The sequence below is a fragment of the Agrilus planipennis genome, unplaced genomic scaffold (genome assembly GCF_000699045.2).
Source record: "Agrilus planipennis isolate EAB-ADULT unplaced genomic scaffold, Apla_2.0 scaffold86, whole genome shotgun sequence".
Lineage (NCBI taxonomy): Eukaryota > Metazoa > Arthropoda > Insecta > Coleoptera > Buprestidae > Agrilus > Agrilus planipennis.
The window spans coordinates 19,929-92,017 of NW_020438863.1; the positions used below are offsets into that span (position 1 = coordinate 19,929).

A 72,089-nucleotide genomic window follows, 5' to 3' on the forward strand; every position below is an offset into this window, starting at 1 on the left:
CCGAAATTATGAACTATCTATTATTAATTATTTATATAATTAATGAAGGACACTCTACACCATATACCTGCAAAAGTTTTTTTCATGTACGATATATCAAAACCAATAACAGAAATGTATTCTTACATTCCGTTGACTCAAAAAACCAACAATTCCGTGAATTATATTTTTACTATTGTATAATTAATAAATGTTTATTTTATTACCATTTTCCATAGTTCTTGTCTTAAGCAATAGCAGATTTGATGCATTTTTATTATTACTTACTGACTTATTTTTCAAATAATACATATAAAAGCGTCAATAAATACTTTCTTGTTAATAATGACAGAAGTTTTATTTTGCGTACTAACCGATTCTTGCTACTTCCGGCTTTCTGCTGTGAAAGAAGTGCTTGTTCAACTGATGCGCGGCTATCACTTACTTTGCAATGAGGCAGAAGTGGAAACTTCCTCTCCTGCGCATGCGTACCGCGTGTCTTACTTCCTTTCCTCAGTCTACGTGCATGAAAGCTTTAATAACTTGATAATAAATAGGAATATGATAATTTTTATTGGAGATAAAGACTAGGCGTTAAAGGAATCAAATCAGAAATATTATAATAAAAATTGACCAGGGATATTTATATTTTATTAGCAGCAAATACCCACCAGGGATATATTGCCTATACATGGATATTACAGAAATGTTTGATCAAAATCTATCCACTAGTTTTTGTCTGATGATCCCACGTCGACAGACAGGTATCATATTTTGTTTGTGTTGATTACACTAAAATACATATTTTTCAAGGCTACAGGTGCAAGACTTGTGATATAGCCGTCCATAAGGAGTGCATTGCCGGTTCTGGACGATGCGGCGCTCCTCCTCCTCTACCTCCTCNGTTCTAATTTTTTTTTAATTACTACTAGTACCAGCAAAAAATAAAATGGTAATTAACAAGTAATGTAAACTTATTGAAATAGTTTTTAATTAATTATTGTATATTCATATTGGTGGGGGCCCTAATAAGGAAGGAGATTAATTGATTAATATCCCTAGAAGGCTTTTATATAGGAATTACTTATATCATTAAGTAGGTATACTATTTATTAACAATTCGAAAATTTGTACAATTCTTCTCGATATTTTTCACTGTAAAATATTCTTTATATCTTCATGGTAATTGATGGAATATGTTTTCATTATTCATTAATGGTAAAAATGCTTTAATACGATGTAAAGGGGCTTATTACTCTTTTAATGCATTCTTGGTAGAAAAAGAAGAAAATTGATCATAATTCTACTGAATTTCATCTCAAAACTCAATTTCGTCTCGAAAGGGTAATTTCTTGTTCGACTGCTTTAGCTTCACCATAACTAAAAATTTCTTAACTTTCTATTAGATTATAATTTATTAAACAAACCGCAAATTGTTGTATTACTTTTCCTTACTATTTATCAAACTGTACTTATGTTGATTTAAGTTATTTACCTAATGATCTTAAAATGTAACTTTATCTAGGAAAGTAATACTGAATATTACGCTTAACCCGGTCTAACTATCATCATCATATGTGAATATATAGGTTGAAAATACGGTTCAATAACTATAGGTAGAGTGTGTGAGGCTTGAGGTCATCTTGCTCCTCTTTTTTGATTTTGCCATTTGTATGAGATTCAACATTTAAGTGTTGAAGATGTTCTGAGTTTCAAACGCACAGTACATGGTGTATATATTCAAGTCTATGGATCTCTCCCACCCACACCATGAATATTTCTCTAATGATTTCTCTCAATCTCTCATAACCTGCTGGTTTTTGTTCTCTGTTCTGTTTGATAACAAGGTAGGAATGTGTCAGTAGTGATCAAAACAGTGAGTGAGTTATAAAAAGTTTAAATCTTTAAACTGAATAATGAACATATTTTAATCGTGAAAGCCAAGTCCCTTCACGCATTGGTGCGAATGTCGGTCATTTAATATGTAGTTTGTGGGTTTTCAAATTAAAAGAATCAATTTATTGATTTTTGGCTATTTATTTTATTTTGTGGTCCAAGTGCCAGAGAGGAAATGCTGGACTCATCACCAGAAGATGAGGATTTTCCAGGGCGTCTGTTACATCAAGTATGACACAATTAATAATCTTCAAATGTATCCAGTGTTTATAATGTTTGAAATGTTTCAGGCAGCCCTTTGGGACAACATAGAATTATTAGAAGATCTATTGGAAGGTGGACAGCAGTCATTTATCAATTCTCAAGACAGTTGGGGTAGAACTCCACTACATGCTGCAGCAATAACAGAAAATTCTCACTGCCTCCAGATCCTTCTGAATGCAGGAGCTGATGCCAACATACAATGTGGTCCTAGGGGAGAGAACAAAGTAGGACATTAACATTTCAACCACTTTTGAATAATATTAAGTCAATAATAAATTTCTTTTATTTGCAGACACCTCTTCATTTGAGTGCTGAGCATGGTCATTGCAGCAATGTGAGTGTACTGCTCCAACATGATGCAAACATGCTCATCAGAGACTCAAATGGGATGACAGCATCTGATTTGGCTGACAAAGCCAGACATACAAGGTGTATGATGTTACTAAAGGAGGCAGCTGGTGAGTTTTGAGATAGATCTTTGTATGAATACTTTTGATTATTTGAAAAATTGTTTGCAAAATATCTGAAGCAATATGGAAACTTATGTGGACCTTTAGATAAATTAAAAAAATAATTAGGGGGTCGTGTTGTATACGCCCAATCCTTCTGAATTTTTGCTTACAGATATTACAGATTGTTTTATTAAACCTGTAAGCAAGTAGCAAACATGCAACGGGCAGAAGGGTTGTACTGCAACATAAGAGGTGTCACAGTTCGTCGAATGAGAGGTAGATGGCACTGCTTAAAAGCGCGCGACTATCTTCGAATGAAGTGAAAACATAAAAAGAGTATAGAAAAATAGAACTGCATAAAAATCAAGACACTATGCTACTATTTTATAATATAAACTTTAATTGGCTTAAACCACCGTAAACGGTGGTGTTTTGGGCGTCTACATTTGAAAATTGGTTTAAAAAAAAGTCGCAATTATGAGCTATTTTTTTCGATTTTTTAATAACATATTCTGATAAAAAACACATAGATACCATCTTACAATATCCTGACTGGGCTCATATTATACAAATTTAAATCGGTTTGAAGTAATTTCTGGTCGTCCAAATTTGAAAATTGATTAAAAAGGACTCGAAGTTATGAATTTCGATTTCTCAAAAGCATATTTTTATTAAAATACATAGGTACCACCTTACGACATCATGTCGCTTTTGTATGATACTAATTGAAACTGTCTGTTCAAATCTGAAAATTGGTTAAGAAGGACCCGAAATTATGAACTATCTGCCGCCCTCGTATCATTCAAATTTAAATTGGGGAGATCACTTTTCATGAAATGTCTAAATAACGCATAAATTAATAGTTTGCGTCATCTCGGGATATTTTGTTCTTTTACTTATTGTTTGCGAGAGGCTTTTTCTACCGGAAAATATCGAGCTCTTCGCGAGTCCGTTTCGGGAAACTCTTACCCTTATAATTCGAAAGGTGAAATGTCACGTTTTCTATTAACAGAAAATGTCACGTGTCCAAGAGTTGACTATTAAAGACAGTTCTTTTGCGCTGTGTTTCGACCTTTATAACACGCGACTCTCAGTTACAAATCAATGTGGCAGTCGCGCATTAAACTTCCCTCGGCTCTTTTTTATTATTATCATCATTTCGTCGCACTCCCGACCTCATCGTCAGTTTGACTATTTCCTCAATAGGATGGAGGTCACCCACAGACCCCGTTTCCGGTAAAATGCGTTCGCTGAAAGTCGAACCGGCCCAAAGCTCATCTTGCCGGGCATGGTTAGATGTGTTATCACCGGCATATTGCTTCTGGTCTTTCTCTACATTCTCATGGTGATGTTAAACAACAAATTCGATTTTTTTGTATCCGTTCTGAAGGAATAAAATACGTAAACCGTATGTACCATTATATACCACCATGTGTAGGCACAGTTATCTAATTTTTTGGCTTTAAAAAGATAAATGTTATTATAATTGGTGAAAAACTGACGTATTTATTTGGGAAAGTCTCGGTATTGATTTTCCCAATCGGCGTCGTGACTTCAAATTGACGTGATTGTAGCGCTAGGTAGCAATTAGACACGATAATCGCGTTGTCTGTGATATTTTTTTACATTCATTTTTGAACAGTATTGCTAAGTATATTTTTCTAATTGTATATAATCTTTGTACCTATTGTATCGAAACATGTTTAAATTTTCACCGGAGGAAGGTGTCGATGCCTGTCATTATTTTGAAGATGATGTTTTACTAGTTGATGATAGAACAGGTGAGTCGGAAATAAAGCGTAATCCGATAGCGAAAGCCACTAATCATACAATTAATGCGATGAAAATTCGATATTGTGCGCTAGGTTTTCTAAAATTAGTCCAAGGCAATTGGACTTGTTGTGTTTGCATTCGAGCAAAACTTTACGGAATGTTTCTTATTGTGTGCACATAAAAATGATTTATAACACGTTACAAATTGTATTTTTAAGCTCTTTACATCTCAGTTATTGATTACTTATTATAATAAAAAATATGTATTTCTTTATCGAAAAATAAAAAGAAAATCATAATTTTGCGCTTCTGTTTTTACGGTATTGTTATTTTTAATAAATGTTACACAGCATATAATTTGTTTTTGTTTTATTTCATTTTTTAGTTTGTTTTAATAGTTTTGTTTCATTTTTTCTTATGTTTTGTTCTTAATTGTTTCGTGTGGCTATTTTCGCTTGTTTTTCGTACAAAATTCTATTTTGTTTTCCTTTGTCTTCTCACATGAAAAAAGGCCAGTTAAGACAATTAACGTATAATATAAAACACTTTTCAGTTCAATTCTTCTTTAGATTCTAGAGAAAAAGCAAGACTTGATATTCATGCAGCTCTTCGGGATGCTGTATCGTCTGGAAACCACGATTTGGTACAGCAACTTCTCGGTTCCCTTCCTAAATATGCGGAAATTATTATTAACATGGCCCCAAGTGGGGCCAACACACTACTTTTTACGTATGTACATACTTAATATTTTAAATATTTTGGCTGTCTTAAAACAACAAATGTTTACATTATATCAATTAAAATAATTATCAGGCAAGAACTATCCAAATTAATAATGATACGTTAGTCCTAATCTATCCTGGGTTATTTATTTTTACTGATTATTAAAAATATGCCCTTTTTTGACTTGGTGGTGATTTCAGTGCTTGCCAAACTGGAAACAAAAACATAGTAAAGTTACTGTTAGATAATGGGGCTGATGGCAAATCTCACCCTGTTACTAAATATTCGCCACTTTACATTGCTTGTTATCACGGTCACAAAGAAATAGTGGAAATGCTTCTTTTGAAATTCCCAGAATTAGTACAAGTACGTACATAGTAATAAATATTATTAATCATTTAAAACTTTTATTATAATAAATAAATATTTTGATTTAAAGCAACACACTGTTGAAAGATGGTTGCCAATCCACGCCTGTTGTATAAACGGACACTTAGGGGTGTTAGAGTTACTTTTGAATTTTCCGTATCCTCTTCACATACAGAGGAAATTTTGGTTAGTTTTTCTCTGGGCGTAGTTTTCATGTATGTGTCCGAAATGTTTTGGTTTTGTAGCGATTCGTCAGGGAATTGGGAGTTTTACATGCCGTTTGACATTAACGCAAGGGATGCCACCGGGCAAAATATTCTCTATTTAGCCAGTCTTCTGGACAACATCAAACTGCTGCATTTAATTTTAAAATATCGAGTTAGAGCGACCCGAATTAAAAAGGTACATAAATACAAAGCTAGGTTGATCTTTTTCAAAACGATTATGTTTAAATATTACTCATTCTGTTAAATTAAAAATAAAAACAATTGAGGTTTATTGTTTGTTAAATAATTGGGCTGTTTGTTTTAAAGTTTGCAGTTGTTTTTGAACTGAGAAAAAACAATGAAAATACTACAGACAATTGTTTTCTTGTTTATTTTGTTTTTGTATTGTTCCCAAGCTGACAGTTTCATTAAAAATATTACCTTAAAACAAATTGTTGCGACAAAAATCAACCGAACGACATCTAGCCGGCTTATGGTTGGGTGAGGGGGGGGCTACTTATCCATTTATTTTTTTTTACCAATGATGTTTAGGACGAAGATGAAGTGGCTACACCAAGTTCAGAGAGTAGTTCTGTTGCAAGTCCGACAAAAAGAATTTCGGATGGCATCCAGTCGATCATGTTTAAACTAAGTATTACCCGGTGCAATTCTAAAGAAGAGCAGGTACTTACACACGTCAAATTGCTGCCGATTTTTTCGAAAACGAAAAGTAAAATAATTAATTTCTAGAACGATCCCAATACATCATATCTCTGTCCCTTAAAAATAGACATGTATTGTCACAATAACACGGAGACAGCACTGCACGCGGCTGTAAAGGGCAAACACTATGATATTGCAAACGCGCTTTTGAATGCCGGCGCAAATCCTAATCTTATAATAAGAAGTCTTCATGATATAAGCGAAGTCTTAGAGGACTCCTTTTATGGAGTAAGCACCAATTTGTTTCTTGTTTTTTTTTTTCTATGGATAGATTGGCTACAATAATTTGTAGAATTTGAGTTGCTGCACTATAGAAGACGATTCTACCATTGGTCAGTCCACAGCACTCATGGAAGCTTGTAGAAACCGCGACATACCAATGGTGAATTTACTCTTGAAATACGGAGCTAGGGATGACGACTGTAAAGCCTTGGCGGTGGCTGTTGAAAACAGAGACGAAACACTTACAGCAAAATTGTTATCCGTCAAGGTAATTTGGATACCTAATAATGTTGCATGATAAGAAACATTTGTGATTGTCAGGCTCATCCTGATCCGGAATTCAAGATTAACAAGAAATCCATGACTGAAAACGTCCATCCTCCCCAGTTTAGCATTTTTTCTAGTATAACATACAGCTCGATTTTTCCCAACACTCCCGTCATGATTAATTGGCATAATCAGCGATGTCATTTATCCCAAATTCGGTCCCAATGGCTCACCGATGCCGCACTGCACCTGAACCAAAAACTCAAACAAAATCCTCGAAACTACGACATTGCACTTTATGCTATAACTCGGTTAGACATTTCGAAAAACAGCCTCAAAGCGATACCGCCTGTTGTTTTTCAATTGCAAAGTTTAAGGTAAGGATAAAACAATAAAAATACAGTTGAATTATTTTGTTTTTCAAATTGCTTATAGCACTTGTTTTAAGTGTTGCTGATGTTTTTCTATTACAAATATGTGAAGAACAACGTTGACGTTGTTTAAATGTTCGTTTTATGATTTGCTATTGTTTTTTAATTAAAAAGACAAAAAAGGAGGACGAAAATAATAAAAAATAGTTGGCCTTTTATTCGTTAGCTTACTTTGAGCTTTATTTTGTATTTTGCTTGAATTATTCATCAGAAAAGTGAAACTAGGTGTTGGAATTCGTAAATATATGACAAGAACAAACCCAATTTTATTTAAGGTATTTGAATTTATCCCAAAACAAAATTGAAAAGCTGCCAATATTAATGGAATCTCCAACCAAAAAGGTATTGAGAAGGAAAAAGTCAGTAAACGAAGCTCTTTATTATAATTGTCCAATTTTGGAAGAACTGTATCTGCAGGATAACAGACTCGATCAAATTCCCGAGGGGATCTTCAAACTACCATCTTTAGTAACGCTAGCAATTTCTAATAACAAATTGCAGGAACTTCCCTACACTATGTGGGAATCCCCGAAATTGAAAGAACTAAACGCGTCATTCAATCTACTTAGAGATCTTCCATATGCCCGCGATGTAAGTTAAATAACTATATCTGCGTATCATTCAATTGTTTATTGTTAAAATATTCCTTGAGGTTTATAAAGAAGAATGTGATAAGATGAGTGTTAGCTCTAGCGATAGTCAACTGTCTAGTCATAGCGATCACGAAGATAACACTACATTATTTTGTGGTCTTGAATCCGTCTGTGAAGAAGGGATCAAGTACAAGAAGAAAGACAGATCTTTTGTGTAAGCAGTTTTACGATTTCACTTTTTTCAAATGATTGCAATTTTCTTAGAAATGGTCGAAAAGTCTAAGTTGTTACTGCACGAAATCATCGTTTAAAATTTTAAGTCATAAGCTGTTTAGGGGACAAACCGTTGGTAAGAAAATTGCAACCGTTTGATAGAACTATTTTTCAGGCAATTGGAGTTAAATAAACACCACATTTGGAACAAAAACGTCGAAGTAACGGAGCAAATTTTGCACAACGATGAGACGGTGTCAGAGGTGTCTTCCCAACTATCTTCCCTAAACCTTGCTCACAATCTTTTCACCAACATTCCGGTAGTTCTTCCTTGTTTGGCGGTGAATTTAACTCGCCTCAATGTGTCATTCAATTCCTTGAGGTCCATGTCCCATGTTACAAGTTATCCAAGTTCCTTGAAACAGCTCGATCTCAGTAACAATAGGATCACCTGTTGGCCCAGCTTGCCCCAGATAGAAGCCCAAGACACCATGGAATTGGCCAATTTGGCGTGTTATGCGAGTGGCGGATGTTTGAAAGAAAAAATGCCAATTGTTTCAGGTAATAATCTAACATGGAAGAATTTTCGAAAAAAGATGATGGGGTTTTTAGGTGGTGGAAAACGGGGAAGGTCTATTCGAAACGTCGTATTGCATTCCGTTTGTACACACAGACGTCATTTAAGGTTGGATAATTTAAGAACGTTGATCCTTGCTGACAATCAATTAACTAGAATACAACTGGCTACTGACGATGACGGTGACTCAGGCAATACTGACGATGAAGAGTCAGAAAGGGTAACTTGGTATCATACGTAATGGGTTTTAACATATTTCCTGTATTTTCAGGCTCTAATGAAAGCTAGACTGATGTTTCCCAACATTTCTATGCTAGATGTTAGCAATAATAATTTAAAAGAAATTCCATGTAATATTTATGAATTACACAATTTATCTGTTTTAAATATTAGTGGAAATCTAGGTAAGTAAATATTTAGTAAGTCTGAAGTTATTTGTTTGCCTTAAAATTATATTTTACGTGAAATGCACTTTTATTTACAGGGTTCTTTTGCATAATCTATTAACGCAAATTAAATTAATAAAATATATGCACAAGTAATTTTAATTTTTTTTCCTAGTTTTAGTTATTTTTGTCCCTGCTTATTTAATACAATTGTTATTTATTTATTCGTTTGGTTCATTTATTGGGATGCTTTTTACCTTACGCACTTTTTGTGAGATTTTACACTAAAACACAAATTAAAATTAGAATCGAAACATAAACACAACATAAATTTCTTTGTTGCATTGTTATTCTTTTGTTTCACTCGCTTTTCCCTTGCAATTAGTTTTGATTTATGATTTTTAATGCTTTCAAAAACAGGTGTTGTGTACTTAAGTTTTTATCGGCTGTTGCGCAACTAACACTGCAAAAAGCTAATTCAATTATCACATTTGGCATCCCATGCCAGTTGTTTCGGTAAAAATAGAGCGACGTTTTTAATTTTAGACATCAACGAACTCCCACCACAGATGGGACTCCTGTCTCGCTTGTGGAATTTAAATACGCGCGGCTGTTCTTTACAAGAACCACTAAAGTCGATGATCGAAAGTAAAAAATACAAAACAATGGACGTGATTGGTTATCTTAAGTCGGTTTTGGAAGATGCCCGACCTTATGCGCGCATGAAGCTCATGATTGTCGGGGTGCAGGGGATTGGGAAGACGAGCCTTTTGGAGCAGCTCAGACAGGAGGGAAGTTCAAAACGAAAACCTATCGAGGTTGGTTCATTGACTAGTTTTGCGTACGGTGTGATTAGTATATGTGCATAATGTTTGAAATCACGTCGTTAAGAAGCGGGAAATATGAAGGATATTTTCTAGCATTGGACTAAAAGAATGGGAAACAAAAATGTAAACGTAAAAACAGCTCGTGGTACGAACATATCGACCGTGGGGGTCGATATTGGTGATTGGATTTATGAGAAAAAAATTAGAAACCAATCGACTCACGGGCCCGTTATATTTAGGACTTGGGATTTTGGTGGTCAGAAAGAGTAAGTAAAAACGAGTTTTCTTCCCTTGCAGTATTCAGTAAATAGTTTATTTACTCTTTTATCTCTCATCTTACAAAGATTTACTTTTTGGAGTTAGGGTACTTTTTTGAACGAAATTTTGCAATTGGATATTTGTACATCAGGTATACTTCATTTACTTTCTCTAGCGATGTGCCCTTTCCAATGTCTTGGATGCGCGCTGGCAAAATCGTAAGTAGGTAGAAAAAAGTTCATTATACTCTCGACTCTTGTTCATTAAACATACTTTTTCGTACAGTACCTGCCAAAAGTTTTGTTCAATCAGGAATAGTAGTGCGAGTCGAAAACAAGCGTTAAAGTCTTTAATATGTCTTTAAATATAAATAAACATCTCGTTGATATTTTCAGTAGTAAATGGTACCAATAACAGCACATTTGAGTAATGCAATTGTAGTGGATAAAATGGTCAATTTTTCCGTGCACTACTGTACGGATTATACGCTTCTCACCGGTTAAGAGTTTGGCAGAGAGTTGTCTTCTTCCTTTTCTGGCCTACTGCTGTTCTTTTTTACTTTGCGCCGGTTAAACTGAAGGTCACATCGCTACAGAAAGTAAACGAAATAATATTGTTGACCAAAGAATTATTTTTATTGTTGGAGGATGAAATTTATTCTGTTTGCGAAAAATTAGTTCTCATTACTTTTTTTGGGACAAAAAGCTATCAGAACTAAACCAGTGAGGGCTCGATTTGACGTGAAATGTCCCTTCCCCCACCTTCTCTGTATGAGAGGGTGTATGAGTTCGTTTGTTTGTTGTATACAGTCCCTTATTCTTTGTAGATATTATGCGACACATCAGTATTTCTTATCAAAACGTAGTCTTTATCTGGTCGTTTGGAAAATAACAGACGGTTACAAAGGCATCAACGAAATATCTCAATGGCTTGTCAATATCCAAGCAAGGGCCCCAAACTCTCCCGTCTTAATAGTGGGCACTCATTACGACATAATTCAGGAAACAAATCCAAACCTTGCCGAGGAATATCAGCAAATAATTCGCGAAAAATTTATTAACATCGTGGACGCAGAAAAGTGTGGACTACCTCGCGTCCTCGACACCATCGAGATCAGTTGCAGAACTCGTCATAACATCAAACTCCTTTGCAACCTTATTTACGACACGGTGTTCAGTTTGAGACCACCCGGTACGTTTAGTAATCGCAAATTGTTACATCATTAGGACAGATGATTGTTTTTTTGTTTAGGCAGCAAAGAGCTACTGCTGGAACAAAAGGTTCCCGCAAAATATTTGGCATTGGAAGATGTTATTAATCATATAGCCATGGAACGGCGCATGAACAACTTAGATCCTGTCCTGACGGCAGATCAATACCGGACAATCGTCATTACGGAATTGCAACAACGATATAACAGAACTTTTAGGGATTGGGCGGAATTACATCAGGCTACACTGTTTTTACATGATAATGGTTTGTTCCATCAATTAATTTAGCATGTATGATCCATTCATAAAACCATTTATAAGAACGCTTTTATCCAAAATTTGACTTTTTAATTTGGTGGTTATTGTAATGTTCGTGGGTTTAACAAAATTAACTTCTAATACTGATAACTACAAAAACTATTTATTTACACTAATTATTGAAGAACTTAAAAACACTATTAAATTATTACTAAACTTAGGTTATGAATTATTCTATTTATTTACACTACTGTTGATATATCACTATTCACTGCGCTATTTATTTCACTGCTATCACTGTCAATTTATTTCTAGATTCACTTCTGCAACGGTCAATTTATTTCTACTTTCTCTCGGCGATCGTTTCTTCCATTAAATACTCTTTTGTTTACTATCGGGAACCTTTTCGAAACATCCGGATAGTTTCTTTTTTTCTTTAAACTGTTTAACTGCTTTCCCAGAACGCAAGTACGACACACACATTTACAAATACGGCGCACATGAAGAAAGGCGCCCGCCGCTAGTCGGCGAATCGATAAGCCGTTCACACACACGTGTGCCCGATCGCACACAAACACAACAATATGCACTATCTGGATCAATTTTTTCTGAAATAGGCGGTCTTTTTGGCAAATACGTATCGCCTGATAAAACTCCAACTTGGCGCAGTGATAGCTAAAAATTTGTTGTAGGGGTTCTTTTACATTACGACGACGCAACTTTAAAAGATCTTTATTTCCTGGATCCCCAGTGGTTGTGTGATATGCTAGCTCACGTGGTAACCATAAGAGAAATAAATCCTTTCGCCAGATCCGGTATTATGAAACTAGAAGACCTAAAACATGTCTTTAAAGCCAGTAACATAGGCTCTATTGAGACTAAAGATTATATTGTCAATTTGTTGAATAAATTCGAAGTTGCCCTAACATGGGACTCGAGGTGCGTATTAATAAATATATTAAGTGTTTTCTTGATGATGTTTTTTGTCGTATAATGTTTTAGAACTTTGTTAATACCTTCCTTGCTTCCTTCTGAGGAAGATATGTTGTTGGCCCAAAGTGGTCACTCGCATTATCCAATGGTTAAAGTTAAAGTACCCCTCAGATCTAGAGGATGGGCGATAAGGAATAAAAAAATCACAATATCTCCAAAATCTGTTCTCTACAGCGATTCGACAGTTAATAGAAAATTCAAACTTGACTTACCATCAGCGATTGCTTCAGTAAATGGTCAGTAACTTCTGCAAGTCAGAAAATCTTCTGCTGTATTACATTCTCCCTTTTTTCCATATTAGTTGAAAGTACTGAGCCAGGAGCGGCTTTGTATCAAATATCAAGTCGTGGTTCAGGAAAATCGATCACAAGATTGCTATTAATGTCTTATTTTCCTTCTGGCTTTTGGTCAAGACTCATCACGAGAATATTAGCCGATGAAACAATAATTGACATTATCCGATCTTTTTTTATTCTACCAAAAGAGGTTGCTCAAGATTACTATTTGGCGAAACTGTTAGATTTCAAAGCTGAATGGATCTTATGGCAAACGGGTTTGGAACTGAAATATGGGGACATGACTCTTTTCAAAATGAGAGAGGTTTTGCAAACTTCTAACTCGATGTATCGCCATGTTAGGTGAGTCAAAAATTCTGAATTTCGTTCGTTTGTTAGAGCGATTTGCCTTTAGATTTAAACTGAAACAAGACGACGTATGGTGCGACGTCGATATGCAGAGTTCTTCGATTTTGGAAATCCATTTTCCCGTACATTCTTTAGTGGTTAAGCCCTTGTTTGCTGACAATGTAGACTTAAGCAAGTACAAAGTGACCGAGGAATTGACGATAGAATGTTCGAGCGAGTCTACTTCTCAACTTCTCGCTTTAGCAGTCGACCATATCGACATTCTTCTCGAAGATTGGTACCCAACACTGGGCACTAGGTTCGTTCACACTTCAGAGGGTAAATTTTTGGTAACCAGGTTAGTTCCTTGTCCAAAATGTTTGGAATCAGCTGAAGAAATTGAGCTATCATCTTCAACTGATCCGCATGATGGTCCACCAAAGCATTTCTTGGAGGTTTGTAAAATATTTTATGTTTTTATCATCTTACTCGAAGATGAACTTTGGCCTTGATAGGCTTTAAATCAGGTAGAGGAAGTTTCCTACCGCCTTCACAGGATTCGAAAATCCCAGGAATCTTACACTTCTGAATGTGATAGTGGAGTTGGTCCAGATTCAGCAGGTTCCAGTAGGATGCCATCGGTTGAAGGCAATCCAAACGTTTCTGGTGATGACACAAACCCTTCGAATCAACTATTTTACAGCTGGATGGTGGAAGAATGTATTTTGGCAGCCTATGGAAGCAGAAGCATAGTTTGTCCCACCCATCTCGAAATCTCATTGACACAAATAACACCGGACGTGGTAAGTGTATTGACAGAAGAAAAAATTGGAATAAGGATTGCCATTTGGTTTTTCATCTGTAGATCTTTTTGGATTTGGGCGATCGATATTTGATCAAACCGGAAAACATAAAGAAGGGTCATTTACTGGGTAGGGGTGCTTTCGGATTTGTCTTCAAAGGCACTTGTAAAAATCGGGGAACAAATACGGTTGTAGATGTGGCAATGAAGATGTTGCAACCTGTCCATCCTGGTACCAACGCTAGGCAATCAGCTTTAGGTATTTCTTTAATTAGGTGTTCGTGACATGATCCAAATAATTTGGATTTTAGTGGCCTACAAAGCAGCCCAGGGAAAATGGGACAGGGACCCGTTACAGTATGCTTGCAAAGCGTATTGTACAGCGAGACAAGAACTAAACATTTTGGTGTCGTTGCGCCATCCCAATATTGTACCCTTTGTAGGTGTTTGTGGTAGTCCTTTGGCTCTTGTTTTAGACCTGGCTCCCCAGGGAGCATTGGACTTGGTTTTGAGACATTATAGAAGATCTGGGGCTAAAATAGGACCCTACACGTTACAGGCGATAATTCTACAAGTTGCAAAAGCCATTGAATATTTGCATCGTCAGCACATAATCTATAGAGATCTAAAATCTGAAAACGTGTTAGTTTGGGAGATGCCGCCACCTTTCGTTGACCATCCTGATCGTCCTGTGCATATAAAAGTGGCAGATTATGGTATTAGTCGACTAACTCTTCCTTCGGGCACAAAAGGATTTGGCGGCACTGAAGGTTTTATGGCTCCAGAAATAATGAGGTATAACGGGGAGGAAGAATATACCGAGAAAGTGGATTGTTTTTCTTTTGGTATGTTCATTTATGAATTGCTGACCCTCCATCAACCCTTCGAAGGACACGAATCGGTTAAAGAGTATATTTTGGAGGGAGGAAGACCTCCCCTTACTTACAGGGTAAGTTCTGCAAAATATTTTTGTTGGTTTTATGAATTTATTATTTGCAACATTGGGCGTTGAAAAATTGTTTCGAGTTTCCAATTATGAGTTTACTTTGATTTTGGAGCCCAGTGAAGGTGAGTGAAGTCGTGGAAGATTTCTGAGGTAAATTGGTGATTTCAGGAGACCATATATCCTAGTTACTGTTTGGATCTAATGGTCTTGTGTTGGTCTCAACATCCAAAAGATCGACCATCAGCTAGTCAAATTGTATCTGTTGCAAGTGCACCAGAATTCGTTCATTTAAGTGACGTTGTCTCTTTGAGACATTGCGCTTCTGTGGTCGCTTCAACTAGTGCAGTTATTACCAACATAACGGGTAAAAATATAAAATTAATCGTCGTAAAGTTTTTGTTATTTATTTGTTGAAACGACTTGCAGAAGACGGCCTGTGCGGTTCCGAAATTTGGTTGATGTGCGCCAATTCGAGGGTGGATTTATTGTTGGGAACGAACAGGGGTTGGCTGCAGTATCATAGCGTGAACTTTTCGATACGACCCACAGCAGCGTGTACGGTTGGTAACACTATTTGGATAGGCGATTGTTCTGGTCATGTCCACGCTTACTCGTGAGTTGTTTTTTTCCCATTTAGCCAAGTTTCGTATTTATCGATAATTCTAGGGGTGCTGACGGGTATAAAATCTTCACTTATGCTCTCGAAAACGATACCAGCACGTCTGTAAACGCATTGCTCTTTCTGTCGAATTTGAAAAGGGTTGCATGCGCCCTTTCCAACGGTCGCTTGTTTCTATTGAATTCGGAAACTATACCGAGTACCCCGAATGCCGCCGAGGGCAGTTTCGTGATGACGGAATTGGGTTCAAACCACATCCTTTATGCCCTGTGTGCCTTATGTAAAGATAATAAAAAGTGAGTTGAAGAATTTAACCCAATCCAAAAATCGATTAATGTTTTCGCTTTGTAGAACGTTCGAACTTTGGTGCGGATTATCGGAGGGCGAAATATCGATTTATAAATTGAAAGATCACAAAGTGACGGGTCACGAGATGGTGTCACATTTCGAGCCGAAAATTGAAGGCGTTGACGTGGTAAACTTGATCAGTTCGGGGGATTATGTCTGGTCTTATATACAACCGGGGTGTATAGTGTATCAATGGGACCACAGCGGACGAACCATCCTCAACAAATTAGACTGTTCTAAACTGGTACCTTGTTCGGAAAGCTTGAAATCCATCGCTATTGAAGAATCTTTAAGCCCAACGAATTGCCAGGTTTGAACCTTTTAATTTTACTACGTCGAATTTAATGGTTGCTTCAGTGCCTGTAACTTTATTTTATGTCAATATTTTTGTTATTGTAATTTAGGTGACAAGTATGGCGGTTCTTAATGAAGAATTGTATATTGGTACAAAATGGGGGTGTGTTATAATAGCTGAAAGGACGTCTTTGCGTCCCATAACCGTTTTCAGGCCTTTTGAAGAAGAAGTTCAAGCCGTGGTACCTTTGGGGTGCCCTTCCAGGACCGTAGATGGGTCCAATGAAGATGTACCAATGGTTGCCACTTTTGGACGGGGCTATCGAAGCCTTTTGACAAGGTAAGTCAAGTTTTTTTTATTTCTGGTTCGACAAAACCGCATTGGGCAATTTGAGTCATTACTTTTGTTACGGTTAGGTATACCAACGCTTGGAGTAGTGTTGGACCAAGTGTTCTGCAAAGTCCTATAAATTATAATTCTCCTAATACGTCTGCCAGTTCCCAAAACATTTTTGGTCTTCTATGGAAAGCTGAGCATTGGGGGGTTTCGTAATACGATAAAAAAAAAGGATGTTGTTATTACCTATTGATTTATAACATACTTACATGCATATAAATATTTAGATTGTAAACAAAGAGATTAGTTTTACGAAGGTTGTGGTCGATTGTAGCTACCTAGAGATATTTTTTAGTGAGGCTGATTATGTAATAATTGATTTTTTATTGAATCGATACTGACTGGTTTTTAATATATATATTTATAAACAGTTTCCTCCTTAGGTAAAGGTCTAGATTATGGCCCCCAGCCCCTTCGAAAGAGGAGGTCTCCCCCACCACTGTACCATAAAAAGTTTGTGGCGGTCTCACCCCCATAAAAAATTATGGGGGTTAGATGATGGGAGGATCGAGAGAGGGTGATCACCTGAGTAAAACCCCATAGAAAATGAAATTTGATTATTTTGACAATTTGCATACACTATAATTCAAATAAAATTCAGTAAAATAATTATTTTCAAGCGGGTGGAGGTGGGGATCGAAAGAGGGTGGTCACTTGAACAAAACCCGATAACCTAACCTAACCTATTGATATAACTTTCTAAATATTTTTATGTATTTTTCATTAGTTTTACCTTTGAATATTGTTTAAGAATGACTATATAAATATTTACATGTCTAGAAATGTATAAAAATTGGCATATTTATTAACTTTGAACCCCCATAACTTTTTTGGGGGTGAGACCGCCACGAACTTTTTATGGTACAGTGATGGGGGAGACCTCCTCTTTCGACCCCCCCCGCCCCGCCCCCTTCGGGGGTGGGGGCCATCATCTAGACCTTTACCCCTCCTTACATTTTACTCCGCAGATAAATAAAAAGACGTAGTTTTTTATTGATTAATTTTAGATGGAAAATTTTCGGGTATTTTTTACTTACTTTTAGCACAAGCCGTACATTCCCCCATAAAATACTTTGTATTCTTAATATAAACTTCAAACTCAAATTGAATTCTGGATATTTGCATAAGTTACCGTATTGATTATTTATTTGTCTTTGTTTTACACGTGGTTGTGTTTTTAATTTTGATAAAACAATTGTACGATTTAAGTTTGGCGTGCAGCTACAAAAAAATAATATAATTAAATTTCTGTGATTATTATTACTGCAGTGTACCTATGTTTTGTAATGTATGTATTTTTATTTATTTATTTTTTCATGCAATTAGAAAACTTAGGTATGTATAAATTGGAATTGTTATACGTATAATGATTAGATAATATGGATTTTGTGATAATTTTATTGTAATGCACTAGAATAATAAAACAAGTTGCTGTTAGAAATGTTTTTTTTTATTACTAACTCATTTTACGTCGACTAAATTAAGGATTGTAAATAAAAATAATTTAAAGGGAAACAATAATGGAAACATAAACCTATCGTACATATCATATTATCCTTCTCTTACTATTTGATAAATTTGTGAATGAAGACGAAAAACTAGAAGAAATCGTCGAAGTAAAGCCAAATGTAGACGGAAAGCCCAGCAAAAAAGAAAAACTTAGAACTGTTTGTTGTGAATGGTAAATACCACCTAAGACTTGAAGGGTTAGTTGGAGATATATTAGAAGCAGAAACAGGAGTTACGGGGGCAAGAATTTGATTAGGTTATTACTGTTGGCATTTAGTTAGGGTTACTCTAGTTTTCGAGAAACGCGAAGATTAGCTCTAGATAAGAAGAACTGTTTAAATATGCAAATTAGAATTAATAATTGTAAGAATATCCTTTATTAATTAATTAGTAACGATAGTCCGAAATGTATAGAATAGTATATTTCAATACGAATATAAAGCTTTTTTTGATTAATTGTTTGCACAATTTTACTTAATTTCTTCTCCCTTTCAGTTACTGTGAGCTCGAAACTGCTAGCTTCGTGTGGTCGAAATCCACGTTTGTGAACAATTTGTTTAATCACTTTCTTTGTGTTAAAAATTGTTTGGAAAATTATATTTAAAGGAATTGTTTGTAAATAGGTACGCAACACATCGTACACTTCAGCATAAGAAATTGCTAATACTAACTACGTAATACTACTTTGCCCTGTGCTGACAACACGATTATTAGATATGATTACTATAATTAGGTGTCTTTTTATAAACAAGATATTACAAACATTTGTAAGAGAATATGATTGTCGATTTATGTAGGGTTCGCTGAATGTATTTTTTTCATAATCGACACAAAATCGAGTAGGGCAGAGAATCGAGGGGGTTGCGGAGAGGAGCATCCCCGGTAATTCTTCTCCTCCTCTGGTTCCCCATATCTCTCCTCCAATCCTTCGATCGCGCCCGCTGCTTAAAGTCGCGGGTAGCGGGAGCGCGTTGGAATGCCAAGTATTTCAATTAATCCGCGAATCAAAAGAGATAAGCGACGCTTTATGGTCCGTATGCCGCTGCCGTCGCGACGTCAGCGACGCCGGCACCACGCCGCCCCGTGTAACTTTCCCTCGCCCGCCTTCGTCGTGTTGCCGCACCCCGCGCAACAAGCCCCCTGACGCTCCGCGAGAGGGATGTTGTTGCAAATAGATACTAATTTTGTTTGCTTATATTCCCATTCCCGAAGGAACGGTATGATAACTGATAAGTCAACGTGAAAATTTTCTTTTGATATTGCTTTCTAGTGATTTCTCCTTTTCTCTTTTTGTGTTGTATGGATTCGCTTGTATGATTATTGTATTTTTTTTTAAAAAAACAATCGGTCACTTACTTTATATCCTATATTTGATCTCTTATTACAAATATACAGTTGTTTACAATACCTAGTAAAAACCCTTATGTTTGTTATTACAAGAGAAGATGTTTCAGAAGAACGTGACCGAATTCCAAATTTAACAAATGTTGAATTATTTAAAGAATTGTGAATAACTTAAAATTCTAGAATGCAAATTTTTATGACAACGGAAAAACTACAATTTTCGATTGGAAATGATTGAGTTTACTGTAGAAATAGTAGAATTTATTAAGTAACTTGTAATAATCTCAGTTTTGACATGTTCAGTTTTTTTAATTATTACAATTAAATTTGTAATATCAACCAAAATACGTAGTAAATTGATTTTTGGTGGGATTTTATTTTAACAAATTCTGATCCAAATCGTAATTTTTATTATTTTCGGTTATGAAGCAACGGGCTAGTGCGATAAATAAATATTTAGGTAAATTTTCGTTTTTCATTTTCTCTGTGTAATTAGTAACATTTTGCTATCAAGTTATGAGGTAACTTCTTTTTAGAATAGTTTACTATTTTAAATATGGATTTTAGAGTATCTAATAAAATTGTCAAAAACGAATCGTCAAAGCAATTGTTTTTCATTTGACAACATTAAATGCGAAATGCACGTGTTTTAAAGCAGTCTGTTCAGCACTTGGACAAAGTATTAGCCTGAGATTCATTAATTGCTTCGTTTTAAATGACAGATAAAAATTTCGAGGGGGTACTTCACACCCTGCTTGACTTCCTTTCGATATAGTGCTATTGAAGGGATGTATGTAAAATCGTACACGGCAATAGAAGACAAACGACATGCAAAATATACGTAATTGGAACGAAAGTTAAGGTAAAAGAAGACAGAGAGTGGTATAGAATGAAACTTTTTTTTAGATGTAGATTTTGAAAATTGGGTTGTAAAATTCTGAAAATAATAACTAGTTACTTACAATATATGACAATTGAAAAATGCTGAGGTAAGAGACCATCATCATCATCAACATAAGGTCGTCAGTCCTAAGCCTGGTTGGACACGCACCCTCACTGTTTCCTATTCTGACCTAATCTTCGCATATTCCCAATCCCATATCCTTAACAATTTGCGAACAGTAATCCAATCTAGGTCTACCGCTTAACTCCTGCTTCTGCCTCTAATATGCTTCTTGCCTTCTATCTTTATGCCTGAGAAGGTGTCCTACCTACCTATGTCGCCTATTTTTTATTGACTTGCCTAGAGTTCTCTATTCTCCTATTCTTTCTAATAGCTCGTTATTCCCAACCTTCTCTATCTACGGTATCCTCATCATTCACCACATTTCGAACGCTTCTACAGCGCCGCGTTCCCAACTTTCTTTGTCGAACTTCTAAAAAATGATTCGCGATCACAGAAGTAACTTTTTTTTATTGAAAGCGACTCGACCCTGCGCTATTTTCTGCTTTATATATACACCGTATTTTCCAACCATTACGATTATAAACGTAGGGTAAAATTAGTCAAGTAAGGTGGGTGCTTAAACCGTAATATTCTATTTTAGCCACATTCTGATCCTTCTTCTTCCAACATGACCTAACATGGTTTTATCCTGGAACACCCTTTGAACAGGGTTCTACCATTTGAGAACTGTTTATCACAGATCATTTTTAGTCCAGCTATTGCATTAAGGTGACAGAAATTGGTCCATTTTACGTCCCCTTTTCGACTCACCAGAAATCTTTACCACGTTGCTCAAGTAATAACTCTCCCTGCATGTGATTCAGAATAGTCTTTTACCGGACCCTCCCCCCCAACGGTGCCATATGGTTTCCGCACATACCCTAAGGTCATCAAGGTAAGTTAACTTTGCATGCTTTCGTTTATTTGTATCGGATAAAATTCGCGTAAAAATTGACCGATACCGTTGCGGGTGTTCGAATGGTACAATTTAACATAGTCAATCGTGCGGGGTAAGTCGTAGGGGTCGACTCTATTCGAACGATTCGGGCACCGATGCTGTCGATACCCCGCGTGTCGTAGCCGTTTGGTCCAAGCCAAAGCTACCCCCTTGTTGTCGCTTGATATATGACAGTTTATATCAGTGAACAGACAATATGTGCAGCCATGCTCGTTACGCTATGAAAACAATATGAATTCCGACCGCATTTTTCTGCCCGGGCCACCGCACGTTTGATGTGTAATTACTTTTTTTCGGACAGGACGAAAGGGGGTTGTTGGGGGGGTGGCGGTGTGGCGGTGTCGAGAGCACATCACGTTTGTGCGAACGGGCTTGAAAACATGACATTTATGAACGATCTGCAAGATTCATAATACAAATATGAGCTAGCTAGTGGTACAGGGGGTTGAGTGGGGTGCGTACGTGGCTATATTCATGAGTGCTCACCCTCTAATTTGCCGGTAATATTGTTTTATTAATTCGATAATTTCCACTTTACTACTTCGTTTGATGTTGCGATTATTGCAAAATGCGGTATCAGGTCTTTTGTTCCGTGTGAGTCCCCCATCTCTCACTCTCTCTCTCTGTCTCTACCCTGGCGTTTGTTGTTACAGACCATTAGTAAAAATGCAACATTTCAATTGTCAAAAATCCTTTTATACCATATTATTGTTGTTATCGGTTTTGCGGTTGCAATTTCATCCACTGATTATTCCATCGTTACTAAAATTCGTTTAATTCCTAACTGCGGTTGTTTATTACGAAATAAAATCAACAAATACAATCTGCAAGGTATTGCTTTTATTAAATACGTGAATTGAAATGATTGATTAATATTAACTTTTACCATTGAAGGATAGGACCAACACAGTAAATTTTCATTATTCTCATTATGTAACTACAGGTAATATAAAAAAATACTATTATCACAACATGCTTATTGCATGGTCGGTTTGGTTAGTGATTTTTTCTAAATAAAATGTACCCTATGCCCTTTTCTGTATCCTTCACAATATATGTACAAAGTTTCATGATAGGTTTTACCTACGGCTTTGTAGGCGTTGGTGATTTAAATTCGTATCAAAAATCATCAACCACCTAAACTAATTTTTCTATCTTTTGGGGGTTGTATTTTTCTGTTTTCTTCTTTCTGTGATCTAAATACGTGTCAAGATTCATTAACCACCACATAAAACTAATTTTTTTATCCTTCGGGAATTGTATTTTTGGAAGTGAAACTTCTTTACGCACGCTAGGGTAAGTTCGTTTCATGCGAGTTGCTATGTAACGAAATCATGCAACGGATGTCCCCCCTCTACCCGGCCACGTAGTCGAGTTCGTAGTGGGGATTCCTTGAGCCGTGCGCGTGCTTCAATGCAACGTTCGTTACAGGCAATTCCGGCATGTATAGTGTAGCCCTAACAAAATGTATGAATGTATTTGTGTGTTTGTGTATGTGATCCTACAGTATGTTTGTGTGTTTGAAGAAGTTTCACTTCAGTAGCGTGTTGTATAATTACACGTTGTATTTTTGTTTGAAGTGAAACTTCTTTACGCACGGTAGAGTGAGTTCGTCTCATGCAAGTTGCTATGTAACGAAATCATGCAACGCATTTCCCCCGCTGTCTGTCCCTATGTGTGCTTATACCTTTAAAACTACGCAACGGATTTTAATGCGTTTTTTTTTAATAGATAGGGTAATCCAAGAGGAAGTTTTATATATATAATACATGCATAATATAGTAGAGAAACACTGATAATTTTAAGGTTTTGTAATGTGGTGTCGTAAATAAACATATTTTTTGCGCTTATGGGAAAGGAACCTATTCGGAGAGTTCTTGTGGAAATTGATTTGAGTTCACTAACAATTAGTTGTACTCGTGTACGGAAACTCAATATGACAGAGAACATTGTTTTCTTTTCCTTCTTGATTCACTGTCACATAACATATCCCTCAGCTGTTAAAAAAATTAAAGTGTATAGGCATCAGTGGACAACAAATTGTAATTTGTGGTTTGGTTTGTCTGATAATGCTTTTTGGTTTATGTAATTGCAGCTTAAGTTTCTAATTTTAGGATTGTTATTCGTTTAAGTACAAATGTTGATCTGCCCAACGGGTACTTGATCAATTATCAGGGTCAAAGTGCATCTGGAAGTGGAATTGCGGCATTTCTCGAACAGTTACACATACATACATAAGCATAATAATTTCTGATATTGTAGACCAAAGTGGTTAATATGGATGATTGTGGATATATACGTTTGTTCTTTGACAAACATCTAGTACAACCAAATTAATAACGTATTAATCTGACGAGAGATCATAGGGATTACAAGAAAACCGTGTCAATTTTGTAAAATCAGTCAAACTTCCTTAACTCCAACATTTTTAATGCAACCAATTATACTTCAGTTAGTTAAACAATTAATAAGTAAACAGTTCTGTTACAATTATTGTCAAAATAATTTGATAAATTGTTTACATTGAACTTCGTACAGCTTTTCTTTCTAATTTTGTTTATTTTGATGGATTGTATTGAACCAGAGGAAGAAACCATAATTAGTATTTTCTTTTTAGGGTTCCGTACGTCCGAATCTAAAACGGAACCCTTAAAGGTTCACTCGTGTGTCTTATGATGGGAGCACCAAATCAAACTGTACCATTGTTGCGCCCCTGGCCTCAAATATATTTTTTATTTAGTTAACAAAATAGATGAAAATTGATCGTTCTCCCCCCTTATCTCCGAAGCTACTGAACCTAAAATTACGAAAAAAATACAGAAATAGTTTTTTACTTATAGATTACAGGAAAAATAATATGGTCTGAAAATAACGTGTTAAATCTTTAAAACATTTTGCGTAAGAATTTACATTTGCAGTTTGAATGTATGAAAGAACATTTTTTTTCAAGTTGGTTCTCGCGTTAGGGTTTCGCACGTTCGAATGCAAAATGGAACCCTTATGGGATCACTCGTGTGTCCGTCTGTCCTCTTTTTTTCTATAGCAGTATTTGTATTTTTTGGTAGGCAGTATTTTAATTCCGTTGCATTAAAATAACGATGACCGTTAAGCATGCGGAACTACGTTGTAAGAAGTTTCATAATAAAACGGAAGAGTAATTCTCAAAGGTTTTATTAAAAGTCAAACCGGACCCCTGCGCATTCCAGGCCCTGCGTCCCTTTGGCTAAATTACAGATGTCTCCTCTCTTTATTCTCTTCCAGGGCAGCTAATTTATGTTGCTTTATTTGAAACAGCATTCAAGTCGTGCAGCATACCTACCTTCCCTTATTTTCGGCTTATAAAATGCTGGCATTACACTCATAATATTTGAACAACACAAGAAAGAAAATTATCGTTAAATTGCTACCACATTACTTGCTAATAATAATACGTTTAAAAAAAATGAACTGTGAAAGTAAATAACAACAACAAAAAACATTTGTTCACATTAATAAAGTGTAGTCAACAAATATTGGACCAATTTTCATGAAATTCAATACTAAACAAAGAACACAATCAGATTCAGAAAAGTCATACTTTCACTACAATTGTTTCTTCAAATGATAAATCTTTTAGGCAGAAGATAGGTAAATATGTTTAATTATTTTGAATGATATACATATATTATGTACTTACTAATAGCAACCAGAGGAGAGAAAGATGTTTCCAATCCAATAAAGGAGACATTTCGCTTGATTGTAATTGTAAAGATGATTATTTAATTCATTGTATCTATTAACGAACACTAAATAATTAGAACTTTAAAGAATTCATAATTTTTTACTTCATTTTTTCTATGTATCTAGTTAAAATGTATGTTAAGTCTTCTTTAATGTACGAATCTATCCGTTTGTCCTATGTACAACGTACAGATTATGAAGAAACGTACCCACACAAATTTAAATGTAAGTATATAGAAATTTGAGAAAGGTTGCTAAAGGTGTATGTTTGGAGCGCGGCGTTGTACGGGTGTGAAACATGGACAGTGGGCGCGGCGGAAAAGAAAAGGTTAGAAGCCTTCGAAATATGGTGTAATAGGCGAATGATGAGGATAACGAGGGTATAAAAGGTTAGAAATGAAGAGGTATTAGAAAGAATAAAACAGATGACTCTATGGATGTCAATAAAAAATAGGCGAGATAGGTTAGTAGGAAACCTTCTCAGGCATGAAGGTCTAGTCAGAGACATATTAGAGGCAGAAACAGGAGTTAGGAGGGGTAGAGGTAGACCTAGGTTACATTACTGTTCACAAATAGTTAAGGATGTGGGTTGTTCTAGTTTTAGGGAAATGCGAAGTTTAGGTCAGGATAGGAAAGAGTGGAGGTACGTGTCCAACCAGTCTTAGGACTGACGACCCTATGATGATGATGATATAGTGAGTGATAGGCTTTCTAAATATTATGTAACTTTTTAATTCATTATTATAGTATTTGTTAATAATAAATGTTTTTATTAGGGATGATTTATTTTGTTTATTCAAAAACACTTTCAGCATTAGTATTTAAGCACTAACAGTATTAAAAGAAAACCTATTATTAAAAACTGATATACCATCAGTATATTATACATTATTCATTTGCATGTGATTATTTTAAATTTAAAAATTCAATGCATGGCTATGATTGTAACTAAAAACTTTAATAATAATAATTTTCGTCTTTCGTTTGTTAGTTGTCTTCCTCGTCTCTTAAAAGATTCGATTCCGGAGGCGTCTCTCCGTTCTATGAAGTTATCAGAACTTAAGTAATTAATTTCGTTCCTTGTTCAGAAAGATAAGATATTACGAGTAAATTAACAATAAACTTGTTAGATGATGCCGTTAAATTAGCTGTAAAATGTTCTAAAACGGGCGGTTTGCAAAATTTGCTTTCAACCCTTCCTCGTACCTATGTATATAGAGGGTAATTTAATTGATTCCCCGGAAGTCGTTGATGTTTTAATTGTTCACTAAAGTTCCTTAATCTACATAATACCACCAGCAGACTCGAAACAGAAAAGAGGGCAACATTTTTACAATGATTAAATTAAGATAAATATTTTTAATATGCTTTTTTATTTTCTTCCCAGCTCCTTTAAGTATTTTATTCATCATCATCATAAGGTCGTCAGTCCTAAGTTTGTTTGGACACGCATCTACACTTTTTCCTGCCCTGAGCTAATCTTCGTATTTCCGTAAAACTAGAACATCCCATATCCTTAACTATTTACGAACAGTCTAATCTAGGTCTACCTCCACTCCTTCTAACTCCTGTTTCTGCCTCTAATATGTCTCTGACTAGACCTTCATACCTGAGACCTATCTCGCCTATTTCTTATTTACTTCCTATGTTCTCCTATTCTTTCCAATACATTTTCATTTCTAACGTTCTCTATCCATCGTCTTAACAACCTGGGCGACCGGACGATTACCCGGGGCGGCCAAACCGGGTACGAATTTACTTTTTTGGTTTTGTATTTACTTCTATGCTCGCGAACGGTTAATTTAGAAATTAAATGAAAAATGTTGTTAAAGGTGTATGTTTGGAGCACGGCGTTGTACGGGTGCGAAACATGGACAGTGGGAGCGGCGGAAAAGAAAAGGTTAGAAGCGTTCGAAATGTGGTGTTATAGGCGGATGATGAGGATATCGTGGGTAGAAAAGGTTAGAAATGAAGAGGTATTGGAAAGAATAGGAGAACAGAGGACTCTATGGAAGTCAATAAAAAATAGGCGAGATAGGTTGGTAGGACACCTTCTCAGGCATGAAGGTCTAGTCAGAGACATATTAGAGGCAGAAACAGGAGTTAGGAGGGGTAGAGGTAGACCTAGATTAGATTACTCGTCGCAAATAGTTAAGGATGTGGGCTGTTCTAGTTTTAGGGAAATGCGAAGATTAGCTCAGGATAGGAAAGAGTGGAGGTACGTGTCCAACCAATCTTAGGACTGATGACCTTATGATGATGATGATGAAAAAAATTGTTATAAAGTTTAATTGAACAACATCTTACTCCTTTTTCATCTTATTGTTCACCCCCTCGTTCTTTGTCAAATCTTCATTAATAAAATAGACCCGAAAGCCGAATTGTAAGTCATGTGAACCAAAATGGGGTGCTAGGGTCGGTATTTATATATGGCATATGTATATATACATTTCCGTCGGATAAGTTTAATTTGTTTAAGTAGTATACAAGCAAAAGTATTCCAAACTATCGCTTTTTACTTCGCTATACCTTCGACATTCTTCTAAGAAACGACCTTCACTGTCTGATTGTCTGGATTATTTATTATTTTCGTATTTGTGAACATGCAGTTCACCGACCAGCAAATCTAGGTAACCCTGGATGCTATAATGGTTATACTAGGGAAAAATTTCCCCTTTGAAAAAAATCCCCGAAAAATAATTTTAAATGAGACAATATTTTCGTAGTCCAAAGATTAGCCCCTACAGTAAAGCCACCCGAATATACCCTGATGCTATGATAGCTTTAAGAATATTACTGATCCTACCCGTGTCTTCCCCCAAACTAAAAATTATAGAAAATTATTTAAGATCAAGTATGGATCAAAATAGACTCAGCGGATTGGCCTTAATTTCAATAGAAAATGGGGTGGCAATTACATTACCTTATAACGATTTAATTTCTACTTTTGCAGAAATGTATTTTGTTTTTTGGTAAGACACATGTTTTGTTTGCAGATATTAATTACATTTGCATGTAACACCACATTTCGAACGCTTCTGACCTTTTCTTTTTCGCTACTCCTACCGTCAATGTTTCGCACCCGTGCAACGCCGTGCTCCAAACATCCACCTTTAACAACCTTTTTCGAATTTCTAAATTAACCGTTCGCGAGCATAGAAGTAAATACAAAACCAAAAAAGTAAATTCGTACCCGGTTTGGCCGCCCCGGGTAATCGTCCGGTCGCCCAGTTTGTTAAGACGAAGAATAGAGAACGTTAGAAATGAAAATGTATTGGAAAGAATAGGAGAACATAGGAAGTAAATAAGAAATAGGGGAGATAGGTCTCAGGTATGAAGGTCTAGTCAGAGACATATTAGAGGCAGAAACAGGAGTTAGAAGGAGTAGAGGTAGACCTAGATTAGACTACTGTTCGTAAATAGTTAAGGATATGGGATGTTCTAGTTTTAACCTTTCGTCTCCTATCTTTATATTCGCTCTTTCCCTACTTTTTCTTCCCTTTTATTACCCCTACTTTTTCTTCCCTTTTATTATTAAGTATTACCTATATTAAATTAAATAATTTCAATAACCAATTATTTCTAACTACTTTATACCAAGTTTGTATAGATTAACTGCGCGGTTTTTGTTAAAAACGGGTAGCGGGTAGGCAATACCTTTTCTATGTTAAAAAGGAGCCTACTTCAGGGGATAGCGACCTTGCCCACGCAAGCTCATGATTTTCGCCTTTTTCTAATTACCTGGGAAAATCATGCCCCATATACCTTTTTCCTATACCCATCTCTACAATTTTCTATTTTATTAACTTTTCAATTCAAAAATTTAAAAATTTAATTTATAAAGTATTGACGAAGATCCGCTTTCTTATTCATCCTTAAGATAAGAAGTGAATACTACCCTGTCTTGAATTAAATAGGAAATTTGCGCTTTTTGTATCATTAGACCTTTATTTATTTTAATTATGGTATCTTAATTTATTGGAATTTTCAGGTACAGATTTTATTGATGATCTGGGATAATTTTCAAATAAAACAACTCTTCATCGTTGTGCAAATATTTACTTTTGAATATCAATTAATTTACAATACATTCAGACATTTCTACAAATCATACCACAAATCAGCTCGTTTTGTGATTGCACTAAAATAAGATACTTAACCACTAAATTATTTACAGTATTTATTTACATTGTATGACACGTAATTTTTTTAATTAGTAGACGATTTTTGTAGACCATATTTCGGGTAAACATGTAAAGAATTATGGTGCAGCTTTTGGGTATTAAATTACCTATTAAACATTTTGGTAGTTCTTTATTGTAGTTACTGTTTTCTTTTGGGACTTTTTATTACAAAATTTTCCCAGTTTTGGTGCTTTCTAACGTAACGCCCATTTTCGATCATGAATTAAGTCACAGCCGTAACAACATGTGTGTCGAAAATTAATCTATTGGCAAAAAACCAGTCGGTTATTACTTCTAATGTTTCATTTATGTGTTGTCGACACTTGAACTGTTTGTGTCGTTTGTGTCAATTTGTTGTTGCTGTTCACTCAAAAGGAGTTGCTGTTGCTGTTTGAGCGCTGCAAGCCTCTGATGGGTCAACTCCAGATGGTGCTTGCGCCATTTTATACGACGATTCTGAAACCACACTTTCACCTGGAATACAAACAGAATGTTCCATTTAAAACACGTTACAGTAATAGCGCTAGACTTTAAAATTTTTTTATGATAACTTAAGAAACTTTTACCTGGGCTTCCGTGAGTTGTAACGTGTGTGCCAAATATAGTCTTTCAGGTCCAACCATGTACTGCTGTCTCTCGAATTCGGCTTCTAATCTTTCCAGTTGTTCAGGGGTAAAAATCGTCCTAACTCTTTTGCTTTTACAATTTTTCTTGTTTTGCGAGAGCACGGGCTGCAGATGTTTGAAATTTGCAACTGTAACAAACAATTTAACTTAAGCAAGTACATAATTTGTAATATTAGATTTCGTTTCACGGTTTCGTGAATCTGTTGTTATTAGACGTTAAAGATTGTATTGGAGTTAAATAACTTGTTCAGTAAATAAACTGGATTCCTTTGAATAGAATCAGTGTAATTCAAGTAATTCATTAAGTAACTGAGTAATAAATAAAGTATGAGTTACCCGTGGCGGTCGTATTCGTCCGTTTCTGTAGACAACTTGATCCTGGATAATGGGCCATTTCGACCGTAGAAGAACTAACACCATGACGGAATGGTATTTGGATACGGTTACAACCCGATACCACGTTTCTTTCGACGTTTCCGGAATGAACACTCAAGTTTACCTAAATTCAAGAATTATTTACAGGAACGAAACGACTCAATGATAACGAAAAACTTTGTCAAATTGTAATGATTTTGGTTGAAGGATTAACTCTTTATTTTTAATGATATTGATTATGATAAGCTGATTTTAATTTATTATCTGTTGTAAAAATAAAATTTATTTGTCTAAGTCGTCAATCGACCTAATCCAATCACCTGCCTTAGAAATTAAGTAACGACATTGCTTTTTGTTCGTTCTATCGCTTATCTTACAAAGATTAAGGAAGTTAATGAGAATTAAAAATCGTCAAGAATGGAAAGTACGAAATAGTTCAGCAAATGTTTAATCAGTTAATGGTTTGGTTTAATATTCTATTCTAAGAAAAAATAGTAAACCATCTTACCACAGCACTGAGATCCGTCGGTTGTCTAACTTCCTCTTCGTCGTACCTTTTCCGGTTGTTGAGTCCCAATATTGCCTCGATCGTGAATGATTTATTACTGGACGATTCCGGAGATTTTGATTTGCTACGCGGACTAATATTGTCGTCGTATATAGTAGTTACTGATAGATCACTGGATAAATTGTCTTCTTGTTGATGGAATCCCAAAAATTGGGATAGGGGAGTCGAATAATTATAATGGTGTAGCATTTTGGATGCGGAAGACACAAGTTAACAGAGGATTTTCTTCAGAATTTTCACATTCTGTTCAAAATACGAAAACACTAAATACTAAAAAAGTCATTTTTCGTTACGATTTATCTAAATAACTTATATTGTAGATAGGAATTTAATGAATGAAGAAATTAAGGGTTCATTGTGATTAAAAAAAATTCGGATAATAGATTTGACTTCCCTTACATTAATATTTTCTTTTCACAAACAATCTGATGAAAACCTCACAATAATACGTAAAAAAAAACAATACCTTTAATTACAATGAATTGTCTTGTTTTAAATCGTTTGAATTATATTTGGAAGGATTTTTTTCCATGTTGGAGGATAATCAAAAGGATTATATAATGTGCGGTCGTAGGTGGTATTCTTCAGGATAAGATTGCACAAACACTAATCAAGATAATGTACCGTGTGATAGTTCATGTGCCGCAAAAATAACCAACTGATTAGCTCGTTAGAGCTGTTAGACATGTAACAACTTACTGTCATGGACCAGGAGGCAAAGGGCTTTTGGGGTAGGGATCCGGGTTCGCGTTTACCCCTCCACGGGGAGGATCCCGACTCAATGGGACCACCCTCGTCTATATCAGCGTGTAACCTTAATGACCCCGCAATTTTCCTACCTTGGCCACCGAATCGAAAATTATTCTCTCTAACATCTAAACATGTCCTGAACTCTGATGTAGAGATTTTAATTGTCCTTTAAGGTATTTTTAACATAATGGGATGGATATGACATCAAACAAGCTGTTTTTGTCCCAATTTGGTAAATTTCAACAGTATGTTATCGAAAATATAAAATTCTTGTACAAAAGTGACAATTTTTGTTTAAGGGTCATAGGACGATAAGGCCCCAGAGGTAGATTTGGATTATTTTTAGAAGGTATATTGGTACTAATGAGATACGTTAATCCTGAAAATTTTAGACCTCCATCTATTTCGGTTTTTGAATAAATCCAAAAAAACGAAAAATCAGAAAATATTTTTTCCTCAAAAACCAATTTGAAGGAAATTTATAGACGGTATAGAGGTATACAACGGCTATACTCGAATATACGTATAATAAATAAAATAAAAAAATATAATAAAACTGCTTTTTGTCTTTGTCTAATTATTCGACTGGCTATTCTTCGTCGCTATCTTCGTCAATAACGGTAATAATATTGTCTTTATTAAATAATAAGTTTAATATTGCAGTTGGTCTAAAGATTTTAGACAAATATCGTCCATGTGATAAATAGAAAATTATNTTTCAAGGTATAAACATTGAAATAAATCGATTTTTATATAAAAAAGATCTATATAACGATTTTAGAGCTTTTTTGAGAAAAAAAAATTCTGATTTTTCGTTTGACCAAAATAGATAGAGGTTTAAAATTTTCAGGATTAACGTATCTCATTAGTACTAATATACCCTCAAAAAATAATCCAGATATCCCTCTGGGGCCGATTCACTACACTTATCGTCCTGTCCTTTGTAAATTGAATTTGCTTTGTCATTTTAGTATTATTGTAATATGAAGATTACCTAAACACATTTTCATGGAAAATACTTAAAGATTCTTATACTGTTTGAGGGTTTTTTCAAACAAAATGACGTGTATTTACCGCAAATGAATCTAATTACTATAGCTGCCGTTTCTAATTTTGAAGCCACAAGGACTATAATTTACGTATCTCATTAGTACTAATATACCCTCAAAAAATAATCCAGATATCCCTCTGGGGCCGATTCACTACACTTATCGTCCTGTCCTTTGTAAATTGAATTTGCTTTGTCATTTTAGTATTATTGTAATATGAAGATTACCTAAACACATTTTCATGGAAAATACTTTCAAACAAAATGACGTGTATTTACCGCAAATGAATCTAATTACTATAGCTGCCGTTTCTAATTTTGAAGCCACAAGGACTATAATTTATTTAAAATTATCCCCGGCGCCTTCACCATAATTTTAAAGAAGCAAACCTTAATTACTTCTATTAAAAAATGGAACAGGAAAGCAACGTTAACTACAGTACCTAGGTACTAATTGGTACAAAAAAGAAAAAAACCAATGACTTTACACAAGAATTGACAACTTTTTCTGGGCATTTTTGAATATAGTAAATATTAGGTACATTTGAAAAACATAACGACTGCAGTTTTAGAAGAAAATTGTAAAATTACTTAGATGGTATCATAAAAACTAAAATTCAAGAATGTATTGGACTAAAAACTTTTTACTAATCATCTCAAACATTATAAAAAAACCAATTCATTATATATATGTCACAGTAATATTATGGTATTATTGTACTTATGTAACTTTGTCAATTCAATATTTTATAGTGTAGAAGAAAATTGGTTTTGGGTTTGCAGTCTTGGTCTTTCGAAAATGTAAGACCAAAACGAAGATCAAGACTGTCTTTATGCTAGCAAAATCAAGGCCAAGAGATAACGAACAAGACTATGACTAAAACCGAAACCGAATCTGCAAGATCAAGACGAAATACGGAAGACCAAACGAAACGATTATGATTTATGAGTTGAAGTATTTGAAGCAACTTTAATTTTGATATATAATCTTTACATTTTTAGTATTTGAAATTATTAGCTTGCTTCACTTTTTGGTGGCCAAAATTCAGCTATTTGCTATAGGTATGTACGCATGTACCTACCATCTTACAATGTATCGGTTGGCTAATCCTCTTGATCTTCTTTTGCTGGGTATTTTCAGAAACTGTCTGTTTTTGGGTGCCCAATTTAGTCACCTCCCAATGTTTTATTAAATAGGTACCTTTCCTATAAAAAATTCCACCATAACAAGGAATGTAAATCAATAAAAATTTATTTTCTGATGCATTTGTAGTGGATCCTTTTCAGGAACGGAAAGTTTAGCCTTTTTTGTTGCCATCCACTACAGGGGGGGTTTTTCCAGCAAAACGTACCTTTCGCATCGATTAATTTAAATAAATTCATTTGCATTTACAGGAAGTAACTATTTTGACTCAATTGGTATTTACTAAATAACAATAGGAAGAACATTACTTTTAGTTTAGATTAACTAAAAGAACAGAAAAGAGTCTTTTAGTATTGCGGAGCGGTGATGTCGAACTCTCTTCTGCAGGTAGTTTTGCTTAAAATATAGATAGTCGAACTCCCTCCCGGGTACTAGCCGAGTTCCCTCCCGTTCATATCAGCTCCGATAATTAAGTTATTAATAACGACTACTTACCGATTTTTTGTGGCTTCTGGCAAATTTTCATGGTTGTGGTCATTTTCTAGTTGAATTACAATTGCACCGTCCATTTTAACATGTGCTTTGCACTCTTTTTGAACACACAGCCACCGTTTAAGACCCTGGGACAGGTTCTTTTGAAAACTAAACTTATAATTGTCAATAACTACTAACGGCTTTCCTTTTTCACTTAACTAACTGCACTCATTTTGATTTTCACCAGTTACAAACAAATACATGAAAACACTGTACCTACAGCCAATGCATAAATAAATTCTTTTGATTGTAACTTAAGTAGCAAACATGTTACAATTAAAAAGCGGAAGGAGTAGAAACAAGTATTTGACCAATAGAAGGGTAGTTTGATAAAATTATTATTGTTTTTCTGGTGTCTATAATATATTAATAATATTAAGATTAATATGTGATGTGAGGCTGTATTATTTAAACAACTCTTTATGACTTTATAGTGACATTTAGCACTCAAGGTCTTCCGCCGCCGTTGGGAGGCAATTGATGTATAATTGGGAAGGAATTCGACGTACCGCAAATTTTAACCCTAATTAAAAACAGGTATATGGGAGGGAACTAGGCATTATCCTTGCGAAGAATGATGGCTAATATGGTGTGAAACGTTGTTTATTTTTACAGAACCAACAATAAAAATTTCGACTTATTTTAGTAAATAAGTGCGAAACGTCGCTTATTGGTTTTATAAGAATAAACATGCTTTCATTCCTAATTAGTAGAACTATAAGGGAAGAACTGGAAACTATATCTTTTATTAATTTCTACTACTAACGGGAAGAACCGAGACAACGTGTAATTTTTATTCCTTTTCTTAAGGGATGGATAAGAGATAGTCATAAGGATACGTATGTGAATGCATATGAATATAAAAAAGGGTGCGCCATTTCTCTACTTTATTGTATATATCCTACACATCCCGGGGATGATATTTCGATGGAAAACATCGCGGTTGTAAAGTGCGGTAGCTGCGGATAACACATTATTAGGGGGTAGATTGCGGCGGGTGGTTTTACGTGATTGTTTGCCAGGTCGAGGGCCGACTCCGCCCTTCTGTGAATCCTCGTCTAAGGGCGCAAGCGCTCCCTTGGCAAAAGGTTACGCTATCTGGCCCCGTTAATACGCCCCCGCGTTAACAAATTTTTTGGAGGGGTTGATTGTAGCGAACGTTACCTCTAATTAGGTGTGTAGCTCAACTAACAGCCGCTCCTAATATAATATAACAATTAGGGTTTAATTTGCATTTTGATGTCTTTGTCAAATAACCACTTGTCCCAGAGCCCTTTACGTTCGGTTTACCCTTCGGTTCTAAATTCCTAAATCATTTGGGTTTTGTTCTGAATATAAATGTATCTACCTATACATAGGTGCATCATATAAATAAATATTTAGACTAAACAAAGTACTCGATAACCATAATGAGGTAAGTGGCAATATCAACTTGAAAATAGTTTTCATTGGAAGTGTTTATCAAACTATGGATGGAGTCACATGGTCAGTTTTTCAGAATCATCTCAAATATATTTTCAAGTCTTTTTTTGAAAAATAATAATGGTTTATTCAAATTAAAACAGATTTAGAAGTGAAGCCTTGTCATTTTAGTATTATTTTAATAAGGATGAAAATCACCTAAACATATTTTCATGGGAAATATTTAAAGATTCTTTACTTGAGGGCTCTTTTAAACAAAATGAGATGTATTTACTATACATGACTCTAATTCCTAACTGCCGTTTCTAATTTTGAAGCCACAAGGACTATAAATAATTTATGGAAAATGATACCGGCGCATTCACCATAATTTTAAAGAAGCAAACCTTAATTATCACTATTAAAAAATGGAGCAGTAACTTTCAATAGAAAATACAACGCTAACTATACAGTAGGTACTAATTGGCCATCATCATAAGATCGTCAGTCCTAAGACTGGTTGGACACGCATCTCCACTTTTTCTTATCCTGAGCTAATCGTAATTCCTAAAACTAGAAAATTCCACATCCTTAACTATATATTTGCCAACAGTAACCTAATCTAGGTCTACCTCTACCCCTCCTAACTCCTGTTTCTGCCTCTAATATGTCTCTGACTAGACCTTCATGCCTAAGAAGGTGTCCTACCAACCTATCCCGCCTATTCCTTATTGACTTCCACAGAGTCCTGTGTTCTCTTATTCTTTCTAATACCACTTCATTTCTAACCTTCTCTATCCACGTTATCCTCATCATTCGCCTGTAACATCACATTTCGAAAACTTATAAGCTTTTCTTTTCCGCCGCGCCCACCGTCCATGTTTCGCACCCGTACAGCTCTGCGGTCCAAACATACTCCTTTAACAATCTTTTTCGAATTTCTAAATTTATCATTCGCGAGCATAGAAGTGACTTATTTTTATTGAAGGCGACTCGACGTTACGTTATCCTCTGCTTTATATCCCTACTATTTCTTCCGTCCTGACATATCTGACATCCTAGATACCTACCTAAAGTCAGTCACTCCTATGTTTGTATTCGCTCTTTCCCTACTTTTTCTTCCCCTGCATACCAGTATTTTTGTTTTACTTGTATTTATTTTCATACAGTATTGTTTTGTCAATACCGCTTCCACAAAATGGACAAACGGTTGAGTACTTTACTTTAGTTATTTCTTTTTAAGGTTTTGAGCATTTTTATACATTTCCTGCCTTACACTCTTGCTGTCCTTACATCAATTACCCACTATTTATCTTAGTCAAGTAAGGGAGGCAGAAAAATCAAATTTGACAAAAAATACTGATAAAATACATCGGAAAAATTGAGGGATACGAAAATCGGAATAGGTTAGGCCCCATGATACTCTTTTCGGCGAAAACAGAGCAGGAAAAATCTAAAACCACTTTCTTAGCTTGGTATCGATAAAACATTTCGAAATACGTTTTACTTAGTACAGTATTTTGTTTTGAGTTTTCTACTTTTTTTATTGAGACTGGGTATTTGTTTAGAATTTTATACAAAATTATGACTTAGGTACTTTATACTTAGCAGTTATAATATATATATTTTTAAGATCAAAGCAAGTTTAATTTAATTTATTTCAAGTTTGATATAATTGTATAATAAAATTTTGATCGTTGAATCATAAAAGGTAATTCTATAACGTACTGACTAGCTTTTTTCAAAATTTCACACTAGAAAACAAAATTCTTTTACTACTAGATAATTTCAAAAGTCAAGGAAGTTTACCTTCATTTATTATTATCTTCTGTAATTAATTTTCTAACGTTTGATTGAATCTTGCAGCAACATAGTTAACAAGAAGAGGATAACAAGAGATATTAAAAAACTAAAATCGATGAAAAGCTTAAATATAGCAATAATATGAACTCATTGAAGACATTTTTGGTATTTGTTGTCATCTTACTCCTGATGGTTCAAGTTCAGGGCTTTTGTCTTCCATTATCAAAGAAATTGAGCTATTTGCTATAGGTATGTACGCATGTACCTACCATCTTACAATGTATCGGTTGGCTAATCCTCTTGATCTTCTTTTGCTGGGTATTTTCAGAAACTGTCTGTTTTTGGGTGCCCAATTTAGTCACCTCCCAATGTTTTATTAAATAGGTACCTTTCCTATAAAAAATTCCACCATAACAAGGAATGTAAATCAATAAAAATTTATTTTCTGATGCATTTGTAGTGGATNTGGTGGCCAAAATTCAGCTATTTGCTATAGGTATATACCTATTGTATTGTACCTACCTTCCAGCAGTGTATCGGGTAGTTAATCAGCTCGATCTTTTTTTAGTGGGTATTCTCAGAAACTGCCTGTTTTCGGGCCCAATTCGGTCACCCCCCAATAATTTATTAAATAGATACAATTCTCATTAAAAATTCCACCAAAACAGAGTAGAAATAATCTGAAACCATTTCTTAACCAGGTACCTATCCATAAAACTTTTGGAAATACATTTTGCTAAGTACAGTATTTTGTTGAGTTTCTAAATCACCAAAAATGCCTACTCCAACAGGTGGGCCCATATTTTATTTGCCTATGCATGGGCACCTGATTGTTTTATGTTATAAGAATATGAAAACAAGTGAATTCATTTAGATATATTGTTAATTTTTGGGAGTTATTGATATATTACCCTGAGCCATCAGTTTCCTCAATTTCTGATTTCTGTTGAAAACAAACAGAAGAAAATTGAACAAATTGTACTTTATGCCATTATTGTAATGACATCAGAATACAGTATCGCGGTTCACTATATTCTAGTGAATAATAGATATTTATGTAAATAATTAACGTTATTTTGCAACAACAACAAAAATCAGAATTCGTTGATGTAGTTCAAATCATCGACGGTGCGCTTGATTTATAAAAATATTTAATAAAAACAAAGTAACGGACAATAAATTCTTCGTTTTATATTTATTATTAAGGAAAATTTTCGTTTATTATAATATCATTGTGACATCTTATTGTGTTCTTTCAAAACAAATTTTCAGGAATTTCAAGTTGACTTTATGGCACCTGTAAACAATAGTAGCTTATTATTGATAAAACATATTCAAAATAACAGAGTCCTGCACATTATCCTTGTACATTTTGTCAATCAATATTCATCGTCATATCAGCAATGGAAAACGAATGCAAGGTTTTCACCTTCAGATCTCAGATGGCACTTGAATAAAGTTTTCGGAAAATTGTATTTAATAGTCATTGAAAGAACTTAACGGAAAAGTCTTTTTAAGCACTATAAAAAATTTTAAAAAAATCTAGACAGCCAAAATGTCTTCTTATTATTGAAAAAAAAAAACAAATGATTTATAGGTCTACTTGATATTTACGTACATATCTCTGATTTACATATATTTTATAAATACATGTTAGCGTTCGATTCTCATCCCTTAATAATCCATCACTACTTTCAACTAATTTTATCGATCCTCTTCGCCTTCATTAGAGCAAATCCTTATTAAGTTCATTATGTAGCATTAAATGAACATAAAAAAAACTTTTATTTTTTAGCGTCTTTTGTATCATGGAATGTTCTCTTCTATCATATACAATTCGCAGTCACGTTTTTTCTATTGTTTACCATATACGAGGTACAACCGGAAAGTTTCTGATGAACCAACAATAAGTAGTTTCGTAATTTGATGTGCAACGGCAATTCGATGGCACCTATCAAATTTGAAATTAATCCGGTTTGTCCATAATTTGATCCTTCCTCCAATGCATAAATTACTCTTTTAGAGAACAAAATATAGGGTTGTTCGGAAAGTCATTTCGTTTTTTTTTTTTGTGGAAATGAAAGACAGTTTTCGTATAATAAACAAATACTTTATTAAATTATATATTGACCGTTCTGGTCCAACACCTTTTGCCATCTTTCTGGTGGTAGCATAATTCCACGCTCATAAAATTTTTGGTCTTTGCTGGCAAAAAACTGATCGAGGAGGTTTTTGACCTCCTCATTTGAGGTGAAGGTTTTACCGTCTAAAAAATTTTGGAGTGACCGGAACAAATAATAATCCGATGGTGCCAGGTCTGGAGAATATGGTGGGTGTAGCATTGTATCCCATTCAAGCTGTAAAAGCTTTTGGCGAGTGACCAAACTTGTGTGAGGTCTCGCGTTGTCTTGGTGAAACACTACACCTTTCCTGTTGATTAGTTCTGACCTTTTCTGTTGAAGTGCATCATTCAGTTTGTCCAGCTGATGACAGTAGACTTCCGAATTAATCGTTGTGTTATCCGGTAAAAGCTCAAAAAAAACGATTCCTTTAAAATCCCACCAAACAGACAGCATCACCTTTTTTTGGTGAATATCGGCTTTGGAAATGGTTTGAGCCGGTTCATCTTTTTTGCTCCATGACCTCTTGCGTTTGACGTTGTTGTATACAACCCATTTTTCGTCCCCAGTGATGATGCGCTTCAAAAACGGATCATTTTCGTGACGTTTGAGAAGCGAATCGCAGACGTCAATGCGGCGACACAGATTTCTCTCTGTGAGAACATGGGGAACCCATACATCGAGCTTCGAGGATAATCCCAGGCCTTTCAAGTGGTCATAAACTGTTGAATTTGATAAATTTAACCTCAATCCGATCTCACGTGTTGTTATTCGCCGGTTCACATCAACTAATGCCTTTATCGCGTCTTTATCAGCTTCAACCGGCCTTCCCGAACGTGGTGCATCTTCGACATCAAAATTGCCGGATCGAAATTTAGCGAACCAGTTCTGGCACTGGCGTACTGTCAACACACCTTCTCCATACACATCAGTCAATTTCTTTCTGGCTTGAACAGCATTTTTACCCTTTCTGTAGTAAAACAGTAAGATATGTCGAAAATGGTGCTTATCGCTCTCCATATTTAAAAGGGCACCAACCAAAAACTACTGCGTAGAATTAATTGGAATTTTTCACACACAAGCCTTGCTATATGAGCTCTCAAAGCATATAAAAATTACGGCTTAAATGTGAAGTTGGTTGCAACAGAATACAATTAAATCCTCTGTCGGAAAAAAACGAAATGACTTTCCGAACAACCCTATAGTAGGTATAATACAAGGTACTTGAAAGATGTAAAAAATATTGAAAGAAACATAGTTTTTCCCAATATTTCAACCATTTATTATCCAGGCATATGAACAAAAAGGACAAACTAGGACATTCTTGTAAATCCCTTTTTTCAAACAGTGCACGAAGAAAACTAAATTTTTATGATAACGCAATAATTACAATTTTCGATTGTAAATGACTGAATTTGTCGTAGAAACAGTAGAATTTATTACGTACCTTGTATAATAATCTCAATTTTGACATGTGTCTCAAGTTTCTTATTATTACAATTAAATTTGTATTATCAACTACAATACGTAGTAAATTTATTTCTGCTGGGATTTTATTTTTATGAATTCAAGGTCAAATTGTAATTGTTATTATTTTCGCTTACGAAGCAACGGGCTAGTGGGATAAATTGTAAACATCGCTTTAATATTTTGGTAAATTTTTGTTTTTAATTTTCTCCGTGTGGTAAAGTTTCTTTTTTTATATTTAGTATTAAAATGTAGTAAAGTAAGCTGAAAATTTCTAACACTAAGAATGGTTCCAAGAAAAGAATATGTTAATGTTGTTTCGAATAGTTTAACTCATAAATTCACCAGGAATAATAATTTTTCATTTAGTCTTGCATATTTGGTATTGGTTTTAATCTTGGTCTTGCTCGTTAGATTTGTCTTGGTCTTCGTCTTGTGTTTTTGCAAGACGACCAACAAGCCTGCACCACCAAGACCAATATGGCAAAAAAAACCCGTTTGATTGTTTCTATTTATAAACTAAAATGAAATGAGGAAATAAAAATTGGTTACACTTACTACTTAATGGAGTCAATTAAAAAGAAAAAGCATTCCCACACTTGTGGCATATGAGTTTATTGTGGTCGGGGGGTTTATGCGCACGCTAAGGGTAGTTTAGATATAAAATCAAAACGCCACATTTATGCGATCATTTACAAAGTGTTTTCCAAACATCTCCCAACTCTCAAAAATCTACCGAGTCGTACGCAGGTAAGCAACCACCTTCAATTTGTTTATAATTACGATTAAGTAGTCCTATTTTCTTTGATTGATTTGATTTGTTTCAAGAAAATATTTTATTAACTACGTAGGCATTGTAGAAAATTTTAGAGAAGGCGAGAAGTTTTGTTACTAAATTTTTTGAGGTTTAAGCAACGATAATAATAAAAAAATGCTTATAAATTGTTTACAATGCATTACCAAAAAGTGAGTAAAATTTATTGACATTAGTGCGTCTTCACTTATTGATAGTTAATGAAAGATGAAAACTGAATGAGAAGACCAGAACATAATAATAATTACAGGATTTTATTAATTAATAATAATAAGCTGTGGTTCATTTATATAAACCAAAAGCGAATAAGTCATTTAAATATGTCTCTTTGGCGTTAGATTTGGTACAGTAACTTTTTGATATGCATCTATAATAACGAGTGGAACACAAAATGGCATTAAATAATATTTTTTTTAAAGTTAATATAGAGGAAGGAATATAAAGATAGGAGACGAAAAATTAGAAGAAGTGGCTGATTTTAGATACCTAGGAAGTCAGATAAGTCAGGATGGAAGGAGTAGTAGGGATATAAAGCAGAGGATAGCGCAGGGTCGTGTCGCCTTTAATAAAAAGAAGTCACTTCTATGCTCGCGAACGGTTAATTTAGAAATTCGAAAAAGGTTGTTAAAGGTGTATGTTTGGAGCACGGCGTTGTACGGGTGCGAAACATGGACAGTGGGAGCGGCGGAAAAGAAAAGGTTAGAAGCGTTCGAAATGTGGTGTTATAGGCGGATGATGAGGATATCGTGGGTAGAAAAGGTTAGAAATGAAGAGATATTGGAAAGAATAGGAGAACAGAGGACTCTATGGAAGTCTATAAAAAATAGGCGAGATAGGTTGGCAGGACACCTTCTTAGGCTTGAAAGTCTAGTCAGAGGCATTATGATGATGATGATGATGATAGAGGAGGAAATAATATTGGTTATAAGTAAAAACTACAGTTTTATGCTAATTTTGCGATTGATTAATCTTAAAAAAACAAACAATTGGAAATTTATTTACTTAGGTATGATAAAGAGTAATTCGAAAGACGAAGGGCCCAAAAAGGTTAAATTACACAATTTTGTAAAAATCATTAATATTTGATATGGCTCTCATAGTTTATTTTTAATTATTAAACAGTATTGACTGGCTTTCTGTTTCTTCTTAAAAACCCGAGTGAAAATATGTAACTGCATGTAACTTTTCCTATTTTACTGAAATAAACACAGATAAATGCATCTATACATTTATTTAAATAAAAAAGTATTTAGTTTCCCAAAAAGAATGCGTTTTATCTAAAATAAACAAATATTGGGTTCGCAGTGTGTAAAACTAACGTAAATGTAAATAATCAATTCTCTCTGATTCGCATGTATATTCAATGTAATGGGTAATAAAGGTGGTCATAAAACAACTGGAAAAAATGACCGTTAGTGTTTAGTTTCTCTGTAGGTTGTCGAAAGCGTTTTCTTGTAGCCTTTGGCGATCTCTCAGGGAGCTTTTAAAGCTCGAAAAGCCTTCAGACGTCGAGCTTCCCGGCGCGTAACGGTCACTTTCTATCAATAAGTCACTATGCCGTCCACATAAAATTTTTTGAATGATTGAACTTTTCAGCAACGCTTTCAATGAGTGGTTAATCCTTTTTAGAATTTCACTACAACATAAAAACACTCTTTTATGCTGTGATCGATTTTGAACAATTTTATAAAATAAAATTTCATTTTTTTTTGTCGCAAAAGATTACATTCTATTAAACAATAGCACATAGGTGCTTTTATAATTTATTGAGACTGGATATTTGTTTCAATTTTACTCAAAACTATGAGTTAGCTATTTTATATTCAGCTATTATAAAAATTATTTTAATGATTAAAGCAAGTTTAATTTAATTCATTTCAAGTTTGATATAATTGTATAACAAAATTTTAATCGTTGAATCATGGAAGGTAATTCTGTAATGTACTTTTGTAATTTTTTATAGCAAGCGGGTAGCTTATTCCAAAACTCCATACCAGAAAACAAAATTCTTTTACTACTTGATAATTTTTCAACAACTTTTCGTAGTAAATCAAGCAAGTTTACCTTCATTTACTATTATTTTCGACAATTAATTTTCTAGCGTTTGATTGAATCTTGCAGCAATATAGTTAACTATATAGAAGAGGATAACAAGAGCTATTAAAAAAGTAAAATCGACGAAAACTTTAAATAGCAATAATATGAACACATCGAAGACATTTTTGGTATTTGTTGCCGTCTTACTCCTGCTGGTTCAAGTTCAGGGCTTTTATCTTCCATTATCAAAGAGGGTAAGTTACAATTGCCAACTTATTGGTTCATTTATTAAAGAACGCACCCAACAAAAAAGCGGCAGTTTTATTTCAAAACAGAGCACTATAGAAAACGGTTACATAACTTCAAACACATTTAATTAGATTAATTATTTATATATTACGTGAATCTTCAACTGAACATTCACTCTGTAAATATATCCAGTTAATGATCTGATTATTATCATCAGTGCTTTGTGATGTTTGTTCGTAAATCAAACCATAAAATCAATACGTCATGTAAGTCAATCAATTTATAAAGGGTATCTTGAACTTATGTTCAATTATTTTGTTAAATCAAAAACACGGCCCTCACAATTTCAAAAGAAGCGAACGACTTTACAGGGGCGTTAATGATAAAACCACAAAAACCACCAACGCTCGCAAACACCAACAAGTAACATTATATTTGCTGAGTGGTACTGTGGTTTTACGAAAGACATCTGATTGATTAAAATCTATATAACGATAAGATGTATGTTGTTGGAATATTCTGGTAATTTTTTTTTAATCTTTTTAAGGATAATCCATCATCAGCATCGAGTATGGTTGATCCGAAGAAAAGACCTTTCTGTAATGCATTTACAGGTATAAACAATTGTTATAATTTCGGGTGCGTATATAAGAAATGGGGGGTCCTACATGTAGAAACTGAATAGCAAAATATTTAGAATTAAATTTCTGATAGAAAGTTTAAAACTATAAATAATCCATATACGTTTGGTAAAGGTAATATACCTTATTGAGTTAGAAACATTTTGAATTGATACGGTTACTTATTGAATCTGTGGGAAAACTTTATGATTTGGGCTGAAGGGTCTTGGTCTAAATGAACTATTAAATGGTACTATATGGGACAAGTCTTGGTAGCGACTTATAATCCTTCCAAGCGGTTCATGTGTCGAAAAATGTAATGAAAAAGAAAAACTGGTTAAGCATAAAAACATTTAGGTCCTGGCCAAGTACCAAAAGTACCTTTAACTAGAATTGTACAGTAGAGGATGGAAAAAAGGGCGGAAGAACTATTAGGGGAAGATTAATTTGGGTATAGAAGAAATAGAGGAACGCGGGAGGTCATTCTAGCTTTACGGGGAAACAATAGAGAAAACGATAGAAAGAGTGCGTACATAAGATTTGTAGATTTAGAAAAAGCTTTTAACAATGTTAAATGGGTCAAGATGTTAAATATACTTAAAAATGTAGGGATGAGTTACAAAGATAGAAGAGTGATAGTTGGTTTGTATAAAGAGCAACATGCAGTTATAGAGCTAGGGCTGCAACGTAGAGAAGTAAATATTAGGAAGGAAGTCAGACAGGGATGCACACTGTCACCGCTACTGCTTCATTTATACGTCGAAGACGCGATCAACATCATTAGAGACAGTACAACTGTACGGATAGATATACAGGGGCAAAAGATTAGTATGCTTGGATTTGCAGATGACATAGCAGTATTAGCATCTAGCAAGGAGGAGTTAGAGATGACTTTAAATAAAACTAGTGAAGTTTACACTTTAAATAAGAGACAGTCTTATGAATAGAATATACTTCTTGGTAGATTATTAATTTAGTTAAATTTAGGTTAAGATAGGTTAAGTTTTCCTTTTATACTCTTAATTTCAATATCATATCTCTAGAATTAGAAGGGATACAATAACTCTTCTCGATGAGAATTGTATGATCTCAAATAAATAAATAAAATGGAAGCAGTACTCACAAAACAGTACTGTATGAAAATAAATAAACGTGAGACACAATAATGATGTGCAGGGGAAGAAAATGTAAGGAAAGAGCGAATATAAAGATAGGAGACGAAAAATTACAAGAAGTGGCTGATTTTAGACATCTATAAGTCAGGACGGAAGGAGTAGTAAGGATATAAAGTAGAGGATAGTGCAGGGTCGTGTTGCCTTTAATAAAAAAAATCATTTCTATGCTCGCAAATGGTTAATTTAGAGATTCGAAAAAGGATGTTATAGGTGTATGTTTGGAACGCGATGCTGTACGGGTGCGAAACTTGAACGGTGGGCGCTGCAGAAAAGAAAAGGTTAGAAGCGTTCGAAATGTGGTGTTACAGGCGAATGATGAGGATACCGTGGATAGAGAAGGTTAGAAATGAAGAGGTATTAGAAAGAATAGGAGAACAGAGGATTCTATAGAAGTCAATTAGAAATAGGCGAGATAGGTTAGTAGGAGTCAGAAACGGTAGTTAGAAGGGGTAGAGGTAGACCTAGATTAGATTACTGTTCGCAAATAGTTAAGGATGTAGGTTGTTCTAGTTTTAGGGAAATGCGATGATTAGCCCAGGATAAGAAAGAGTGGAGGTGCGTGACCAACTAGTCTTAGGACTGACGACTTTATGATGATGATAGAAAGTACCCTGTGTTTTTTTCTGAATCCCTGAAAATGTGTGTACAAAATTTCATGATAGGGTTTACCCGCGGTTTTGCTCACGTTGGTGTCCTACATTACATGTGTAACTTGCTCTCTCCCAGGTTGTGGTAGAAAGAGGACCAATATTCCTCCTCTAGCTTCATCGATTCGTGAGGGTAGTTCTGACGAAGAATCAATTGGTACATTGTTCGAATTGAGCGCTGAGCCAGCCGTTGAAGATTTATCACGTCAAATAATGTCGGAGGCGAAATTGTGGGAAGCAATTCGTGAAGCGAACGAAGAACTGACCCGTCAAAAACAAAAATATGCAATGGAAAGTGAAGAAGCGATCCCTGCACGCAGTGCAACTGCTTCATGCGCTTTACCACCCTGCATCATTTAAACTAACACGTAATTCAATTCGACAGTCAATTTTAAAATAATGAATTTGCTCTTTGTTTTAAATGAATAAAATTTTGTTAATCATAATAAGAAACCTTTGGTTGCGTATTACTTTGGGCATATTACAAATGGTTGTTCTCATATGCTCGTGGAAACAAAAAGCAAATTAAAATTAAGAAATATTAAATTGACCTATTGTTAACCAGTAATAAAATAATATGTGCATCCTCTTAAATTTAATAAATTCTATGGGTGTGAATTAAATTATTATATTGTATTTGATAATAAGTTACATTATAGTTGATATTTTGTACAAAATTAATTACTAATTAACAAATTATGAAGCATGCAAGCAAATGTAACAGCTGAACATAAACGAATATAAAAATAACTAGCTACAAAAAAAAAACATTGTGTTAGCTGTCTTAGTACATATTTTTTGTTTCCTTTGTTCTCAATATCACTGACGTAAGGAGGGTTGAAATTTTTCACATTTGCGTATTCAAATGTTTGTTACATTTTAATATCCAAATTATCCGATAACAATATCTGAAATTTTGATATGTGGTGATTTGTTCACTTAATATTGAAAAAATTAGAATACTGGTTAATTTTTATTCGAAAACGAGCTAATTGGAACTACAGACGAACATTTAATAATCTAATTGTCCACTTTAGATTTAAAGGGCTACTTCGTGTTTCTTCTTTTCGTCTCATCGCGTTTCGCACCTTAATAAAATATTACCTGTTTTGATCAATTTTATAATCGTTTTGTACCCTTAAGATAATTTATTAGTTATTGCACCTCCTGAGGGGAACATAACATATTTCTATTTGCATATTATATATCTCCCTGTGATTGGCCCTTATTACTCATAGTAACAAAAGTACCTATTTAAAAGAATTAAAAATATCACGATCCTTAGTTGTTTTAACAAGCCATCGAATTAAAGAGTTAATTATTTGAAATGAAAATAAATAAAAGCTAGTAAAAAAGAATAATAAAAAATATATAAGCTATAAAACGATCATTTTAATCGTGTAAGGTAGAAAATGTTAAGTATTTGGAAATTTAACTATATCAATATCTTATTTCATTTTTTTTTCCCAACATATTTAAAATAGTGATATTCAAATATTTGAATGTCAAAATAATTACAGCCCTAGTGTAAGGGATGCTAAAACTCCTTAACTTCATGCTGATATGTTTTACTTACCATCCTTTAAAAGATGCAACACATGCTTTGGAAATAATTACAAAACTAGCAATTTAGCTTTTCATTTAAACACCTTACCATCTTTTGGTAATCATGTTTGACAAAATTACATTAGTTTAATATGTAGTATATGCAATCACCCTGTATCTTATTATTTAGGGACCACCTTGTATATAAACGTAGGCGGCATAGGAGTATTTACAAATAACTGAATACATTTCGATAAAACATGGTAGATGGCAGCCTTAGCCCCACTGGAAAATTATTTTCAGCGGAAAACTTTCATAAGGGGGCGCCACAGAGTAATTTTTGCCTGACAATAGCTTTTGAAAAGACGGTTTAGCATAACAGATGGCAGAACGCGTTTCTTGATATTTAAAATATTCATTTTTAAGCACTTTATCTTGCTTTTTATTTAAAACATTAAATGCGTGGAACCAGATAAACATTCTGCAGGTCAAATAAAATATCCAAGCAACTTATACAGTCGAAAGTGTAAGTACTGAAAGAGTCGAAGCGATTTTTAAGTTTGTGAAGTACTATACATTGGTACATAAAGTTGTTTTGAGCTTCAATCGATGCCATGGTTGCAGCACATACATTAAAGTTTAATATCAGTTTCGTCAGATGCAATATTGGATACTCTGTCAATAGTCCGATTATTTGCGTGAATAAAGGCAAAATAAAAGTGCCTACGGTAGAGGATTTTGCTGCGGTGTTTTGTGTGCATATTAGGATGCACTATTTTTGTTTTGTTTACCAGGCAGTGTTGAGTTTAAATAATTGTTTATTATAAATAAAAAATCTGCTTTTTTACAAACCTGACAATAACAATAAGTAGAGTTATTTACGTATTTTATTCTAATGCTGTTTCTCGATTAAAAACTCTTTTCCATTTATTAAATCGGAGATAACGATAAGGGATAAAAACTTTATTTGCTATTAAACCAGATCCGACGTTTCGTCAATTATTTTTAGACTTTTTCGAGACTATCATGTATGTAGTTAGTAATAGTACCTATTAGTATTTTTTTTGTGGTTACTTCATCATCATAAGGTCGTCAGTCCTAAAACTGGTTGGACACGCACCTCCACTTTTTCCTATCCTGAGCTAATCATTCTTAATCTTAAGCATTCCCCTAAAACTAGAACATCCCACATCCTTAACTATTTGCGAACAGTAATCTAATCATCTAATCTAGGTGTACCTCTATTCTCTTGACTCCTGTTTCTACCTCTAATATGTATCTGACTAGACTCATCATTCGTCTGTAATACCACCTTTTCTTTTCCGCAGCGCCCACCGTCCATGTTTCGCACCCATACAGCGCCGCGTTCCAAACAGACACCTTTAACAATCTTTTTCGAATTTTTTAATTTACCGTTTGTGAGCATAGAAGTGACTTCTTTATGGTTACTTACTATACATTAATTAAAAACAGATGATTGTATAAAAAGAACAATAAATATAAAGTTTACAAATTAAACACTACGTGATGGACACACATCATCGTTCACAAGAAGGTTTAAAAATAAATACATCTTTATCCCTTATCGTTGACACTGGTTTAACTACTGGGAAACAATTAAAGAAAGAAATGAATATCAAAAAGCTTTTTCTTCTACAGATGCACCGGATAGTGGTTTTTGCTGGGTACCGGATAACCGGGAAAAACACCCTAAAAATCACACTAATGTAAAGATCTCTAAAGTGTCAATAGAATTCTTATGATACGTAAGAATCAAATACAAATATGTTTAAAAAAAATGTTCGTAAAGATTTTCAATTATTTCGTGAAAATCAATTACTTTTGCAGATCAACATCCCAGTCTTAATTTGATGTACATACATATGTAGACTATTCGTTAATTAATCCCAATTTATCAGTAAATTACTTTTGTATGACTTCGGCGATTGAGAAACCAAATGATCGCGTTATTCGAGTTAAACGAGTCTTTCAATTGATTCGCTTTAAGTCACCACTGTTTTTAAATACAAGACAGGATTGTTAAAATATATGTTGGTACTAAACAAACCCCATATACCTATCGATGTTATATTATGTCAAATGAATACTGGATTATTGTTTGTCTAATTACTGTCGTTAGTATGTGAAGCTGTTTGAAATTCTGTTATTTATTTATTCATGTTGTATGCACGCATGTATGTACGTATATGCACATAAGTAAAGGTATACCCAACGGTATTTTCATACGTAAATTTCCCGTAAATACGGGTTTATATAGCGATCGTTTATTCAAATATTAACAACGCACGAAGGCTTGCGCACCATCAAGTAGATTTAACAGGATTACCGTTTACAGTACGAGGATTCTATGAGTCAAATAAAAGGAGTGTGTGTGTGAAAAGAACAAAGGAAGGTAGCATTTAATCCCAATGCTGCATTCGATATATTACAGTCCAACTATGAAGCTTTTCGTGGCAGCAATGGTGTTAATAATTTCGGTTTTAGTTGTTTGTAATAGTGGTAAAAATTCGAGACATAAACGACAAGTATTGGTTTTTCCATATGGGGGAACTTTTAAGGAATGTATTTTATTACATTTTTATTTACGCATTAACTATTTCTTAGGTACTTACATCATATCTATTACCTTATAGACCAGGTTTATTAGAAATTTTGAATACTGGGATATCTTTAGGTATCTAACCATTTATCTAAGTGTTTTGCAGGGTATCTACATGGTTGCGAAAATGTTTGTCCAATCCTCTATCTGCAAAAACTTTTACATCTTTAAGGTTTTAAGTTTCACGAGTCGAAGTGTGAAATGTTAGGACAATGAGGCAAGTAGGGAAAGTAGAAAATTTTGAAGTTGAGATGAATAAAGACGTTACAACTGCAGGGATAGAAATACAGAGACCAAAAGATTAGTATGCTTAGATTTGCACATATGATGTAGAAGTATTAGTATCTAGCAAGGAGGAGTTAGAGATAGCTTTAAATAAACTGGATGCGGTACTGACAAAACAGTACCGTACAAAAAAAGTAAAAGAAAAATACTGGTATACAAGGGAAGAAAAAGTAAGGAAAGAGCGAATGTAAAGATAGGAGACGAAAGATTAGAAGAAGTGGCTGATTTTAGGTATCTAGGAAGTCAGATAAGTCAGGATGGAAGGAGCAGTAGGGATATAAAGCATAGGATGGCGCAAAGCCGAGTCGCCTTCTATAAAAAGAAGTCATTTTTATGCTCGTGAACGGTTAATTTAGAAATTCGAAAAAGGTTGTTAAAGGTGTGTTTGGAGTACGGCGCTGTACGGGTGCGAAACAGGGACGGTGAGCGCGGCAGGAAGGAAAAGGTTAGAAGCGTTGGAGATGTGGTGTTACAGGCTAATGATGAGCATACTGTGGATGGAGAATGTTAGAAATGAAGAGGTATTAGAAAGAATAGGAGAAAAGAGGACTCTATGGAAGTCAATAAGAAATAGGCGAGATAGGTTGGTGGGACACATTCTTAGGCACGAAGGTCTAGTCAGAGACATATTGGAGGCAGAAACGGCAGTTAGGAGGAGTACAGGTAGACCTAGATTAGATTACTGTTCGCAGATAGTTAAGGATATGGAATGTTCTAGTTTTAAGAAAATGCGAAGTTTAGCTCAGGATAGGAAAGAGAAAGATGGAGGTGCGTGTCCAACCAGTCTTACGACTGACGACCTGATGATGAAGGTTTTAAGTTTTTTATATTAGTTAAAGATATCTTTACAGATTGTTTTGGGCTTGAGTATTCCTGTTCCAATAGGTTTACATCAATCTCTAGCTTATTCTGTGAACATACAATTTCTATATGACCTACCGGAAAATAGCAGTACACTTGAATGTTACAGATATCTTCCCACGGTGGAAAAATCCTTTGCTAAAAGAAGCATCAAATATTTTGATAAAGATAGACAATTAGTATATTTAGCGTTGGAGAATATTTTACAAAGGTAAGAAAACAAAGACTGGTTGAATAATAATGAAGGTATTTAGCTGATTTCTTTTAGATATGGTATAAATGGAAAGCAATGCATTTTACAATCCATTTGCCAAAATTCTCAATACCCTCTTTCTCATAATGAAAATGGAATCTTTGGAGAATTATTACACATTTTTTTTACGTGCGTGTTTTTGTTGTATATTATGTATTTAACTCACAGTAATTACATTTGTTCATATTTTAGACCATTTTACAACAATAATAGTGAGTACGCAGACGCATACATGGCAGGAAAATATGGAATTGACTGCAAAAATGAATTTTCCGGTTGTAAATCGCAACATAATCTGTTAAACATGATATCGTTCTTAGATAACGATGAAATCGGTTACAGTTAAGTTATAAAAACAAATTGCTTGTTGACATTGTTTTCCTTAATACTCCAAAGCGTCTTTTAATATTAATTAAGCAGATTTCAATTCGAGTTTTTAAAAGTAAACTTTATTAATTAAATAAGTTTAAGACAGGAAAACGAACGAGAAGGAAACAATACAGATTTTTTAAACTTTTTACGAAATTAAGGTTCTTCTTTTAAGTATTGTTGTTTTTTGAAGTTTAAATTCTGGTTTGTTTAAGTAAACCGTTTTAATCAAGTGTGAAATGGAGAAAAGAACAAGATAAATCGCGTCACTTATGAATTAATTATCCACAACATCTAAAAATTGATTAAGAAACGAAGGAAGATCCCTAAACCGATTAATGAAAATACGCATTTTCTTTCGATGTGGAAACTCTAACTTGATTAATGTCTCTCTCTGTCATTATGTATTTTGACGGTAATATTGACTTTTCTTCGGTAATTCTGTCATAATGAAAATTAATTCAAAAGATATTTGATTTAATGCGCCACTTGTTTATTTGATCAACGATCACAATTAATGTTTAAATATTTATTTTTACAACCAAAACTGAACGAGTCGTTGACAAGTCCAAGAGAGTCACCGAGCGGCTTGGCCTATGTTCTATTGACCCATGCCGTCTAGGATCGATCTATCCGTTTTCTCTGCACATTAGGTACAGATTAATAATAACAAATCGCAATTATTTTGAAAACCGCCAAGAGTAGACCCTAATATGCTTTAATAAAATCGAAAGAGAATTTAATTTTACATCCGACGATGTCAAAATGAATATAGCTTCCCATTTGAAAAAAAAAATGAGTTATTGATGTTTGAAGCGTTTAAAATTTGAATATTACTAGTGTAACGATTTAATGTGCTTTGAAAGAAATTTTTAGATGGAAAGCCAAGTGCTTTTCATTCCCTTTTCAACAGCGATAGTCGTATATTTTTTTCGAGTATTGCCGAGATATTAAAATTTTTGTAAGTTATTACAAACGTCAAATTTTCTAAAAATTACTCCAAAAAGATACCGCTCAGACAAAAACTATGTTTAACAAAATGGACATTAAAATCGATGCTGAATTCAAAAATGCAATAATATATACTTCATTTACTTTCTGTATCGATGAGCCCCTTCCAATGTCTTGGATGCGCGCTGGCAAAATCGTAGGTAAGGAGAAAAACGCTCATTATACTCTCGACTCTTTTTCATTAAACATACTTTTTCATACAGTACCTGCCAAAAGTTTTGTTCAATCATGAATAGTAGTGCGAGTCGAAAACAAGCGTTGAAGCCTTTAACATATCTTCAAATATAAACAAACATCTCGTTGATATTTTCAGTAGTATTTGGTACCAATAACGGCACATTTAAGCAATGCAATTGTAGTGGATAAAATGGTCAATTTTTCCCTGCAGTACTGTACGGATTATACGCTCCTCACCGGTTAAGAGTTAGGCTGAGAGTTGTCTCTCTTCTTTTCTGGCCTGGTGCTGTTCTTTTCTACTTTGCGCCGGTCAAACTGAAGGTCACATCGCTACAGAAAGTAAACGAAGTATACATGGTGTTCCATTTAAAATAAGGTAGCTGATGTATACTTACGGTATATCCGGAAGTCCGCCATTTCTGAAATTATTTTCCGCAGGTGGATCGTTTGACCAGCAACATTTTTTATTGGAAACATTTTCTTCCAATTTCAACGGCAAGACCGCCAGAGTGCAAGGCGCGCTTAACGGACTACCCTGTATAGACTTGCTACAGATTCCTAACTTGAAATTACGAGTTGAAGTTAAGAAATACGTAAACAGTTCTAGATGTTTTTTATTTACAAATATATGTCATTCAGTTTGAAATCAAGTAAACGCTCCAAGTATTACAATAACGTTCGACATTCTTTATTCCTTAAAACTGACAATTTAACCTATTTTACAAAGTGTATTTACATAACGTGTATTTTATTAAGTTGATGCGAACGTCACTTCAGATAAATAACTGGATTTTCGTTTAGTGGAATCTTCGCATGGATCGCTGTGAAAAGTTTCGATAAACTTCGTTCTGCGTTTACCATAATTGATGTTATTGTTGAAATTTGCCACGAGTTCTACTTCTTTCTCTACCTGAAACATAAATGGTTCCGTTTGAGAGAGAATATAATTTTCTCTATCGGTTTAAAAGTTATAAAGACGTCACGCTTCGTTGCATTCGATCTTTGTAATTCGTAATTATAAATCGGATTTCCTCATTAGAATATCTTCACTTCCACAAACGTTTTGAGCTACCACTACGTAATATTACTACAGCATGACGGAAAAATGCAAAAGATGCCGGATGAAAATTCCATTTCATTTGCTCTTCGAGATCTCATTAAAAGGGCCAAAGATAAGAAGAGTGTCAAGAAGTGACTTTATAGGTAGATAATGAAAATACCGTGAATAAAAAAGGTTAGAAATGAGGTGGTTTTGGAATGGGAGATAGAACAAAGGGCATTACAAAAGCTAATAAAAATAGAAGAGAAAAACTGGATGGGTTCCTGGGGCACCCGTTAGGAATGAAGTTTTTTACCCTCCAACATTGTCATAAGGTCATCCATCCTAAAACTGGTTGGACACGCACTTCCACTCTTTCCTATTTTGAGCTAATCTTCACATGCTCTAAAACTAGAACAACCTACATCCTTAACTATTTACGAACAGTAATCGAATCTAGGTCTACCTCTACCCCTCCTAACTCCTGTTTCTGCCTCTAATATGTCTGTCTCTGACTAGACCTTCATGCCTGAGAAGGTGTCCTACTAACCTATCTCGCCTATTTCTTATTGACTTCTTTCTAATACCTTTTCATTTCTAACCTTCTCCATCCACGGTATCCTCATCATTCGCCTGTAACACCTCATTTCAAATATCTCTAACCTTTTCTATTCCGCCGAGCCCACTCTTCATGTTTCGCACCCATAGATACCGCATCGCGCTCCAAACATTCACCTTAACAACCTTTTTCGAATTTCTAAATTAACCTTTCGCGAGCATAGAAGTGACTTTTTTTTTATTGAAGGCAACACGACCCTGCGCTATCGTCTTATTTATATCCCTACTACTCCTTCCGTCCTGACTTATCTGACTTCCTAGACACCTAACAAATGTTTCGTTTCCTATCTATACATTCGCTATTTCCCTACTTTTTCTTTCCTTGTATACCAGTATTTTTGTTTTATTTTTATTTACTTTCATACAATTGTTTTGTAAATACTACTTCCATTTTATTTAAAGCTATATGTTACGTGCAGAAGTTTTGGAGAACTATTAAGAAGTTCACGAACTACCACTTGTACACACGCAACAATATTTAAGTTCTAGGCTTAATCTTTCAGATAAGCACGTAGATTTATCAAATAAATAATAGGAATAAACACCGAACACTTATTTAAGTTGAGGTAACTTCGTCGGTTTTTTATTTATTCAATTGAGTGAGGTTAGCCTACGGCAACACTTATTTAAGTAAAAGGCAAGGTTTACTTCGTTAACCGTTTATTTTGAGTTTCAAGACTACACTAACTAACTTATTTTGGGGTAGGCCCTTTTATTCTTATTTGTGAAGGACTTTGCTTACGTCACTCTAATTACAGTTAGAAAGTAATATTATTATTAATACCTATACGTAACATATATCTAACTCCTCCTTGCTAGACGCTAATACTCCTGTATCATCTGCAAATCTAAGCATACAATTTTTTTTCCCCTTTATATCTATCCCTATAGTTGTACTGTCTTTAATTACGTTGATCGCGTCTTCGATGTATAGATTAAAAAGTAGCGGTAATATTTACTTCTGTACGTTGCACCCCTAGCTCTTTAACTACCTGTTGTTTTTTATACAAACTAGTTAAGTTAAGTTAAGCTGATTGTTCCAAATGTCTCGCACCTATCCGCGCCTCTCTTTAAAGGTATGGTTACTACTACGTTCCGTTTATAATCCTCCGGGACATTCCCCGTCTCGTAAATGTGACTAACTAGCTTAAATGTACGATCTCTAACCTCTTGTCCTGCCTGTTTTAGAATTTCGCCCTGTATCCCATTTACACCCGGCGCCTTATTGTTCTTTAAGTTGTTCAATGCTACATCGAACTCTTCTCTCATTATGGGATAACCATTTCATTATAGGTAGTTCCTTGACTTATCCTGACAATACACTGAATAGTGTATGTCTCAAAAAAGGGAACTCTATATAAATAGGAGTTTCCCGTCGCCTGTCCTTTTTGTTCATGAATTAATTTTTCATTGAGTGTTAAGATAACCTATTTGTTTGTTACATAGTATTCATAAATTCGTAAAGTCACTGGTACAAAATTTGATATATCTAAATTATTTATTTAAAATTGTAAGCTAATCTACTGGGTTGGTAGGTCAATTAGCAACCGTTTAAATAGCGAGTTCAATAACAATCAGGAAAGTTGAATCCAAGATCACGAAAAGTATATAATGCAGGGTGGTAAGACGGTCTGCCGTCTTCACTCACCCTTCTATCTTTTAAGTTCCGAATTGATAGCATAAGCTAGGCCAACATTATTATTATATTTTTAAAGTATTTATTAATTATATTTATGTTTTCTGGTTTGAGTAAATAAACTGTTTTTATCTATTAGCTAGCATGAAATTGTTGACTGAGTTATTCTAAATTATATAAATTCGCTTTTAACATTAGATTAAAGTAATTATACTTCTAAATAAATATCTGTTGCTATATAACAGCTTATACCTTATACAACAATTTTGGTCAACACCAAGTACTGAGAATCCATATAAAGACTCAGAGTTGAATAATTAAGGCATAACGTAAATATTTATTTAGTAAGCACACTTATAGCAGCAAGATTTGATTTTCTAGGTTCGTAATTCAAACAATTTCTGAATATTATATCGTACGTTTTCTGCAAACTCAATCTAGTGCCAGACGCTGTTATTTAGAGATAAAAAATTAAATTTGTTTAAAAAAATAACCACGACTGCTAAGTAAATTTAGTATTATTTAAAACTGAAATATTAACTGACTATGGGATGACTTTAATATAAATACGAAAATTTCGATGACAGCGATGTTTATTCAAGTAGGGATTATTTTATTGGTAAGAACGTTTACATTGGGATTATTATGTTTGACATTTTTTGACATCGTTAAAATAATGAGACGTTTGGAAAATACGCTCGGATAAATATCAAAGAATCGACGTAGATTCGGTGACAAACGAGAAACCGCTATTTTGAGATGATGCTTCGTCAATGGTAACAAAAAGAAGCTTTTTCTCCACATTGGTCTTTTTCTAATAGTCAACAAAATTACAAGAGCATTCGGTAAATGTATTAGTTATATTGCTCTGCGTTTCTTTGAAGTGATGCTTCCTTCTTTTTTTATTAAAGTCCCCCTAAACAAAAATTTTCAGTCTCTCAAAGTCTTTCAGCGTCTCTGAGAGCGTCTCTCACAATCTTTCACAGTCTCTCAGTTATTGCCTAGGTATTTTTATGGATCTCTCACAGTCTCTGTATGAGAGACTCGAACGATAAAATTGTTAATTCAGAGATTCGAGTCTCTCACAGAGAGACTGAATGAATAAAACTGAAAAATTGAGAGACTCGAGTCTCTCGTAGAAAGACTGGGATCTCTGAAATATGTTGAACTTAGAAAATTGTAACCATGTCTATCGAGACACCACCTATTGAGAGATTCTAGTCTCTAGTTGAGAGATTCGAGTCTTTCGTTCAGAGACTGGATACGAAATGAGAATCTCTCTATGAGCGATTCGAGTCTCTCGTTCAGAGACTGTGAGACTGAACATTTTTATCTCGGGTGAGTGCTGATTTCTTCATAATGTATCATAAATATTGTTAAAAATGAATTATCAACACTGTCAGTCATTTCCCATCGGCGGTAATTTCTGCCAGACGTTTTTTCATTTTCCTAGTCCGATTCTTCATTTTAAAATAAGATGCGAAGGGAACCATTCCAATACTTCTTGTAAGCAGCCAGATCAATTGTAGGGGCCTAACATCCATATGACACAATTAAAATGTTGCTATATTATAAACCTAACTAATTATCGCGCATAAGTGCTTATACTCATTGCCCCCTACCCCTACAACTGGTCTGGCTGTTTACTGTTAGTATTGAAATAGATCTCTAAGTATCATATTTAAAAATGAAGACTCAGACTTAAATTACGACTTTTTTTCGAATTTTTAACAAGATTCTGAGAAACATTATGTAAAAATCAGCACTCATCAAACTTTAAGAAAAGCGAGTATATAATGTTTTAACGTACGTTTAGTACCTTATAGTTGCAAATTGGCGACTCTGGGATCTTGGACTATCATGTAGATACCTGTTAAATAAATATGAAAATAAAAGCATAACTTTTACCGTGTGTACTTTTTGGTGCCCGAAAATGTATTTTTAAGAGAGAGATTAATCAACACACACATAGAAAATCTAAAACGAGGCGAGAATAGACGCTTCGTTTACTTCGACACAAGAATGTTCTCTTTCTTTAATATTTAATTTAATTCAATTCTTGGTTCCCCGTAATGAAATTTCGTTAAATAGAAAAGGGATAAATTAGTATGTGTTGAAGTAATTTTCCCTTTTGTTCTAAAGAGACTGCTTTTTGAAGCATAAATAATAACGCAATTCATTAGTACAAAGAATCAACAATTCGATTCTAATCATTTCAACTACTAATTTAAACGTATAGACTGTTCTGTAACGTGTACGTTTATACTTATTACTTATAGGAGAGGGTATACGTATACTAGAGATTGACGGGTAACTATTTGCTTTAACCATCAGGGTTGTTGAAAATATAAACAGACCGATAATATATTTTCCGTAACGACGTTTCGGGAAAATTATTATGCTGAATTAAATACATTCTTCATTCAAACAATTACTGTTGTTGAGTGTGTGTTATTTTTCAGTTTTAATAAATATTGTTGTTTGTTGAAGAGTATACGGAAACGTTTCTTGAAATTTTCTTTTCATTTTTACAGATAGACGTAGACTTTTTATGAGAAAAATATATCTATAGTAATAAAACATAAATTCGAATTATTAAAAATATCTGTATAATAAATAAATGATTATTTGATAAAAGCTTTTTAAGCAACAGAAGATTCTTCTTAGAAACATTCCGTCTTCTTTGCCTCCAAGATTTATCAATAAACGAATGTAAGTTCTAAACTTTAAGTAATATAAATAATAATAAATATATAATACAAACTTATAAACAGCGATTTCAAAGTATGAAGGGCATAGGAATTAAGCAAAATGGAAATAGTCCAAGATCCTAGAGCTGGTAGAAATTACTTATGTTCTAAGTAACAAAATGGTTAACTTAAGTCGACGGCGAATTTACAGAAATCAGGTGCTAAAGCACAAAACGGCCTAAGTCATCCATTAGCTAAACATCCCTCAGCCACAAATAAAATGTCAATGACTCTGAATGCTTACAAAAATTATTGAAACAGTTCCCTAAGTATCTTATTTTAAAACGAAGATGTATCTGCCAAAAAAGGTGTCCTATTAACCCACCTCGCCTATTTTTTATTGACTTCCATAGAGTCCTCTGTTCTCCTATTCTTTCTAATACCTCTTCATTTCTAACCTTCTCTATCTACGGTATCCTCATCATTCACCTGTAACACCACAATTCAAACGCTTCTAACCTTTTCTTTTCCACCGCGCCCACTGTCCATGTTTCGCACCCGTACAACGCCGCTCTCCAAACATACACCTTTAACAACCTTCGAATTTCTAAATTAACCGTTTGCGAACATAGAAGTGACTTCTTTTTCTTAAAGGCGAAACGACCCTACGCTATCTTCTACTTTATATCTCTACTACTCCTTCCGTCCTGACTTTTCATTTTTCATCTCCTACCTTTATATTCGTTCTTTCCCTACTTTTTCTCCCCTTGCATACCAGAATTTTCGTTTTAGTTTTACTTATTTTCATACAGTACTGTTCTGTCAATACTGCTTCCATTTTATTTAAAGCTGTCTCTAACTCCTCCTTGCTAGATGCTAATGCTGCTATATCATCTGCAAATCTAAGCATACTAANTAAAAATATCTGTATAATAAATAAATGATTATTTGATAAAAGCTTTTTAAGCAACAGAAGATTCTTCTTAGAAACATTCCGTCTTCTTTGCCTCCAAGATTTATCAATAAACGAATGTAAGTTCTAAACTTTAAGTAATATAAATAATAATAAATATATAATACAAACTTATAAACAGCGATTTCAAAGTATGAAGGGCATAGGAATTAAGCAAAATGGAAATAGTCCAAGATCCTAGAGCTGGTAGAAATTACTTATGTTCTAAGTAACAAAATGGTTAACTTAAGTCGACGGCGAATTTACAGAAATCAGGTGCTAAAGCACAAAACGGCCTAAGTCATCCATTAGCTAAACATCCCTCAGCCACAAATAAAATGTCAATGACTCTGAATGCTTACAAAAATTATTGAAACAGTTCCCTAAGTATCTTATTTTAAAACGAAGATGTATCTGCCAAAAAAGGTGTCCTATTAACCCACCTCGCCTATTTTTTATTGACTTCCATAGAGTCCTCTGTTCTCCTATTCTTTCTAATACCTCTTCATTTCTAACCTTCTCTATCTACGGTATCCTCATCATTCACCTGTAACACCACAATTCAAACGCTTCTAACCTTTTCTTTTCCACCGCGCCCACTGTCCATGTTTCGCACCCGTACAACGCCGCTCTCCAAACATACACCTTTAACAACCTTCGAATTTCTAAATTAACCGTTTGCGAACATAGAAGTGACTTCTTTTTCTTAAAGGCGAAACGACCCTACGCTATCTTCTACTTTATATCTCTACTACTCCTTCCGTCCTGACTTTTCATTTTTCATCTCCTACCTTTATATTCGTTCTTTCCCTACTTTTTCTCCCCTTGCATACCAGAATTTTCGTTTTAGTTTTACTTATTTTCATACAGTACTGTTCTGTCAATACTGCTTCCATTTTATTTAAAGCTGTCTCTAACTCCTCCTTGCTAGATGCTAATGCTGCTATATCATCTGCAAATCTAAGCATACTAAACTTTTGCCCCTGTATATCTATCCCTACAGTTGTACTGTCATTAATGATGTTGATCGCGTCTTCGATGTTTAGATTAAAAAGTAGCGGTGTGATAGTGTGCATCCCTGTCTGACTCCCTTCCTAATATATACATCTCTACGTTGCAGCCCCATCTCTATAACTGCCTGTTGCTCTTTATACAAACTAAGTATCACTCTTCTATCTATGTAACTCATCCCTATATTTTTAAGTATATTTAACATCTTGACCCATTTAACATTGTCAAAAGCTTTTTCTAAATCTACAAATCCTATGTACGCCCTCTTTATTTTTGCTATCGTTTTCTCTATTGTTACCCGTAAAGCTAGAATGCTCTATGATGGTTCTTCCGCCCTTTTTTCCATCCTCCTCTGTACAATTCTAGTTAAGATTTTTGACGCATGGGAAGTTAAGTTAATTGTTCTAAATGTCTCGCACCTATCCGCGCCCCTCTTTTTAGGTATGGTTACTACCACGTTCCGTTTTTAATCCTCTGGAAGTTTCCCTGTCTCGTAAATGTGACTAACTAGCTTAAACATACGATCTCTTGTCCTGTATGTTTTGGAATTTCCCCATGTACCCCATCTACATGCGGCGCCTTATTATTCTTTAAGTTTTTTGACGTGACAACGTCTTATAACTCGATGGACGCACGAAAAAACATGACTCATGCGGCGTTACCTCGCTCTGAGGCGTTCCATTTAAGGCTTGAAGTGCAAGCGAGAGCGCGGAACGAGCGACAAAGAGGCACAATCGGCCTCCGCGTTCGGCAGCGTTCGACATCTGTCTCTCTCCTACTTGAGTGAGCGATGCGTCCGCGTGGACAGCTGCTATACAATAATACATTTCCATTTACCTCCTTCTCTATATCCATACAAAATATCTATCAAAGAAATGAAATTAAAATTTTCTTTTGAAAAATGAAACCATTCCATCGGTATTTTCTTATGACGTCACGTTCAACTATCGTCAGTAAACCGACTTTACAGACAACCGATTTTTTTTACTATGTGTCCCATTTTTTACCATTTCTACATATTTTGCTTATTGTTGTCATGAAACCAAGGAATCTTACAAGTCATTTTCAACTAACTTCAAAAAACGAGTTTTAATTCAGTAGTACATTTTATATGAGTATTTACGCGATTTCTTTGTCGATTGTGAATCGACTTTAATAATATTTCTTTATATTGCTCCCAATTAAATGTAAAGGAAATATTCCATCATTAAGGGTGGAAAATGAGTCGGATGATTCTCCTTTTAACTTTTTAGGTTTGTACATATAGACAACATTTATAGTCGGATTTTATACGAAAATATATTTAAATTATGGATAATAGGAACCAAGTTTTAATTGGGACAGCATGCCACTTAATGTCCGGAAAATTTTTAACTCTGAATGAAAAGCGAAGGATGAAATTATTTTGCTAAAATTAAATAATAGTATCTACATTTCTTTTACCTTTTGCAAATTGTTTATCTTTGAAGTCGAAGACGACGCCGTAGTGTTAATATTATTAACAGTTTTATTAAATTCTTCGCCTAGAACAAAAATACATGGTTGAAATTGATTTTTTTTTCGATATTTTTCACTTATTTCATGCACCTTGTACTATGTTGTGCGCTAAAAGGTCAGTTTATGCGTTGGAGTAAGAGCAAGTTCTCTAATTTTCACTATCGACACTATTTTCATTAAAAGTCATAACAAGCTCGCATGTATGACAGAAAATTTGAACATTTAAAACTATTATTGTGTCGGTAAATAGAACAATTTGTGCTTATAATAATTATAAAAAAAACCTTAGTATCAGCTTAAATGAGCAGGACCAAGATTTAACATATTAGACCAAGACCAAAACCGAGTATATACCAGCAAGATAAAGACTAAGACTAGAAGTATTTGAGCAAGGACCAAGAACATGCTGAATAAGAAAGACCAAGCCAATAATACCAATACTGGGACGGTCTTGATCTTGCTTCGCCCATCACTATAATTGTCCTGCAATTCGTCTAAATATCAATAAAAGACAATAGGGAGTCATTATTTATTAGGATACTAATAACGAATTTGTTTAATAAAAACAATCGCGACTGCTTAGTAAAGTTAGTATTATTTAATTAATTAATCTTTTTCTCGCGGATTCTCTCGCAGAAATTTATATTGTTTCTCCATAAAACCTTTTAACTCCCAGTTCAACCTTACAACTTTTTAATTTTATGTAATGTCGCCATCTTAGATTTCAAATACTAAGGGTTGATTTTTAAAACTTGCCAAAATACGTATTTGCTTAATTTCAACAATGAGCAACCTTCGAGCAAATCCGAGTACAAATAAAATATACCCCATGCAAACGTTGCAACCTCTTTTCAATTGATTAATAATATCAAACAGCATATATACCAAGTTAAATGTAAATTCAACAACAAATAAAGTATGTCCCAAACAAAAATTGCAACACTTTAACCTCTTGCCCCTTTGGAGGTTGAATTTTTTAAAATGTCGAGATAGGTCTTTCAAAAATTAAATGAGAGACCATTAAGTAAATCCAACCACAAATAATATATCTTCCATTCAAACATTGCAATTCCTCTTCACCACTCATCCCTCCCAATAAGGGTTGAATTTCTTAACCAGTTTCAAGTAAATCGGATCAAAAACAAATATGCAATCTTTGCACACCCCTTGCAGCTTCCTAAACAGGAAGAATTTTGTAAAATGTTGAAATAGGTATGTATGTTACTAATTTCATGTGAAAAAGCATTAAAACCAAGTTTCATTTAAATCTGACTATAAGTAAAACACCATATTTAACCATAGACAACATTACGTTTAGCTGTCAGTTGCGTTTTGTTATACCACGTTTTTTTCCATGGGAACAGGATAACAAGTATCCTATGCCCATCTCCTGTTTCTAAGTTACCACCCCATCAATTTTTAGCCGAATCGCTTTAGCCGTTCTTGAGTTATAAATGGTGTAACTAAAACGATTTTCTTTTACATATATAGATTCAAATATCAACTGACTAAAGGAGGACAATGAAAATTGTGATGACAACGATGTTTATTCAAGTAGGGATTATTTCAATGGCATGTAAATTACATTGGGATTGGTATTTTTCATATTTTTTGACATCGTTAAAATAATGACTTGTAATGGAATGGAAAATACGCTCGGATAAATATCAAAGAATCGACGTAGATACTTTGACAAACGAGAAAGCGCTATTTTGAGATGATACTTCGTGAATGGTAACAACAGGAACCTTTTTCTCCACATTGGTCTTTTTCTAATAGTCAACACAATTACAAAGGCATTCGGTAAATGTATTAGTTATATTGTTCTGCGTTTCTTTGAAGTTATGCTTCTTTCGCAGCGTTGAGAGTAAAATGTCAGTCCCCGCAGTATGTAACTGTCGTAAGTAATCGAAAACATTGTTTAAATAAATATTATTACTATTGGGATCCGTCAAATTGACATACACCATCTGGTGGCAAAATTTATAACTCGAATGAGGGAAAAATTTACATAGGAACTGTGCACGCAAATTGTAAAATTGTTTATTAAAATAATAAAACACGTTAAAAAAGTAAAAATTTTTTTGATGATGGAGTCGACGAAGTTTTCTTCTAAAGTTAAATCAAATAAAAAGTTAATATGTTCAGTGAAAAGCTGCAATAGCACTTCAGACATAGATCTTCACTCTTCACCTACATTAACTACTTTCCAATAAAAACTAACCGTTTTATATATGTAAAAAATATATTCGGAAAATTAGAGAAAAAAGTAAACTAATAGAAGCTTGGATGAAAGCAGTAGGTATCAAAGAAGTGAATTCCGGAATAAAAATTTGTTCACGTCATTTTAATGCACATGATTATATTTCAGCAAGTATTTACCATCAGCCATAACCTTAATATTTAAAACTAGAATCATACTAAAATTATAAAGTGAGAAATTATTTATTCCTGTGTAATTGATTTAACACAATTCTAATGATACGATATAAGTATTTTGAGGTTAAGAACCTACCTGCTGCAATACAACAAAGTTGCAATAATGTGTTTGCAACGTTCTCTTAAATCGGCTTTGCACGTGCAAGTCATTGATATGATATTGCTTAAATCACCCAGAATCACCTCACCAATTATATAACGTGAATCACTTTTTAAATCCGAAGTTTGTAAAAAGTAGGCAGTAAACTTGACGGAATTTGAAGGCTAGCTTCCGGATTTGTTATTTCCGAATTTTATAATGTGATTGACATTAAAAACACGCTCACCTTCAACGAAATTTTCTTTCCGAGGCTTTGTGTCAGCCCAATCACATATTATGTCGATACTTATCATTTTATCGTAATTTAAAAACTTGGAAATTGCACGGTACGCTATAGGAAGTACGATAAATTTTTTTCTAATCGGCGCCATGTTTTTAGGCTCCTCCCATTTGACGGATCCCAATAGAGCAAGATCCCAGAACCGCCAGATATTACTGTTTTCCTAGTAACAAAATGGGATAGAGGGGTGCTAGCATAAAGTTAGGACGTATGCATTGAAACCAGCTAATTTGACCAAAAATCAGGTGCTAACCTGAGTAAAAATTAATAGAATTGTAACACCACCAAATCGCCTGCAAATATCTCAAATGACCTAAATTACTATCGAAATAGTTCCTACAAATTAGACGAAAATTTGAATTCTAAAATTATAGCCAAAATACTACCCTTTCAAACTCTAAAACACCTCCAAACTAGCACCACATTAAAAAAAGATCCGAAAGAGCCCTCAAACAGAGCCTCGCCAAAAAACTTACTATAATAGCACCAAAACATCATCACATACAAAATTCTTAAGACATTGTTTTATTAATTACTAATAGTGGTCAATGTTAATATGCTACATCAACTTGAAATCACTTTTCGATTTTGAACCACTCAAATTTCCTCAAATTAATGAGGACAATATTTTTGTTGATGTTGTCACCCCCCGCTGGGAATCGAACCCGGGACCTTTGGCTTTACGCACTAATGCTCTATACAACTAAGCCACGAGAGATGACAACAGCAACCACGACAAACCTGACCTACTAGGTTAACGATCCGTCGATTTTTATTATTAACGTAATTATAAGTATATACTGGATATATGAAACTTCGATTCCCTGCGGGGGGTGACAACAGCAACAAAAATATTTTCCACATTAGTTTGAGGAAATTTGTAGTGGTTCAAAATTGAAAAGTGATTTCAAGTTGAGGTTGCATATTTACATTGACCACTATTAGTAATTAATAAAACAATGTCTATAATTAGAAATGTGGGTTGCTCTAGTTTTCGGGAAATCGAAATACTTATTGGCTCAAAATACCAAGAAGTGGAAGTAAGTGTCCAACCAGTCTTCGGGTTCTCTTTCTCAATCTCAGTTTCTCAGTTAAAAATTGTGAGACACAAACCATTTTACTGACCTACCTTCATTCGTTTCAGTACAAAGGAGCAGATTCAACTCAAGGAAAATATCCGCCGTTAGGATTTATTAATGCGGGAGGAGTACGTGCTTCACTCTCAGCAGGAAGTAAGTTCCCTTTCTCATTTTATGACAGTTGCATTCACTTTTTCAACACCTTTTATTTGCATATTAGCTAGCTTTATTATTCCATCTGTAAAAGATGCAATGCTAATGTTTTCAGTACATAAACAAANGGAATTTGTTTTCTTACTCGAACTTTGTTTAATTTCCAATCGATTGTTTTATCCGTTTCGAACATATACATAGGTGGCTATGGATCTATTCTGTATTTATGATATTTACCTCAAGTGGGCGTTCTATCATCTAAGCTTTAATTGCGTAACAATAGATCATATAAATGCATTTGTAAAGCATTAAAAAGTTTTTGTTTTGTAATTTTTAAAGATAATTGGAATATTTCGTGGCGTGATTTGGATTTCATTGTACTACCTGAGCTTAACGAACAAAGAAAGACGTAATGAGAACGAATATTTGTAATTAAATTATTTTATGGATCTATATGACCGCGTTCTGATAAAAATTAGCACCTGATGATAAATAACCTGAACTACACGGGTCGTTCACAAACACGTTGTCTCAATGGGGGCAAAGATTAAAAGTAAATAAATGTCATCCTCTATATATTTTTTAAAATAAATAGAAATCATTAAGGTGAAATCTGCACCGAACGCTTTTGATGTCTATGTAAATAGAATGTGGCTAAATGAACAGTTTAGTATTTCAGGAGCAATTAATATTGTTTCTCCATAAAACCTTTTAACTCCCAGTTCAACCTTACAACTTTTTAATTTTATGTAATGTCGCCATCTTAGATTTCAAATACTAAGGGTTGATTTTTAAAACTTGCCAAAATACGTATTTGCTTAATTTCAACAATGAGCAACCTTCGAGCAAATCCGAGTACAAATAAAATATACCCCATGCAAACGTTGCAACCTCTTTTCAATTGATTAATAATATCAAACAGCATATATACCAAGTTAAATGTAAATTCAACAACAAATAAAGTATGTCCCAAACAAAAATTGCAACACTTTAACCTCTTGCCCCTTTGGAGGTTGAATTTTTTAAAATGTCGAGATAGGTCTTTCAAAAATTAAATGAGAGACCATTAAGTAAATCCAACCACAAATAATATATCTTCCATTCAAACATTGCAATTCCTCTTCACCACTCATCCCTCCCAATAAGGGTTGAATTTCTTAACCAGTTTCAAGTAAATCGGATCAAAAACAAATATGCAATCTTTGCACACCCCTTGCAGCTTCCTAAACAGGAAGAATTTTGTAAAATGTTGAAATAGGTATGTATGTTACTAATTTCATGTGAAAAAGCATTAAAGCCAAGTTTCATTTAAATCTGACTATAAGTAAAACACCATATTTAACCATAGACAACATTACGTTTAGCTGTCAGTTGCGTTTTGTTATACCACGTTTTTTTCCATGGGAACAGGATAACAAGTATCCTATGCCCATCTCCTGTTTCTAAGTTACCACCCCATCAATTTTTAGCCGAATCGCTTTAGCCGTTCTTGAGTTATAAATGGTGTAACTAAAACGATTTTCTTTTACATATATAGATTCAAATATCAACTGACTAAAGGAGGACAATGAAAATTGTGATGACAACGATGTTTATTCAAGTAGGGATTATTTCAATGGCATGTAAATTACATTGGGATTGGTATTTTTCATATTTTTTGACATCGTTAAAATAATGACTTGTAATGGAATGGAAAATACGCTCGGATAAATATCAAAGAATCGACGTAGATACTTTGACAAACGAGAAAGCGCTATTTTGAGATGATACTTCGTGAATGGTAACAACAGGAACCTTTTTCTCCACATTGGTCTTTTTCTAATAGTCAACACAATTACAAAGGCATTCGGTAAATGTATTAGTTATATTGTTCTGCGTTTCTTTGAAGTTATGCTTCTTTCGCAGCGTTGAGAGTAAAATGTCAGTCCCCGCAGTATGTAACTGTCGTAAGTAATCGAAAACATTGTTTAAATAAATATTATTACTATTGGGATCCGTCAAATTGACATACACCATCTGGTGGCAAAATTTATAACTCGAATATATATATATATATATTCTTCTTATTTAAATAAAATACTAAAATACTAGGAATTTGTATTATTAATAGACTTGGATTTGCGACTGGAAGGAATAGTCTGTGGTCGAGCATTTGATCATAGAACCTAATTGAGGTATTAAGGTTGGATGTCCGTATTTGATATTGTAGTTTATACTTGTAGTTCCTGTTTGTTGTATCATTTGGCACTGCTTCCACTTGACTTTACAAGAATTATTGTTCAATTGGTAAAAAAAAATTCATACTCGAGGCTGTCTTTTTGACATGATTAAATTGTAATTGAGCTCTTTCACTTTATTGAACAAGAAAATTATTATGTTTTTACACAAAAATACAGTACTTTTGTGACCCGCGCAAAAGCAAAAATCAAAAAACAATGCGAAGTAAGCAATACTTGCGCTCAAATAAGCTGTAAACGAAGCATCATGGAAATTTCCGAATTTCTCCGAAACCGCGATCGGATTGGTCCACTAATCAGCCTCTTTGGAACCGACCAATCGGCTAGTCGGCGAAAGTCATAGTCGGCACATCTCTAGTATAAATGCGTCGCTGTTTCGGTGGTATATTCGCTTTTTAGGGCGAGTGCCCATCTTTCCCTTCAGAGTCGGGCCACCTTCTTCGCAGTTCATCTTCCCCAACCTCCCTCCCTCACCTCTTTACCTATCTCCCACTCAACCCTCTCCCCTTCCTCATACGTTTCCCATCTTCTCCCGGTAGTCACAACCGCCAGGTTGATCTACCAACTCGAGGAGGGTTTTTAGTTGGTAGGTGCTCCCATCAGGAGTGAATTCGACACTACCTCCATTTTGGGGGATGCCTTTAGAAGATTTCCCCTCCTCGAGGTTAAACTAAATTAAAAAAATAAAAAAAGGTGGTAGTTCAGTAGCTTTCTGGAAAGCAATCGGTGCTGTATCCGTGTTCTTTTCGTACTAAATGCGGTACTGTTTCAGTACTCCATTCGTATACAACCGGCGGTTTAGTCCTACAAACGGACCTTTGCTGGTATTATTTTAGAGAAATTTATGGAGCTATACTTCATTTACTTTCTCTAGCGGTGTGCCCCTTCCAATGTCTTAGATGCGCGTTCGACAAATGGTAGGTAGGAAGAAAAAAGCTCATTATACTCTCGACTCTTATTCATTAAACATACTTTTTCATACAGTACCTGCCAAAAGTTTTGTTCAATCATGAATAGTAGTGCGAGTCGAAAACAAGCGTTAAAGCCTTTNGTAAGCCATGTCGCCTCTCCGTTGAAATGTTTACGGTAAACTGTCTTATACCATTCGACACACTGTATATTCCTGTAACAAAAAAGTTTACTGTAAAAGCCATTGGGGGCCGTTTATTAAATACTAGCTTTTCCCCGCGGCTTTGCTCGCAGACATTAATATTGTTTCTCCATAAAACCTTTTAACTCCCAGTTCAACCTTACAACTTTTTAATTTTATGTAATGTCGCCATCTTAGATTTCAAATACTAAGGGTTGATTTTTAAAACTTGCCAAAATACGTATTTGCTTAATTTCAACAATGAGCAACCTTCGAGCAAATCCGAGTACAAATAAAATATACCCCATGCAAACGTTGCAACCTCTTTTCAATTGATTAATAATATCAAACAGCATATATACCAAGTTAAATGTAAATTCAACAACAAATAAAGTATGTCCCAAACAAAAATTGCAACACTTTAACCTCTTGCCCCTTTGGAGGTTGAATTTTTTAAAATGTCGAGATAGGTCTTTCAAAAATTAAATGAGAGACCATTAAGTAAATCCAACCACAAATAATATATCTTCCATTCAAACATTGCAATTCCTCTTCACCACTCATCCCTCCCAATAAGGGTTGAATTTCTTAACCAGTTTCAAGTAAATCGGATCAAAAACAAATATGCAATCTTTGCACACCCCTTGCAGCTTCCTAAACAGGAAGAATTTTGTAAAATGTTGAAATAGGTATGTATGTTACTAATTTCATGTGAAAAAGCATTAAAACCAAGTTTCATTTAAATCTGACTATAAGTAAAACACCATATTTAACCATAGACAACATTACGTTTAGCTGTCAGTTGCGTTTTGTTATACCACGTTTTTTTCCATGGGAACAGGATAACAAGTATCCTATGCCCATCTCCTGTTTCTAAGTTACCACCCCATCAATTTTTAGCCGAATCGCTTTAGCCGTTCTTGAGTTATAAATGGTGTAACTAAAACGATTTTCTTTTACATATATAGATTCAAATATCAACTGACTAAAGGAGGACAATGAAAATTGTGATGACAACGATGTTTATTCAAGTAGGGATTATTTCAATGGCATGTAAATTACATTGGGATTGGTATTTTTCATATTTTTTGACATCGTTAAAATAATGACTTGTAATGGAATGGAAAATACGCTCGGATAAATATCAAAGAATCGACGTAGATACTTTGACAAACGAGAAAGCGCTATTTTGAGATGATACTTCGTGAATGGTAACAACAGGAACCTTTTTCTCCACATTGGTCTTTTTCTAATAGTCAACACAATTACAAAGGCATTCGGTAAATGTATTAGTTATATTGTTCTGCGTTTCTTTGAAGTTATGCTTCTTTCGCAGCGTTGAGAGTAAAATGTCAGTCCCCGCAGTATGTAACTGTCGTAAGTAATCGAAAACATTGTTTAAATAAATATTATTACTATTGGGATCCGTCAAATTGACATACACCATCTGGTGGCAAA

At 34.4% G+C, this 72,089-nt stretch overlaps 4 protein-coding genes and 1 long non-coding RNA gene across 7 annotated transcripts in view; 3 read left to right on the forward strand and 2 right to left on the reverse strand.

Moving 5' to 3' along the window:
- The first annotated feature begins 1,752 nt into the window (after positions 1-1,752).
- LOC108735688 (leucine-rich repeat serine/threonine-protein kinase 1) lies at positions 1,753-17,034 on the forward strand. Of its 3 annotated transcripts, none has more exons than XM_018467760.1 (33): positions 1,753-2,104; positions 2,166-2,363; positions 2,432-2,597; positions 4,934-5,093; positions 5,288-5,453; positions 5,527-5,642; positions 5,702-5,858; positions 6,215-6,346; positions 6,413-6,613; positions 6,678-6,875; positions 6,929-7,251; positions 7,581-7,896; positions 7,958-8,112; positions 8,287-8,672; positions 8,724-8,908; positions 8,960-9,092; positions 9,621-9,892; positions 9,995-10,167; positions 10,986-11,350; positions 11,411-11,635; positions 12,321-12,567; positions 12,631-12,857; positions 12,923-13,259; positions 13,312-13,699; positions 13,760-14,047; positions 14,110-14,305; positions 14,358-14,995; positions 15,161-15,356; positions 15,419-15,605; positions 15,659-15,907; positions 15,963-16,269; positions 16,364-16,593; positions 16,671-17,034. In XM_018467760.1, exons 1-33 carry the CDS (start codon positions 2,051-2,053, stop codon positions 16,804-16,806), a joined length of 7,707 nt encoding a protein of 2,568 aa, XP_018323262.1. In that variant the 5' UTR covers positions 1,753-2,050; the 3' UTR covers positions 16,807-17,034. The 3 variants fall into 3 exon arrangements, with proteins under 3 accessions (XP_018323262.1, XP_018323263.1, XP_025830273.1); XM_018467761.1 differs by having other exon boundaries at positions 13,772-14,047; XM_025974488.1 differs by having other exon boundaries at positions 8,287-8,908.
- A 12,200-nt stretch (positions 17,035-29,234) lies between these two features.
- On the reverse strand, positions 29,235-31,381 carry LOC108735651 (homeobox protein Hox-D3). The gene is made up of 5 exons (XM_018467706.2): positions 31,347-31,381; positions 30,821-31,150; positions 30,274-30,436; positions 29,878-30,065; positions 29,235-29,785 (listed from the first exon to the last, which is right to left on the reverse strand). Exons 2-5 carry the CDS (start codon positions 31,067-31,069, stop codon positions 29,618-29,620), a joined length of 768 nt encoding a protein of 255 aa, XP_018323208.1. The 5' UTR covers positions 31,070-31,150; positions 31,347-31,381; the 3' UTR covers positions 29,235-29,617.
- A 10,473-nt stretch (positions 31,382-41,854) lies between these two features.
- On the forward strand, positions 41,855-47,245 carry LOC108735654 (cardioactive peptide). The gene is made up of 4 exons (XM_025974749.1): positions 41,855-41,897; positions 44,083-44,252; positions 44,795-44,861; positions 46,769-47,245. The coding sequence occupies exons 2-4, from the start codon at positions 44,163-44,165 to the stop codon at positions 47,047-47,049; spliced, it is 438 nt and encodes a 145-aa protein (XP_025830534.1). The 5' UTR covers positions 41,855-41,897; positions 44,083-44,162; the 3' UTR covers positions 47,050-47,245.
- A 4,912-nt stretch (positions 47,246-52,157) lies between these two features.
- LOC108735617 lies at positions 52,158-52,601 on the forward strand. Its single transcript, XR_003231206.1, has 3 exons — positions 52,158-52,211; positions 52,269-52,382; positions 52,446-52,601. It is a non-coding gene; the product is annotated as an uncharacterized LOC108735617 (long non-coding RNA).
- Positions 52,602-70,052: 17,451 nt separating this feature from the next.
- The window catches only part of LOC108735618 (gonadotropin-releasing hormone II receptor-like), a 52,007-nt gene continuing 49,970 nt past the window's right edge, over positions 70,053-72,089 (reverse strand). Inside the window, exon 7 of the mRNA XM_025974889.1 lies at positions 70,053-70,196. Within this exon, the coding sequence (XP_025830674.1) occupies positions 70,053-70,196 (144 nt within the window). The remainder of the gene's footprint in view (positions 70,197-72,089) is intronic.

What these genes read in the sequence shown, in the direction of transcription:
- LOC108735688 (XM_025974488.1), top strand. Translation starts at nt 2,051, where the DNA reads ATGCTGGACTCATCACCAGAAGATGAGGATTTTCCAGGGCGTCTGTTA. An exon ending in GTCCTAGGGGAGAGAACAAA is followed by an intron (nt 2,364 to 2,431) that starts GTAGGACATTAA and finishes TTTTATTTGCAG; the next exon opens with ACACCTCTTCATTTGAGTGC. An exon ending in ACTGTTTTTACATGATAATG is followed by an intron (nt 11,636 to 12,320) that starts GTTTGTTCCATC and finishes AATTTGTTGTAG; the next exon opens with GGGTTCTTTTACATTACGAC.
- LOC108735651 (XM_018467706.2), bottom strand. Translation starts at nt 31,069, where the DNA reads ATGCTACACCATTATAATTATTCGACTCCCCTATCCCAATTTTTGGGA. An exon ending in CGACGGATCTCAGTGCTGTG is followed by an intron (nt 30,437 to 30,820) that starts GTAAGATGGTTT and finishes TCTTGAATTTAG; the next exon opens with GTAAACTTGAGTGTTCATTC. An exon ending in GACGAATACGACCGCCACGG is followed by an intron (nt 30,066 to 30,273) that starts GTAACTCATACT and finishes TGTTTGTTACAG; the next exon opens with TTGCAAATTTCAAACATCTG.
- LOC108735654 (XM_025974749.1), top strand. Translation starts at nt 44,163, where the DNA reads ATGAACACATCGAAGACATTTTTGGTATTTGTTGCCGTCTTACTCCTG. An exon ending in ATCTTCCATTATCAAAGAGG is followed by an intron (nt 44,253 to 44,794) that starts GTAAGTTACAAT and finishes AATCTTTTTAAG; the next exon opens with GATAATCCATCATCAGCATC. An exon ending in TTTCTGTAATGCATTTACAG is followed by an intron (nt 44,862 to 46,768) that starts GTATAAACAATT and finishes GCTCTCTCCCAG; the next exon opens with GTTGTGGTAGAAAGAGGACC.